The following is a 72,089-nucleotide window of genomic DNA, read 5'->3' on the forward strand; positions in this document are numbered from 1 at the left end:
CCTCGTCGGAAAGTATGCTGAGCCCTTCTTCCCTTGCTTTCGGTCGGGACCCTTGTTTTATTCCAACATTGATGTTCTCGGCACCCGTAAAGAAGACAGGAGTAAAATGAGACAAAGCAGTTTAGTTGCACTGTTTTCAAAAACCCCACCCGGAAAGAGCTTCATGGCCATGACATGAATTTGGGGCTGGGACAAATTACCTTAGATGGAGATTTTACAATCTCATATCGTTTACTGGGCCAGACGAAAAGGGGTAGAAGGTCAAAAGCCTGCTTCTCGGCACAAAAATTCGTAAACACAGGGCACTATTTCATACCTCCTTTTCTTCGAAAGCTCTCCGCCCTTTCAGTGTGATACATCTGCAGTACCCAAAGCACTTCGGTCGACCCCAGCTCACGCACTGGACACGAGCACTGCGTCACTGGAACGGATGCGCTCTTAAAGAGTCAACCCGTCAACGAATACTTGGATTCACTTCGGGGCCTGTGACGCAATACGTGACGGCACTTATCGTCACTTCCGAATGGCAAGTTCCATGAGTGCCTAAAAAGCAGGGTGGAAGGTTGGAGTCATCTGACCAGTGCCCAAGCACGTCACGACTACGTGACTTCTCTTTTGAGTTGAGGAGAAACGCGAAGGAGGATATTGAAAAATGATTTCATGGTCCCTTTAAAGGGATGCCGAACCAAACCAAGCATTTCAGTGCCCAAAGTAAGTGGCGCACGACCTTTCCACGAGCTAGCAGCCGCCGATGTGCGCAAGAACACGCAACAAAATTGACATCATACTGCGCCATTCACGCTTAAAGGCCGACCTACAAAATCGTCTTCTGCGGGGAGAAAACCAGTTCCCAGTTTCCTTCTCTCCATTCCCTCTTACACTCTTCTCTCCTCTTCTCCCCAAAGGAACGCATCTCTGAACTACTCCCCGCAGGAAGGAGGAGCGTCTCCCTCTTTCACAAAATAAAAGGAGGAATCAAGGAAGAGTTTCTTCCTTTCTACTTGTTGGTCGGCCTTTAAAGGGGAGGGGGGTGCAACGATTTTAAAATTAAAAGAATTGCATCTCGTCATTTTTACGTAGCTTTTCGTGTCCCGGAGGATAGAAGAAACATTTCCTTCATTAAAAATGTCGCGATTCCCTCGCATAATCGGAAAGCCAAAGTCGAGCCAAAGCCAGAGAACTACGGCGAGAGGCTTACGTGACCTTGCTCTTGCCTCTAAGCTGCAGCATGACGCCCGCTAATGTCAGCAGAGAGGGGGAGAGGAAGCGTCCTCCGAGAGAGCACACGGGAACCTAGACGGCACCCCGAATTACTTCACTATAGTAAAACATATAAAATAGCGCAACAGAAACAAGGACAAGAAGTAAACAGGACAGGCGCAAACTTTCAACTAGTTTTATTCTGGAAAATCGAACACATATATACACACGACAGGCAAAGCAGCACCACGTAAAAGTTGATTAATTTTTCACCCGATCATTCAAAAACTGAAATTCATTACAATGACTTCACTATACTCGCGGTCAGCTTTCTGTGGCAATCCGAAGAGAGGAGGAAAGCGCGTGCACAGAGGTTGGTGCATCCTCTTCCTTAGCATTGACTGCATTGCCACAGAAAGCTGACCGCGAGTGCGACCAGGTGTGACCCTGAAAACTGGGAGTGAGTTGAGGGGTGGCAGAAATGCCAATATTTATCCTCTTTTTTTCTTTTTGCTTTTACACAGCTAGGACACGCAGGCGAAATCGGTTTCCTATTCTTTACTTCAGAAGTGTCAGACGGCAACTTCCACAAATTTTTGACCGAAGTCGGGAAAACGTTGCACCCCCCCCCCCCCCTTTAAAATTACAGTGAACTCTGTGGGCTCCTGGAAAAACGAATAAATACAGGCTGGTGTAAAAAATAGGCGATTAATTGGTCTGACAAGCACGTATACCTTTCACTTGTGGAGATGAAAAGCCTGTCTTTATTCCCTTTTTTCCCGGAGCCCGTATACATTTCGCTGGCATCTAAAGCGTGAATGGAGGACAATGACGTCAAGTTCGTTGCTTGTACTCACGCACACCAGCAGCTGCTGGCCCATGAAAAGATCGTGCGCCACTTATTAATGGCACTAAAATGTTCGGTTGGTCACTTCACTAATACATCATACAGAAGACCGCCTGCACACACTTCCTTTTAGGACGGTCGCATTTGTTTGTCATACAAAAACTGTATGCGCACATGTTCGAAGAGCGCACGAAGTGCTTCGAACCAACGAGCTTGAGTAAACTTAGAGCGGTAAACCAGCGGTCAAAAATGCCCCCCCCCCCCCCCCCCCCGGTTGCCGCCATCTTGCCTGTTTGCCACATTAGTGATCACGTGTCGTTAAGATGGCTGCGCCCAGAGGTGGGCCAGATCAGATTGGCCAGATCGCGGTCAGCAGATGGGCACTCTGGGGCTGCGTTCGAATCTTACTCGAATAGCGCCGAGTTATTCCGACGGATCAACTCACGTGACAGGGCACATTCAGCAACGCTGGACGCGGGTAGGTTTTCGAACGCAACGGGTACGAGAACTTCACCCAGGAGTGAGATAGAAGCTGAGTTCGATTTACTTGCACCTCCTTCGCCGGGGCAGGAAAGTGTAGGGCAGTCTACTTCCGGTATATGTATTGAGATACGACCGGAAGTACACCACCCCACACTTTTCTGCACCGCTGCAGGAGGTGCAAGTAAATCGAACGCAGCTTCTATCTCACTCCTGGGTGAAGTTCTTGTACCCGTTGCGTTCAAAAACCAACCCGCGTCCAGCGTTGCTGTATCTGTTTTGTCACGTGACTTGATCCGCCAGAATAACTCGGCGCCATTTGAGTCAGATTCGAACGCAGCCCCAGAGTGCCCATCTGCTGACCGCGACCTGGCCAATCTGATCTGGCCTAGAGCACTATATATCTCCTTCGGAGCAGAGTACCGCAATCTAGAACGCCATCTCTCGGCGACTAGCGGCGAACTCCTGGAGGTTCCAACTAAAATAGTTGACGTCGGTAACTTGTCAAATAATCTGGTATGGGCCTCGGTGGCGTGGAAGGAGCCTTTGATAGAGGCGAACGCGTCGTTGTGGTGTCCACAGCAGGACCTAGTCTACAGGGGAGCATGAGACGGCGCGATGAGTTTGATCATAGCGCACCGATTGTCGGCCTTGTGAGCCGAGTGTTCGAAAGCGTGCCAATTACCGCGCCTCTTCAGCCCGACATGTGGTCTAGAACGCGTAGTCAGTGAGCGCCGACTCGCCTTGTAATGGCAGAAGGGAATCAATCCCGAGGAACAGTTCGCAGTCAAAAAGAAGATAAAACGGAGATTAACCGGTTATGGCCGTGGCGCGAAGAGTTATAGACAAAGGTAAAGTATGGCAGGACAGAATCTCTCTTGAGGTGGTCATTTCATATACACACAGATATCGTATCGGAGATCGTTATGTTCAGGCGTTCTACCATCCCGTTTGCCTGTGGGTGGTACGCCGTTGTCCATTCGTGGATTATGGCGCAAAGGCGTGAAATCTCGGCAAAAACTCTCGAAACAAAACGACGGCCGCGGTCAGAGATGAATTATTTTGGTTTGCAATGCTTCAAAATGACCTCGTGTAATAGAAACCCGGTGACGTCAACGGCTGTCCCAGTCAGAAGTGGTCTTGTCACTGCGTACCATGTGGCGTAATCAACTGCAACTGCGACCCTGCGATTACCAGCGGAGGAGTCTCGAAACGGTCCGAGGAGGTCCACTACTACACGCTGAAACGGGCGGTGGAGAGGGGCCAGGGGCTGGAATAATCCTGCTGGTCAATTGTATGGTATTTTTCGACGCTGGCAGGAGTCACAGGAATGGACAAATCGCTTTATGCTAAGGTACATATTTATCCAGAAGAACCGTTGTTTCACGCGGGCGTAGGGGCGGACTCCTAAATGGCTAGAGCATGGTGAGTCATGAAGTTCTGTGAGCACTGTGGTCTGAAGATGCTTGGAAATGACTAAGTCAAAGAATACCATCTGGCCGAAAATTTTGTCGATAAAGGATGCCGTCCTGAATGTAGAGGCCAGACGCTGAGCGGCGGAAGTAACGTCAAAAGTAGCTTGGAGAGCGCTATCGCGACGTTGCTCGCGTGCGATGTTTAGTCCGGCGGATATGTGAAACAGCGGGAGTGTTCTACCATCGAACGAGGAGTCTGCTTGGTCAACTGGGTGCCGAGAAAGACAGTCGGCATCCTGGTATAAGCTCTCCGGATATTTAGATGACCGTGTAGTAGTACTCTGGGGAAGGCGGGCACAGCGTCCGAGGCGACCTACAGGATCGTTTAGTGACAAGATTCAGCAAAGCACATGACGATCTGTGACGATATATAAAGAATGCCGAAAAGGTACGGACGAAAGTTCGCCATAGCCCAAGCGACAGCCAAGCACTCGCGCTCAGAGATAGTGTCATTTTGATCAGCTGATGAAAGTGTACGGCTGGCGTAGGCAATGGCACGCTCTTGTCCTGATTGGTTCTGCGCCAATACAGCGGCGATTCCGTAACTGCTGGCGTCTGTTCGTAATTCGGTTGGAGTCATGGAATCAAAATCCCCTAAAATGGGACTAGACGTAAGAGCGGTCTTAAAAACTTCAAGAGCAGCCTGCTGATCGTCTTACCAAACGAACGGCTGGTTTGTCTTTAGAAGATTCGTGAGAGGATGGGCAATATGGGTGAATCGGCGAATGAAACGACGAATATAGGAACAAAGACCGACAAAACTACGCACGTTCTTAGGTGCACATGATGGCATAGAAACTCTTGTACAATTTTGCATTTTCCAGTGTCAGGTTGGACTCCGTGTTCGTCTACAAGGTGACCCAGTACCCTAATTTCGAGCTTCCGAATTGACACTTAGTAGAGTTCAGTTGAAGGCTCGTCTCCCGGAAGAGAGTGAAGACTTGTCAAGGCGTTCAAGATGGGATGAAAACTTGGTGGAGAAGAAAATAACATCATCTAGGTAGCAGAGGCATGTTATCCATTTGAGCCATTGTAAGAGAAGGTCCATCATTCGTTCGAACGTTGCTGGGGTGTTGCATAGGCCCAAAGGCATGAGTTTAAATTCGTAAAGACCATCTGGTGTGTATAAAAGCAGTCTTTTTCCTTTCTGACTCGTCGATGTTGATCTGCCAATAGCCAGTGCGGAGATCGATAGAGGAGAAGTACTGAACGCTGTCTAAACAATCGAGCGTATCGTCAATACGCGGTAGCGTGTATACATCTCTTTTCGTGACCTTGTTGAGCCAATGGTGGTCTACACAAAAACGCCACGTGCTATCATTTTTTTTAAATATTTTTGACAAGAACGATTGGGGAGGATTACAGGCTCGAGGAAGGATGTATGATATCTTTCACAAGCACCTTATAAACTTTTGCTTGTAATATTTCGCGTTCGCTAATAGATACCCTGTATGGACAATTATGTAGAGGAAGATGGGTACCTGCATCAATGTGATGTGTAGTTTCCGTCGTCGGGCTTAAAAGGCGACAGCTGAGGTCAAATATATCGTGAAACTTAGAGAGAATACCCTAAATTTCTTTTTTCTGTCTTGTGCCTAATGTGGGGTCTATCATACTTCTGATTTCAGTGACATGGGACCTTGCCAGTGTTCTTGAAACTAGAAAAGGGGTGCGTCTATGGTAGCAGAAGATACAGTTTCTGCTAAAACGGATGATGTTTGGGCGGAAGTGCTACTGGGAGGAACTTGTGGGATTTGGCGGAAATTAATCACCCAGAGGCAGGTCGTGCCAGTCGAAATAGATGCAAGGGCACGTGGGACGGTCAGTTTCTTTGTGAGGAATACGTTAGCACTAAGGGAGCAATATAATCGCCGTCAGGTGCGAAACTATTTGGTGCGACCTTAATGAGGACGGCAGCAAGTAGTCGGATTCGGGGGTTGCCGATACAGCACAGTTGGGACATCAGTGGTTGTGGTGGATATGTCTGTACGAGCAGCAACACGTCAAGTTCAATTTCTTCCTTCGAACAGTCTTCCAAGAAAGAATGAGCAGAAAGAAAATTCCAGCCGAGTATCAAAGGATGTGGAGAGCTGGAGATGGCCGTGAAAATAGGAAAAGTCATCTGATGGTCAGGCACGTACGCTACAAATGCCAAGGAAAAGTATAGCGCGGCCGTCTGCGCTGATCGAAAGTTTTGAGTTGGGTGGGTCAAAGTTTTGCGTAATTGGCGTCTCAAGTCTTCCCTCATAATAGAAGTAGCGGCTCCTGTGTCCGCAAGGGCACATAGGACACCATCAATTCTAATAGGCAGCAGGTTATGTGCGGTGGCACATAGGGCATTCAGAAGATTTGAGTGCCGTGACGGTGATGCAGCCTCACCTTTTGAAGTTGCATAACTTAGTTTCCTGATTCGCGGTGATCAGAGGCCGACGACATCAGACGGTGAGGGGCTGCGACACTGACTGGCGGCGACGAGGGGAGTTTGAGCGGTAGTATTGGGGCTGAGCGGAAACTCCGTCGTTTGGGGAAGGACCAGTTGGAGTTGGAGGAGTAAATCGATCATCAAAGGAGCGACGGTAGTTCACAGAGAAAAAAGTACCAAGTCGATTGTTCCATCGATTGTGGCAGTAATGGGCGATGTGACAAGCAGCACTGCAGTGAAAGCAGATCGGACGGTTGCCTGGTGTCATGAGGTCCGCTGGGCCTCGTGTCGGAGATTGAGCTCCACGAGTTCCCGGGTTATAAGTTGGGTGATCGTGGAAAGACCAAGTTGGACGTGATGGGGTAGTAACTTGAAAACGGCCGATTTCTTGGCGGATCACCCCTTACACAGTTGATATAGTAAGAAGCTGTGCGTCTTCGGTTGAGCTAAGAAAGCGTGGATGGCTTCTATCTCACGGAGGATTATAGTTGCTGCTCTAAATTTGGAGTTGCGTCACATGGTAGAAGCAGCCGTGGTTTTAGGGAGTCGGATATTGTTGGCTGTGCACGATCCGACACTTTTTGACCTCTTCAAATTGCCGATAGTCTTTTACGAGGCCCTCGATGGTTGTACAGTCCTTAGTGGGGCGGTGTAACGATTTTCAGACTTTGGCCGATTAACTACGGAAATTAATTTGTGTCATCACCCATGGAACAATGAAAAGAGAACCGTATCTTTTTTTTTTTTTTTGCGCTAGTTTTTATGTAGAAAAATGAAACAAATCGAAGGTCAAAGTGCCTCTCAACTCTCCACGTTGCCTTTCCAGTGACGTCCTCTGGAAATCACGTAGTTCTCGCTTGGGTTCTCTGCTCTCTTCAGAAACCCCAGCCGCTTCCTCCGCCATTATCGACTTTTAAAGAATTAGCATCGTCGAAGGTCGCGGCGAGCGATCGACACAAAAGACGGTTCGCCACGGGGGTGACGGCGAGTGTAGCAGCGGAGGGGGACAGGTTTTGTTCACTTCCGCGTATCCCCCAGAGTACGTCACACATGAGTTCCGTTAAAGGGGGGCTGCAACGATTTCCAAACTTCGGTCAAATATTTGTGGAAGTTGGCCTCTGACAGTTCTAAAGTAAAGAACGGAAAACCGATTTTGCCTGCGTGTCCTAATTGTTGTGCCAGAAACAAATATTGACATTTCTGGCATATTTCAAATCACTCCCAGTCTTCATGGTCACACTTGATCCCCCTCTTAGTGACGTAATTCGGGGTGCCGTGTAGCTTCCCGTGCGCTCTTTCGGAGGACGCTTCCTCTCCCTCTCTCTGCTGACATTAGCGCGCGTTATGCTGCAGCTTAGAGCCGAGTGAGATCACGTAAGCTTTTTGCCGTATTTTCTTCGGCTGCCACCCGCGGCTGCCGGTGGGGGAATAAGCTTGACTTTTGCTTTCCAATTATGCAGTGGAATCGCGACATTTTTTTTTAATAAAGGATTTGTTTTTTGTATCTTCCGGGATATGATAAACAACGTAAAATTACGAGACGCATATTATTTTGTTCTTAAAATCGTTGCACCTCCCCTTTAACCACAACAAGCGGCTGCAGATTGTCAAATATTTTGTCTTCTTCTTTGCAATTACGCACCGGAATAGCAGTTTTTCGGGGCAAGGTGACGCGTTTTTGGTTACTTGTGCTTTATGGCAAAACAACAAGATGTCTAATACGTATGCCATGTGTGAATCCGTGGTGGTCTGGACGCACGAAGCTAGTTTGCGTTTTGCCAATAACTTGTGGGCTGTGGGATCGCCGATGAAATGTCGAAGTCGGTCTTTCTTTGCACATGTCCCACGATGTGATAATTTCTTTACGGATCAAAAACCAGGCCTGTACTGTATTAAAAGGTGAAATATTATGTTGCTGAGCATAATCGTGGGGTCCCATTTGTTGTAGATGCTGTTACACTCGTACAAGAGTATTCATTCCTCTACGTACTGATCCAATGTGCCGGTGAAATTACCGGGGTCTTGCAGGTGGGAAATGATCAGTGGCACTGGGATTTGTGGTGGAGCGTATTTATGCATTCCGTCTGGTGGAGGAAGGCTGCGGTTTCGAAGTTCCAGGTCTTGTTGTGTAGAGGTACGAGAGATGTACCCCGCAGCTCCATCGAATGATACGGGGATTATGAAGTGATTTATTTACACTGAAAAGAGAGCGATTGAAAGTAACGGTTTTGTACGAAATTTCCGAGAACCTCTCTGATTCTCTTTCTTCGACTTGGTCCAGTCGTACTTTTTACCTCGTTCTCTTCTTTCTTCTTTTGCATCAATATGTATACATTATAACAGCGGCTTTAAAGCAACCATAAAATGGTATTGTGATCGACTTTTTCCAAGTGCATCGCGTTTTCTCGCCTGTAGTTACACCTTCTGGGAAAACGAATCCGATATTCAGGTTCACAGGATAAAAATACTCGAATGCACCTCTACCTCGTTTTTTTTCAAGACCCTCCTCAGTCTCCCTTTAAAGGGATACTGAACCCAACAATTTAGTGTCCATAATAAGTGGCGCACGTTCTGTCCACGAGCTGTGCGTGACCACACGCAACGAAATTGACGTCATAATCCCCTATTCGCGTTTAAGATGACAGTGAAATGTATGTGCTCCAGGGAAAAGGAGAATAAAGACAAGCTTTTCATCTCCAGAGTGGGGTCTGGTGTAAAAGGTTAGCGATCGATTGGTCTAACAAGCACTTAGCTTTTACTTGTGGAGATGAAAAGCTTGCCTTTGTTCTCCTTTGGCTCTAAGCACATACATTTCGCTGTCATCTTAAGCGCAAAGAGGGGACTATGGCGTCCATTTCGTTGCGTGTGCTCGCGCACACCGGAGGCTGCTGACTCTTGGAAAGATCGTGCGCCACTTATTATACTCACTGAAGTGTTCGGTTCAGCATCCCTTGTGGGGAAAGGATGACGTACCCTTACGTCCGGGGTCCGGTCCTCAAAAAAAAAACCGATGTCCGTCCCACCGCGCGGCCGACGGTCACCAGCGAGTGCGGTCCCAGCGGAGGGTTCGCCATCGGCATGCCAACAACGATGATCCCAGTATCCAACAGCGTTCATTGGGGAACAAGGGTTCCCAAAAAGACACCGCGGTCAAGCGAGCCGTGAACACAGAGTGCTCGCAGCGGCCGCCGACCTGCGAGCCAAAAGGGGTATTGCGAGCGCAGTGATCACCGGTAGGCCAAGCTCACGCCGCTACACGTCGTCGCAGGAGTTCGGGTCAGGGTTCTCGGCAAACGGACTTCCACTAGGAGGAGCGGACGCCAACTGTCAGAATCAGGGAAAACGCTAGCGTTGAGTCATCGCCGGTCGGACAAGCTTCTAATCGCGAGTTGAGGAGGTCACTCGGTTTTTGTTATGGTTTCCGTAACATTTTGCACGTAGAGCTAAAGACAAACAAACGTTGCTGTTTTTTATATGCATATATACATAAAATGACAGTACTCAATAACGTCCAACCATCGTTTCGCGAAAAAAAAACATCATGGTTCCTTTAAGCTTTTCTTAGATCATCACATCGTTCCACACAAAGTCGCGTCGCGTGTAGCACAGAAAAAGAACACACGGAGGAAAGTGTAACCTAGATATAGGAAACTACCATTCTGACAATGTAAGGATGAGAAGGCACACAGGGACAGCCATATGACCAGCAACGACATCTAAAAAAGAAGAAAAGGCGCGTATCCCGTGGCCTGGAGTAGCATCAGCTCCGCTACCGTGGCCGATACGCGAAATCGATTCGGCGTTCCCTCACCACCTTCCCTACGTGACTAAACCCGATGAACCGATGTTGCCAATGCGGACGCCTCTTCTTGGTTCGGACACGAAAACATCCCCACACAACCGCGTGCCTTCCAGCAGAACCAATACAAAATAAAAATAATAATAAACAAACAAATAAACAAAACGAAAGCAAGAAATAACAGCAGCGCGGAATGCTGCGGCAATCAGGAAGCAAAAAAGGTGCGCAGTGGGAATAATAATAACAGCAACAACAATGGCACGTCTCAATGAAAAGGCATTCGTCTGGCTCTGTCGCAAGTCCTCCCCGGGGCAATGTACCGGGCGGGCGGAACGCAGCCCTGTCCATTGTCCACCCAAGGGCCCTGCGGGACAGTGGTGGTGGCGCCCGCCCTCGCCTCTCCGCGGCTCGGCTCTTTTCCTGCTCGGACCAGAGGAAGCCAGCGAGAGGCCGAGTGAGAGAAGCCGCCAAGTTCGCTCCCGAAGCCAATGACATTCGACCGTTGCGAAAGGGCCATCTTATCGACACTCTGCATCTGGCGCGACCCGTCAGCTGCGAGAACGCGCGACGTGAACGGACTCGCCGTCGTCGGCGGCGCGCAGCGCGGCACCGCGGAACAATAAAAAACAACGGCACTCACGTTCCGAGGTGGCTTCGCACGGAGAAAGTTTGTGCCGACCTCCTCCGCGTTCCTGGTATTATCTCCTCGCGAACTAAACGTCCGCATACAGGGTCACCAAACGATCGTAGGGGTTACGATGGTGTCTGCTGTGGAGATTCGGAGCGTCCTACAAGTCTGACATACAGACCTGAGACTTATCGAACAAGTAAGGCTGTCGCATTTAACTGGGATTACATCTGCGCGGACTTTCGACTCGACTTGTTCAATGCGCGGGGAAACTGAGGGAGAGGAGGGGACGAGAGCGCGCGTGGACGTCAGAATGCCGAGCTCTGATTGGACCGATTAGTGGGTAGACCTAAAGCTAGCAGCCTTTAGTACTCACAAGCGACCATAGCTGTGTACGCGGCTGCCAAACACGTGCGAACGGCAAGCTTCGGCAGTCGACCTCAGCCGAACAACGCCAAACTTGCCTCGTCACGCGATTGTCGCCTTTGGGCCTTTGTATATCAACGATTTAACCAATCACGCACAATAAATGTTCCGCGATCTTGCGTTCTTTTTATGTACGTGAATGGTTTAGCAGGTGAAAGCAAATTCACAAATTCACGTGACGATGCACTTTTCGAGCTGCTTGATTGGTTACCTCGGATCTAGCGTCGGCTGCGTGCTAACTTTACGTGAAACGGAGTAAAGCAGCTGCGCCACCAATCACCGGAGTCTGTTATTGTTCGGGTCAGCGGTCGGTGACGACTCGGAACCAATCACACCTTTGCCCGAGAAATGGCAAACGCCGCCACATGCTGCTCAATGGAATTTGAGAAGAAAAAAAGTATGTTTGCTCGTAGTCGTCATTATTCTGGTACAGGAGCAGCCCTTTCGTGCGAAGAAGTAGCGACAACCCGGGGGCTACGAACCTCCTTCTGGGACCAGGCGCGTGTCGGAAGGGAGGAAAATTAAAAGCGAGGAGCGGTAGTTGTCGCAACATTTTAGCGACGACGCTTCCTCCACTAGGTCTTTCTTTTCTCTCTCTATTTCCTCCTTCCCTTTGATGCGGTTGCCGCCTAAGAGGATCCTGCCAGGCGGCGGCAAGATCAAGGCTCGGTTCGGCGTTTCCGCATAGGGGGTCTTTAACCGGTAGCACCTCCGTGCGACCGCCAAGCGGGGGCGTATATTGCGCTTTAACGCTAATTTGGGTGAGCATTTTTGTTACTCGCGTGATTACCCGCAACGAGAGAAACACGCAAAGACATCCGACTTCGGAAATCAGACCCTTATGCCACACTCGGGCGTCTCGGAAATTCGATCTTTTTGCAGGTTCTTGCTGTCAGCCTCGACCAACCTATAGCCTCGTGGTTTTGCGTTCGCAGACCAATGTCCGAGCATCGAATACTTTACTCAGAGTACTTCGTTATGGGTCTTCATTCGTCCTGGATTTTGCTAGCGCTTTCTGGGAGGCCATTGTGTTTCTTCGGTACGAAAATGCTGAATACTTCACGATTATAATTTAGTCACACATTCACGACCCTTCGACAGATGTTTAAAAACACCATTTTCTCATCCGAACATTTATTTAATCAGATTCGAACATCACATTTGCGGGTCCTTTTTATAATCCTGGTTATTTTCGATTAAATGTTTGGAATATTTGATGGGATATGTGCCTTCGCATTAAGCCTCATACATAATTAAGCAATTTTTGCTCTTTGTTTTTTTATGTGCTGTTGAGCGTGTGCGAGCTATTAGGCGTGCAACAAGAACCTCCTCCATTACATCACTGAACGCACGCCAGCTTTGCCACTGGTGGCGCTAAGCATCGTTGGCGATTAGAGTTCCTGTATAGGCTCCCTACGAGAGCCAGAGTTGCGCGTCTGTTTTCCACGTGCCGCGGCGCCGCTATTCGCCGAGATCTGATCACGTGAGGAGCCGGATCAAGTGCCGTGCAGGAAAGTAGACGTTGCACGCGCCCCGGCGTACGTTCTCCGGCCTTTCAGCGCGCCGCGCGCCTCGAACGCGCGGCGCCGGTATTCGCCGAATTCAGTCACGTGACGAGCGGGATCAACATGCCGTGCAGGAAAGACGGCGCTACGGAGATGAACAGGAACTCTATTGGTGATGGCAGAAAATTACCGAAACATACTATCTGACGAAGGAGAATAACACGTTCCCGGGCCCTCTCACAGTCGTGCACTGCGATGTCGTTGATTTCGAAGCGTTCCCGAAGCTGGCGCTGTATTCCACTGCCCATAAATAAACACTGTGCGCGGTTGTTTTTTTGTTTTTTTCGTTTTATAAACTTTCTTACATTCATCACTCTGATTTAAAGAAAAAAGGAACGAAAAAGCCACGAAGTAAAGAAAGGGGCGGAAGTGTCATGAAGAAAAACCGGAAATGTTCCTGTGGGTGCGTTGGACTGGTTTCACCTGAAGTTAGGAATAAAGCACTTGAAGATATATACGAGAGTAAATGAAAAGGGGCTATATATATATATATAGATACAGGGTGTTTCACGAAACTACAAAATTAAAAGTAGCGCTAAAGACGAGGGCAAGTGGAAGACACAGACACGGACAGGCGCTGACTCACAACTGATATTTAGTGAAGAATCAAAGGAAGATAAAGCAGAAGTGCAAGGACATATACGAAATAAGAAAGAAGACTTACCAAGACAAGAGATAGCAACAATTATTTTTGACTTGAAAATGAAGAAATAAGAAAAAAAGGCGGGGTACAAAATTACGCAATTAATTACGGAAGAATAATTAACCACTTACTTATCCCAAACTTTAATAATTTTCCTAAATGGGCCCCTGGCCCAGAACCAAAACGGCTCAAGCATTTTATTGTTTAGACGTGTAGTTTTCGCAATATCGAATTTGTCCACTTTTCGTGAAACACCCTATATATATATATATATATATATATATATATATATATATATATATATATATATATATATATGGATGTATATCCATTAAAGCCCAGTTGCGCTGACTTGCAACTGGGCTTTAATGGATCTGACAATGAGTATAAATACAAAATTTGCCCGAACCAAAAGCCAAGAGGAGAAACGACACTTAAAGGGCAACTCCGCTTCTTTTCCAGTAGTGCAAAACTATACAGTTCTCTTTGTTATCATCTACAAAACCCCCATGGCAAATATTACGACGGAATTCCGCCTAGAAGTTCATTAAAATCGCTGTCAAAGTTTGACAAGCACGAATCCGCTGGTTTTGGATGAGACGTGCGGGCCAGACAACACTGCCCGGCTGCATTTCCGCTTCCTCCAAATTCCTTCTCCCGGCAAGTCCGTGACGTCATCAAGCATGTACAGCTTCTTTTTTTTCAATTTTGTTTTCTTTCCCGGGGAGAGCACGGGTGGCGCCAGCGCCGTGCTCTCCCCGGAGAGGGAAGCTGCTTTTGTAAGAATTTTGAGTGACAGGTTAATCTTCTATAATCTTCTGGGGGGAAAATAGCGACGCCTGTGCTAATCCAGGAGGCACAAAGGAGGATCCTGATAAGAGGGGAGCTCCTTCTTCCCATTGTATATCACGTGGGTGTACATGCTTAGTGATGCCGAATATACAATGTTGTCCGGCTTTGCCACCGTTTCGGTTTCGGTTTGTGATCATGGCTAGAGTAAAATTACACGAAAAATATTTTATTTTTCGCGAAACAAAGGATTGGGGATTGTTTTTGAGTGCTTCAAAAAGCAAAATCGGCCACTATCTCAAAATTTTTGAAATTAAGCGGAGTTGCCCTTTAAGAAGGACGACATGTCTTCCTATAGAGTCATCTGCGCGCATTGTTTTTCTCTGATCTACATAGAAACATGAACTCCTTTTCCGACAAGGCAAGTGTCGGGGCACTCTAAAGGCTCTGTTATATACTTTGACGTCGAGCGTGGCAGACGCGGCGTAGCGCAGCGCACACAGATGCTGATTGCATGGTCGCAGATATCGAAACCCTGCTCGCCGGCCATGAAAAATGCGCGTGCTGCGCCTTTCGACACCCCTTTAGAAGTGAAAACAGTATGAAGGGACTTGAAGTCCCTTGATACTTCTTTTACAAGTAACTACAGCCAATACAAATTACGAAGCACATTCCGCCTGGAAGCGAATGGCGACATTCAGTTCAAACCTCCGCTGTGCGCCGCCATTCTTAAAACCTGCACCGTCACGCAGTCGGCGCATGGGAAGCTCTTGCCCCGACGTTGACCCAACGTTTTTAATAAAAATAATAAACAAGCAGTGTTCGGAAGTACTCTATGCACATGGTACTTGAAGTACTACTGTTAGGAAAATTGTACTTCACTTGAAGTAAATTCTCTGAACATGTACTTGTATTTTCCGGGGAAAGTAAAACTCCCGACTTCAATGTACATTCCCCGAATATTAAAAAAAAAAAAAAAAAAAAAAATGGCGGTATCGTCGTGTGAAAACGCGCTCTTTCGATACGTCACATGGTCATTTCTCCGAGTGAGGTAATGGCGGCTGTAAGGTCGATGGAAATAAGTGCTTCATAAGTTGATTGTGTCAAATAGCTCGTCAGCGAGAGTAAAACAACAACACTGTGGCGACTTGACCTGATACAATATTTGCTGCCATTTCCGTAACAAACTGATGCACCTCCGATTACCTCTAAAGCATTGCATACCGGTTAAAAAACACTGAATTGGAATGGAAGGGCATCATGAAAGATTGCGTTAAAATCGCCTGTACTTTACCTTTAAATATATTGTATTTATAGTACGCTACTTCAAGTACATTTCACCCGGCGTACTTACTACTTTACTTGAAGTACATAACCCCTCATTCACTTTCTACTTTACTTCAAGTACTTTTTAGATGTACTTTACGCGACACTGTAAACAAGCAAACACGGTCTAAAAAATCAAGCTCAGACAGTGCTAAACCTTAAAGTCGAAATGACACATTCGCAGTACATCATTGACCAAACAAAGAAGAAAGTGAAAAACAATTAGGCACTCAGAAGCAGAACCAGCTATTAAAGCATTTCTGTGGAAAAAAACAACAACAACAACAACAAAAAGCAAGCCGGTACATATTTGGCAAGCACAATTCCGCTGACGGATCAAAACCTCTGTACTTTCTTTTTACCATAAAAAAGCATGTAAGAGTAACTTCAATAGTAACTTCAAAAGTAATTCGCCACTTTTTTATGGTAATTAGTAATTTTCTCAGTTGCTTTCGATTCAAGTAATTTCTACTCTACTCAAATTACTTTTGACTTGAATACTCAGTAACTTAACTCAAAGGCTTTCTTTGAGTAACTTGTACATGTCTGGCCTTAACACAATCAGACGCCGATTGTCTGATTGCGCGCGATTTCATAATCTCACGCGTGAGCTTATCCTTTTGCTTACCGATGACCGCGGCGTCTGTCAAAGCCTGGAGTGCATCCGCTGTCGCGACAGTGCACACGAAGATGTCCTGACACGAACCTGTGACAGATTATATACACATATATATACCGGTGTTCTCTTAACTGCTCATTAAGACAGCGTCCTGTCTGCCATATGTATCTGCGGCCGCAAGACAGGGGGAGATAATACAGAACTTCTACAACGCATGCCACAAACTGGTTTTGGTGTTTCTTAGGGCACACTGTTTTTTTTTTTTTTTCTTTTACATAACAATTTACTTTTTGCACGTCCTTGAAAGGTTGTCCGGAGTCGAGGTCCAACTAACTATCTAACTGATATTTAGTGCACACTGTTCTTTTTTTTTTTTTTTTACATCACAATTTACTTTTTGCTCATCCTCGAAAGTTTGTCGGGAACCGAAGTCCACCTAACTATCTAATTCACATGTTAAAACACCGTTTTCCCTGTCTACTTCACAACTTGATACGAAATCATAAATCCACATAAAACGTGTGAATATCTCCCTGATCAATAAAAGTATTTTTCACAACATTGTAATAATAACTACAAAGTGTTAACGAACAAAAAGTTAGGGCGCAAACAAGCTGGTGAAGGCTTAACATTTTACACGAAACCCCGAGACTGGGGGGAAGGAAGTCCCAATGCACTTCATGTTGTGTTGTCCTTCCTTCCCTCCAGTCTCAGGGTTTTGTCGAAAATACAGAGTGTGTTGTGTTTTTTTTTTCTTTTTTGCAGGGTGTCGAACCGGAACCGAACCGGTATTTTTTCCGGAACTGAACCCGAACCCGAACCATTATATTGTTATCGCGATGAACCCGAACCGGAACTGAACCGGAAAAAAATAACGGTTACCGGCTCATGTCAAAACGGTTCGGCCACGCGCTGTTCACAATGAATGTGCTATCAATGCCACTTGTTTTTTTAAGTGCCGTCAACTGACACACACCTCGCTTACATATTTTTCTTCTCCACTCAGTCTTAGGAATATAAATGCTGCATCCATGAATCTTGACAAACGCTGCATCCATGAATCTTTACATAGGAACCAGTATTGCGCTGGTCACGACTTGCACGGAAAAAAAAATTAAAAAGCTGTGCAAAAAAAAAAAATCGCGTCACGGGATTTTATTTTTTTACAATATCGTAAATCCTAAATGCTGCTGTGTGCTCATTTCATAACACGTTTCTAGAACGCGCGAGTTCTTGAAGCTTGCTTCCATCGGAATGAGAAAAGAAAAGGCTGTGGAGTTTGATAATAATGCATCCGGTTTCGTATAGGCACTTAGAAGCTAACATGTTTGTGAGACAGCGAACTCTTCTAATTTAATATTTATCCTATTACGTCCTTCTGGCGTTGCGTTCAGTGAAGTGTTTTTCATATTCCGTATCTTGTTTAATGAAAACTTCTTTAAAGGCGGGGGCTCAAAATTTTCTTCAGCGTGGCAGAAGATTCCCCCTCTTTTCTTTTTTTCCTCCTCCCCTTTCCTCCTCCATTTTCCTCCTCGCCTTTTACGGCCTTCTCGCACGAGCGCTAATGGGCTTACCGGCCCCCCGACAAAATCTCTGTAACCCTTCAAGGTTCTCTGCTTTAATCCCAAAAACCGGGGATTAGTTAGGCAGGCTGGATATGAGCTCGGAAGGGTTCGGGCTGGCTCGCTTTTCTCCTTTTTTTTTGCTCTTTTTCTGCAGTTCTAAAACACACTCAGATAGTCAACACCAACTAGCCCAACAACAAGTTCTTTTACATTCAGATACTTTCGCATGCGGCCACACACGCTACACCACCGCATATTTATCTCGAGTGAACGGAACTTGAACATCACAGCAGAAGGAAAAAAGATGGGTATTTTTATCCGAACTTTGAGCTCTACCCAGATAGTTGAAAATTTGTCGTTCTAAAAACGGCACACTGAAGACTGATTATATCACTATTGTGTTTTTTTTTTTTTTGTTTTTTGTACAAAGTAATATTCATGAGTAATTACAAGTCAAAGATATTGCAGTCAGAGGGACCCAGTCTGACCATTTCTGGGGCATAATATATAGGTTCGTACTACAGGTGTTTTCTAGAGTGACGGCCGCCTCGTTGAAGCTACTAAGAAGAGTAAAAACAAACTTCCATAAAAACTGAAACGGTTTATGGTATATTTCATCTATCTTCAGCCTTTGAAAAAAAATTTCTTCGTGGCCAAACGTGCATTTAGTTTATGTCGACAAATGTAACTGAAAACTTGACACCCGACAAATATCTTGCGTATCAGCAAAGAGAACGGGAAACACGGAGATAGAACCGCAAAATCACAATTTTCTTCGCGTAAAATAGTGCAACTAGCAATATTATGCCACTAGCAATATTATGCCATTTATTAAAAGACAGCAGGTATTACGAAGTTTTCATTCTCTTCTGTTCGCATTTGTTCGCTGATGAAGAAACGGAATGCCCAGATAGCCTCTGCAGCCCTTACATAATTGTTTGGGGCTTTGTCAGGGTGGGCGAAGGCCATCTCCAAAAAAACCCAGGAGTTCGGAAGGTGTACTACCGCAAGTTTGGGGGCTGCTTGGATAATTTAGGCGTCTGGCGTTCCCCGCCTACTTTGAAAAGGAATGGAACAGCGGTCAGCTCAACGTCGTCACCAAGCGGGAAATCGTGCCGAAATGTGTCCTTGAACACGTGCGAGATCTTTACCCGAACCCAGCCGGGATTCGCCACAATTAATCTACGAAAAAAATTATAAAAAGGGGTAGGCTTAAACGATTTGGCAGTTTTTGAATATAGTCATGCGGACTAACTGTCCACAAGTACGGAAAGAAATGCAGTAGAGATGCAGAGCTCTATTGTGTTCTTTATGTCCATACTTGTCTTTCGCGCTGTACGCCAATTAAAATGAATTCTGCAATATCTGTAGATTATGCCTGGTTATGTTGTCTTTAAAAGAAAAGTAATCAAGCAAGTTCGGTATCGTGCCACAATTTGTGCATATACAATTTTATGTGGAATTCAAATTCAAAACAGTACTTCCGCGGGAAATAATGCATCCGTCGTTCTTCATCTTCCTGAAGCTATGAACTACCGATCACGGCTACAGGACTTTTGGGTCCACAAAATATCACGCTCAGTAGAAAATTCGCCTTTTCTACCAAAAGTACTGAAAATTATTTATTTTTCAAACAGGTCGGGTGGTGATGCGTGTTTGAGTGTAGAACCGTTGACTGGGGACTGGTTTGCGCCGAGAGTGCAGTGCTTCCTTTCATGCTGCCCGCGACGAGTGTTGAAATTTGAATATAGTAGAAATAAAATCAACTGACACCCTTAGAATTATTTTAAACTTGCGCTTTTTTCAGGCATTAAGATTTTTATCGTACCTTTTATTCATTGTCGTCTTCGATGAGGGAACAACTTGCCGAGGAGGCCGCGCTGTCCGCGTACGCGCCTTGACAGATAAGGTCGCGAATGCTTTTCACGAATCTTTAAAGACCAAGCATAAAAATGAAAGACGCAGCCACTTTACGCCAATGAATTAAGCCAACTTTATGTTTTGGGTAGACGTCTTGCGAGAGTTGCAGTATTTTTAATTATGCCTAATAAATTAAATGTTTAGGACTAAGTACCAAACTTTTTTAGATGTATTAAGAACCAAAATGTCAATTGGAAAGTTCTAGAGCTGCTTGAGAAACACCCGAATTAGCTGTTTGCAACGTGATGCGGCTCGCGTGGCTTCCTTCTGACTAGTAATAAAGCTTATGAAACATGACAAAATACCCCGTGATAAAGCGCCCGCCCCATCATAAACTCAATTTCGAATGTCCCGGGATTTGTTTTCATAGGCCGGAAGAAAAAAAAAAGAGATGCATTCAAGACGCGTGCCCCACGCTTTATTTATATCAGAAAAGAACTGCCCTCTATTTTATATACAACGTTTATTTATTTATCTTTTTTCACCTACTAGATATTAGAAAAGAACGTGGAAATTAACGTTTTGTGGATGTGAGCTAAACGGCCAGGCGAAGATTGGGTTCAAGAAAGAACGCAACAAAAACCGACTGATTACCTAACATTTGTTAATAAACTTTTTGATTATAAAAGAAAACGGGATAGTTGATTTATAAAGTTGTTGGGCGTAATCGAAAGCCACCAAATTCTCCAGTGAAAATTAGCGCCATTGCGGTTTGTGTAGGTGAGCTATACGGCCAGGCGAGGATTAGGTTCAATAACGAACGCAACTAAAACCGACCGATTGCCTAAAATTCGCTAATTAACCTTTTAATTAGAAAAGAAAACGGCATCTTGTATTTAGAAAGTCGTTGGCCATAATCGCAAGCCACCAAACCGTCCATTCTTAAAAAGATGCAACGCGTATTATACTGCGTCCTCCTAATTTGGGCGCGAAAATATAGTTCTGATTTTATGTGGGCTCCATCTCCGCGTGGCACAGCCTAACGCCATGAAGCTAAAGCGACAAATCATGCGCATCGCTGTGACAACGCCACTGTAGAAGGGGCGAGGAGTGCGGTGGCCGAAAAGATTGCGGTAACACCACTGATCTCTATGTCTAGTGTGGGTAACACGATTCGCGTCCAAATTAGGCTTTTTAGGACGCCGTGAGCCACTTCACGTCCACTACATCTCTTTAAAAATGAATGATTTGGTGTTTTTGATGACTATAGATAAGGCACAAACCGCAATTGCGTAACTCTGACGTCTTTTTTAGAAAAATGTCTAGTCGTTAAAAAAACTCGCCCTGTATAAGCACGGTTGTAAGGCAGTTCTTTACGTCCGGCGACATCATTACGGCATGGAAGGAGACGTTGACCACAGATCATACTCTGTGTATGATCTGTGGTCACTGTTTTTTTTTGTTTTTTTTTCGAACGAGAATGAGCAAACATTTGATACCAGATAAAATAGATTTAGCATTCACCAAATTCGGCTTGTTTACTTGATTCAAATCGATATTTGATTTGATTACACTTATTTTGTACCCGCACACGCCTACTTTATTCCCTAATGAGTTACAAGTAATAATTACATTGTTTTTTGTATTTTTTTTTTTTGTCGTGCGAGGTCATCACAATTTATTATTAACAATTGGAGCTATGCGATTACGCGGAGGAGGCGCATTTGAAGATATTCAAAATTGTTCTGAATACACAAACAACTTCAAACGTCTTGCTGCTTGGGTCGTTTCCTACACGCAGGACCAATAATAAAGTCAACACCTTATAGAGGAGACTATTTCTATCAACTCAACGCGCAAACACAATGTGAAGCGTGTCTGCGTACGTTGGAAAAGAGATACTGGCGAGCAAACCATAGCGTCGAATGTCCATGTATCAAAATGTCCGTGCACCGAAATATCCGCTCACCGAAAAGTCCCACACCGAAAAGTCTTTGCAGCAAAAAGTCCGTACACTGAAATGTCTGTGCACCAAAAAGTCCGCACCGAAATGCCCTACAGCAAAACGCTCTACAGCGAAAAGTGCTAGACCCACTGCGGATGGGATCCTCCGTCACCTCTGCCGGTTTACGAACCATGATGATTCAGAACCACTGGTCTATGGATCGAGCGCCATCCCTGATATACAGAAAACGCCGCTCGTACTTCCCGTTGTCGCCATGAATCCGCCTAAACAACGAAAGATGCCAAATCAGATATTTATATTAAAATTGATACTTCAATGACTACTTCTTTGAGCAGAACAAGGTATTTGTGCTCTCACAACAGCAAGAATCGTCCTCCAACCCAATGCTAAAAAAGAGCCAATGCAACTCGTTGGGCAGAGCAAGTGCCAAGCTCGCTCAAAACAGCTACTCGGTTGGTTCAGCTCCTCGTCGCAGGTGTGTCGGCTGGCTTCTGGATAATCTTTTCAAATCCTCGAAGCTTTCATTTCCTCCACCCCAAACTTGTAAAAAAAAAAACAAAAAAACAGGCAGATAGCAAAAAAAAAAAAAAAGAATCGGAAAATGGCGAGGAGGAAACGAGAGGCGATTTCCTCCTTTCCCAGTGGCGAGAAGGAAAGTGAGGGTCGGGTTCCTTCTCTCTGCTTGCGGGCCGGCCTTTAAGGGTCTAATTTGAGTTACCGAAGGCTAGTTCAAATAAAGAAAGCTGTATTTTCTCCCCACTGTTCCTTCGATTGCTTACACGCCGAGGTGGCGCGATAGTTAGCGAGTTGTACCTGTAAGTGGGTTTGTAAGGAGGTCGCGGATTTTACAGCTACTGCGTCGGACTCAATTAGATGAAGTCCGAATGCGTAAACGTCGGTGAGGTAACCTTTGAGTGCACATAAAGAAACCATTCCTGGTAGAAATCCCTGAGCCTTACACTGGGATGTATCCCGTTTCGTATGTGGTGATTTCAGATGTTTTATTTGTAATTTATTTTGATGTTGCAATTTGTCATTTATAATTTTCGAACCGGTTCGCGAACCGGTTCATTCGCGGATCGAATTAATCGAACCGGAACTGAACCGGAACAAAATAGATTTACCTTAACCTGAACCGTAACCGAACCCGTATTTTTTTCCGTTCGACACACTGCTTTTTTGTGTGTTTACGACATATTTTGTTTATTTTTTTCGTTGTTGTTGCTTCGTTGTTGTAACTCTAGTTTTGTCAAGAAGACGGAAGACCAGACCTTGCCAAGCCAAAATCGGTTGTTTTTTGGCATATGTATATGTGTGGATGCAAATAAAATAATTGATTATGATTACGATCTGAAGCTAGATAACCCCGGCACCAGAATAACGTCCGCCAGCGAGGACCGGAATAGTCTCGGTCTCCGAAAACCAAGGTTACAGACGAAAAGGTTTCGCCTAAAACGATTGTACACAAGCCGGTTTGGAACATGAAAATGCTTACCGGTAAGGATACTGAAGAAACAAAAGAGGAGAGGAAAGGATAAGACAGGGACCGATTACGAATGAAGTGACAAAATGGATGACGAGCTTTAAGAAAAACGCTTAAAATATGCGTCAATACTCACACGGCCTTATATACGAGTATATGTTGCCAACGCGTATAACCCAGGCGAAGGTCCGCCCACTCGATGGCCACTGTTTGCCAACGCAGAGCGCGCGATATCTCGCAGAAGAAAAAAAAAAAGCCATTTTCCATGCGCGAAACGGGGCGCAGCGCAGGGGACAAAGATAGCAGCACCAAGAATAGCATTACTGGGACTGTCTATCGTTCCCACAGGGATGCTTCATAGTTAGCCGATAACTAGGCTGTGCACTCTCTGGTTTTAACCGAAATACGCGCCGGTGTATAAAAAAAAAAACACAAACACCGAAAAACATGCGCCGAGTTATAATAAACACCGGAAGCACACCCTACACATAACCTACATGAGCTACTTAAGTGAAGCTGGCCAGATGTATGGAGGCCCCTTTCCCAACGAGTCGGAGAAAGGTACTTTGCACCGAAAAGTCGCCCGCCTACATTCCTTCTGCAGAGAAAGTAAGACCAGACACGGGAAGAAAATTTGAGTTTACATACGTGAATGTAAACGTACGCCTACGTGTGCTTATCCGTGCGTTTAAAACTATCATTTTTCTCGTTTATTTTGTTTTACAGATTCTGATATTCGCGACATGTCAGCGTAATTTCTGAGCATTAGCGAACTGTTTCTTTCCTTGCCCCCTTCTCCTTTCCTGCCCCATCACGGATGATGTAAATATTCGAAGCCACTGTACCCAGAGAGGGACAACCCAATTTACTCTAAGGGTGTATGGTGCCACTCTTTCGTGCCATGTCGGGATCATTTTCGCACAGAACGCCCTCGAGATGACTGATCACATCTAAACCAACTCTCAATATCACGTGGCAAAGAAAATCTGGATCTGCGGACGTTCGCGAGGACTTCACTGATGGTACCTTAAATCGCAACTCATAACCCACGCCGTACCGGGACTTCTACGCAAGCAAGTGCAGCGTAATAAACTCGTTAATATAATCGCTTAAAATAAGCAATCAGTTCCGCGAAAAGAACAAACAAAAAAGCGACAGTAAAAAAATATTAAAAAGAAAACACCCTAGAAATATTATTGTTTTCGCTTGGTTCATTAAGCCTCTATGATTGTGTGTATTCAGAAAAGCAGTCTCATGACGCTTCGTTGCACTCACATGTCTAACTGTATAAGATTCCAGGTTTCTCGAGTTTTTTTTAATGACTCTTCTTGTGCAAGTTAATTCGTGTTTTCCTGGTTTCATTTTTTTTTTTATTTGTAAATTTGGCGTTTACCGGAGTTCACGTCTGTTAACCTGCAAGTTGGTATAGTTCGGCGTTTATCGAGTTTATTTCGTTTTATTTCTATATGCCGTGATGACAAACACAAAAAGCAATGACACCCACGCAGGAACGCATAAGAATTGTTGAAAGCCGTTTTAAATGTGAGCGATGTATACTTCACCATCTGGGCGATCGTGGACCACACTGATATAAAAACCTTGCATCCTCCTTTACCTCTTGAATGAATCCCAAATGGCATAGTCTAAGCCAGAAACTGGAGAAATGGCTAGCATTATTGCAAACTTAGATTGGTTTCATTCGCGACCCATAAATTCAAACACTTTGGCCAGTTGTCATGAACGGATGTTGGGGATATTGAATCCTCCGAGGTGCCCTACTTTGACATTCACTAACGTAAATCGTCCTGGAATTATTTTTGCCATTGCGTTGTCAATTATTAATCAGAATAAATCCAAAATTACACTTAATTCCCCAAAATTGTTTATAAGATTTTTTTTTGCTGTTTTACCTAAAGACATAAAATCGTGCAAATTAAAAAGAAAAAAAAAGTTTTTACGGTTGGATCTTACAAGAGAAAAAGAATAAAGGAAAAAAGTGAAAGCCGTTTACAAATACCTGTAACACCGAATTGGAGCGCAGCTCTTGAGGAGGAGTAGGGAAGGGTACTGAGGGGGGCCAGATCACCTGCGGGTACTCACGTGACCCCGGGGGGGTCACGTGATCTCGGGGGAGGGGGGTCACAAGCCCTCGGAAAGGGGGGGTCACGTGACCTCGGGGGGGGGGGGGGGGTCACGCGACCTCGGAGGGGGTCACGTGACCTCGGGGGGGGGGGGGGTCACGTGCCCTCGGAGGGGGTCACGTGACCTCGGAGGGGGGGCGCGTGACCTCGGGGGGGTTGCGTGACCTCGGGGGGGGTCACGTGACCCCTCCCCCCCGGTTACGCCGACGCCGACGCCGACGCCGACGCCGACGCCGCTCAGGCTGGAAACGGGCCCCTAAGAGCTGCGCTCTAAAATGGCCCCGGACTAAAAGTTATTGGTGAAAACCTGTACAAAATCCTTCCAAGTGAATTAATTGTAAACACATATGGACGTTTAAACTGTTTCGGAGAATCGCCACATCGGAGTTAAAATTCAGCACACTTTCAGTGTATTTTTAATGTGTGCAAGTATTCCATGAGGTACTCTTAGGAAACGACCAGTCCAGAGCCCTTTTGCTCAATGCAACGTTAAATCTCCACTATGATGGTCTTCCAGTGGCATCACCTTTGATGCTATCATAATCAAAGTCCATCACCGCAAGAACAACCGAAGTTCAGTAAAGTTGTTTTAGACAAATGTTTCAAGGTCGAAATTTGACCTTCTCTGCGGTATGCTCAGATGCCAACTTCTGCCAGCACGAAGTTTACAAGCGCTTGAAAAATCCAAACGAGAAGCTCGCAACCAAAACAACAACAAAATTTATCATACGTAACAACATATGAGCCCAGATCTGCTAAACTTCCTCACAAGTCATGTTCATACATATATAAAGCAACACAAGCGGTTCCATTGATGTGCTTGTACAGACGCGATCAAGCTGAATAGAGCAGGATATCGGTTATTTCTTTTTTCCTCCGTTGGGCGTTAGACTGGTGACAGCCGGTGGAACTATATTACGTCAAGTTTATTTAGAACCGTCAAGGGAGACTGCGATAGTCTATCGGGCGAGCGCTGGACGTCCGTTTCAGATGTGAAAGCCATCTAACAGTAATCAAAAATTTTTTTGCAATGATGGTGGTGACAGGAGAACAAATAAACTCAATCACGTAACCTCAACTCTATGAAAAAAAGACGAGATAGTGAATATATGCTCTAAAGACTACACATTCTCGTGATCTGGTGAAGTAGTGTGATGCCACCATTAGAACGGCAGGTTCGGCTCTATAGACAAGGTAACTAAAGGGACCTATGGAAGGGGGCCCAATCTCGTAAAGCATACTGTTAAAACCTTAAACCTGAAGAAAAAAACTCTGCTTTTCTAGTTTTGGAAGAAACTTTCTACTCTATAAACTTCCCTTCCTATTTGACGGCTTTACAAAATGGGACGCCGTAAAATAACCGGTTGCTTGAAAAGTAACACTGAATATTCTTTGAAATTGACAGAGACAGACTGATGATGTTTAGCATCTGCCACAGAGTGGGCAGGTAACCAAAAGAGGGTCACTGGCACACCTTGTCTCTTTTGTATGGGCATGGTTTGTTTTGTTTTCTACGCACAGTGGGGTGCGGGTGTCTTTTCCACGTTTAGTAGAGAAGAAGATAAACCTGACCTACAGGCCGGTTCTCACATGCCTCGAAGCGCTGATTTAGCCCTAGTCACGTGTCGTCAGCGTCTTGTCGTCTACCATGAGCAACAGTTTTGACGGAGCGATACAAAGCTGATGAACGCTCCCGTCAGCACGCGCTTAGCTCGAGGTAAGCGCTATGCTTGTAGCCCTCTGCTGCATGTGCGAAAAGGCTTTCATAGCCTTGGGCGAGGATTGTTGAGAGGGGGTCCCCGAGCTTGGAGGGCTTCAATCAGCTTGGCTAGGTTCGTTGAACACTCATTGCACAAGCGTGTCTCCTTTACATGTCTGAACGTGCAGGAATTGTCATTCACTAGTAAATGAACCCAGCTGCGTCTTCCTTGACGTTTAAGCTGTCATTGCCCGAGCAGCTCGACTGCAACCTGCCTCTTTCTGTGGTCCCCTTTCTTCGTCGTCGATTTAATTTCGTGTCACGTCTCCTTTGTCCCGAACCGTTCAGGGTTCTTTTCCTGACCCCATCAATCCCTCTGTCCCTTCTTGCTGCCCCCCTCACTACTCTCCCCTTCTACTGGCATTAAAACACCGGCCGCTCTAAATCGACGCCACGTTGAGTAACTTAAGGTACTTTGTCTTCTACGAAGAAAATTTTCGAGCCTCCCAGTTATGCGATGCTGGCATATAAATATAATAATAATGACAAGAGTCGTCAGTGCAAGACTTGCATGCGCGTACGCCTGAAACTTAATAACGCTTAAAAAAAAAAAAAAAACACTAAAAAAACATGCAATATGTTTAAAGAAACGTTTTACGAAATTAAATAACAGAATTTACGCTGTTCAAATTCCAGAATCGGTAGTTTCATTGTACCAAATAAATACGACAACTCCTACTCTCTCGCCTGTGTCAACAACAAAACGGCACAAGTATCGAGAAATGCAGTGGGTTATTTTTATTCCCATAATACAATATAGCGCGACACCAGCCTCGTATTACAGCAAAACAAGCACGACGAATGAGATTTTCGAAACCACAGCGGGACGAATAGATGTAAAGGAAGCCACCAGCCCCAACCCCCCCCCCCCCCCCCCCCCCCCCGTATCCTCAATACGGTGTCAATCCACCATATCACCAAAGCTGCCAATAAACTAGACGCCACAATCACTCGAGGCCATTCCTCTAGACCACAAGATAAAAACACATACACACAAAAAAGAGAAAGTGTCCTGTAAAAAGCGTACGCAGAGAAAGGAATCCGCCGACGGAAGAATAAAAAAAAGCCGGGATTGGGAAGGGGGGGGGGCATCTTCCGCCCACCTGGACAACTTTCACTACGCCTGCACCCTCCAGAAAAGTAAAAAAAAAAGCAGCACCGCGCACGCACGTAAAAGGCAAGCACTTTTACTTTCACGAAGTGGGCGAGGAGGGGTCCCACAGTCGGCGGCAGCAGCCTTGGAAAACAAAGAGAGGAAAGCGTGGAAAGCGAGAGCCCGCTGGTGCGCTGGCCCGTGGGTCCCCAAAGCAGCGAAAGGGAAGAGTCCCCGCTTGCACGGTCCGGCGGAGGAGGTACCGGCGGGAGAGGAGGCCTTCCCTGGCTTGCCCTAGTTTGCACAAGTCCTCTCCGCTCGCCAAATGGGTCAAGCGACGCCATTGGCGGACAGTATAAATAAAGCGAGACTGCCAGCCATCCACCGTAGCAGCGAACCGATCCTTTCCCCCCTGTCCGCTCGCGTCGTGGCGCTGTGTGTGTGCGTGTGTTCGGGTCCGCCTACCCCCTCGCTTGCTGGTCAGCCTCTATAAAAGATAGAGTTCAATTCACAGCGGTCGTCACTGGTCCTTGGGATATCCGAGAACATCGCGAGGTGAGTGCGCGCCGGCCGCGAGCCTCCTTCGACGGGTGGGAGTCGTGAGCCCTTCCAGGGGGCTTGCCTTCGACACCGGGTGCCCCTTCCGCCCGGGGCTCGCGGTTATAATCGCGACCACGATAGCTAGGGTCTGCCTTCCCGGAAGTGCGTCTGGAGGGGCAGGCCTGAATGGGTAGCACTAGATTCCGCGTCCCCCCTTTCGACACTGCAATCAGCACTGATGCATATATCTAGTAGTCGGTCAGTGGGCTTTGATAGCATTACCTCTTCTCAGGTGTCGCACCGTCAGTACATTCCCTAAGCCTTTAGCTTCCGCCAAAGCGTTAAACCCCAGCTTCTTCCGGGATGCATAGCTTCTTCGCCTTCTAACCCAAACCGATTATTCAAGTGTGCGGTGTACTGTCCTTGTGTCGGAGATTCAGGCTGCTCAACGGACGCAGGTGCCAGAATGAGAGCGTACCTCTGCGTGGCTGCCCTACTGCTGGGCAGCGCCCTGGCTGAGCCAGGTCACTTCGGCGGCGGAGGTTTCGGCGGCGGAGGCTTCGGAGGCGGTGGCTACGGCGGAGGCGGCTTCGGTGGCGGCGGCGGAGGCTACGGAGGTGGCGGCGGACACGGCCACGGCTGGTACGAGCCGCACCTCACCCTGGTGGTGAAGAAGGTGCACAAGCCCGTGCCGGTGCCCCACCACGTGCCCGTGCCCGTCCCCTACCCTGTGCACAAGTCCGTGCCCGTGTACAAGCAAGTGCCCGTGCCGAAGCCGGTGCCCGTGCCTCACATCGTACACCAGTTCTACCCGGTGCCCAAAGTGATTCACGTCCCCAAGCCCGTTCCCGTGCCGCACAAGGTCACCATCCACAAGCCGTACCCTGTCCCGTACCCAGTCAAGGTGCCCAAGCCGTACGTGGTGCACGTGCCCAAGCCCTACATCGTGCACAAGCCCTTCCCGGTCCCGGTGACGGTACACATCCCCAAGCCGTACCCAGTCCACATCCACAAGCACGTGCCGGTGCCCTTCACCAAGCACATCCCCGTAGAGGTGCCCGTCGTCAAGGAACACCCCGTGATCATCAAGAAGCCCGTCCCCGTCGTGTAAGCCCCCGTTTCTATCGCTCCCGCCTTCCTTTCTCGGACGTGGCGGCCAACTTTCCCGCTCGGAGGAGAGGGCGGCGGACGTCGTCCCACAGACAAAGCCGTTCGTTCCAGTCGGCCCTTTTCAGAGTCAGTGTCGAGGAGAACCGGTACTTTCGGTCCACTTCTGTCCGCTGTCAAGAGCGCGTTTCGAGAGGGAACACCCCTCTCGGAGGGGGTCCTCTACCTCGGAACGACCTTCCCACGGGCGGAGGGCCGCGCCCTCAGCAAACGCGATGACTGCGCGCTTTTCGTGTAGCCGGCGTTGTTTCCTCACCGCCGGAGAACAAGCGTTCATTTCCAACTTTGTCGAGCGTGTCTTCGTCAATAGTAATGTGTGATTCCTTCTCTCCTTTCACAGCCTCGAGTCCAAGGGATGGCACTAAGTCTAACGCAGCGGAGGTCTCCAGTCGGCCACCTAAGACAACGAGCACGGCCTGGCACGTCCATTGGGAGGATCCGCCCGGGCATCGGCCGCTCTGCAGCACTCCACGAGCCACGGAAGCTGCATCTCTGCAGCTAGCTACGCTCTGTAGCCATCTGTGGAGCGCTCTAGAAGGGCCGTAAGCCCAAACCTCTGCGGGACAATCCTTTTGAAAACTGTCCAACTCTTGGATGCCGTGTTACGAAAGACCACAGTCAGCAAGCTCGGCTTTCTTCGTTTTCCTTTTTTTTTTTTTTATCGCCACCGTAACCAACTGTTTTAAAACCTTCGTGTATTTTTTTTTTTCTTTTTTACGTTTGTACATAAGGCATATTCCTTGTACAGGCGATCTTATACCTCTCATGCCACGGGTGGATGATCAGAGGACGTATCGAGGAGGACATTTTTCTTTTCTCTCCTCGTGTTTAGCGTTATTTGTTTTTATTTAGTAGAATTCGGATTGCCCGCAAGTTACGTTTAGCTCTGTTTATGGATTGTTGTTTTCACCGTTTCTTTTTTCGTTCTTTTTTTTGTGTTCGAAGAAAAACACGGTGTTTGCGTTAGACGTTTTTCTTGCCATACTGTGCATACTCTTGTATATAGCAGAATGGAATGTCCGGGAAGTGAGAGACGACAAGGGGGAACGCTAGGTGGGGGAGGGAGGGGCAACCCACACCAAGACATACGACAACAAAAGGCCTTTGGAACTGCGTACTGTAATTATGTTGTATAATAAATACTGTCGATCTTTACTTCCTTATTCTTGGTATCCTGCCTTCTATTCAGTGTCAAGGCGAGCCCTTGGCGCGTCAGACATTTCACGGCGGCTCTAGTCGCTGGAGATGACTTCGCTAAGCCGTGGCCAGTCCGACGGCTTGCATAAGCGAGGTTGGTTGCGTGTTTGGGATGAAAAGCCGAATTCTCGGCGTTTTTGTCGTCACAAGGAGCTCCAAAAAAAAAAAAAACGCAGCGGTTGAGCGACTAGAACCCCTAAACCTTGCCTTCATTAGAGGAAAAGTACTATCGAGCAAATGAAAGATTTTTTTTAGGCATGGTGATTCCCGTAGAACTTGAAACATACGAGGAAGGACTAGGGCCGAAAATTGCCGCCACTGCGCAGTCGAACGTGGAATTCCATCGCACAGAAAGTTCCCGATACGCACTGCCGACCGGCCGCTTTCGCGCGCCCGAGAAAGCGAAGAGCGGCAGAAGAAGGAAAAGAAAAAGGATACGAAACTAAACGCTCATTCTAGCGAAAGCAGGACTCGAGGATATAACGAGAAATAAAGAAAAGAAAAATAACACGGAGAGCATCGAAGAGAAACGTCCCGCAGTGAAGTTTTTCGGGCACGGCGGCACGTTTTCTCTCGAGCAACGAACGCACTTGCTTCGCGTATATTCAACGAGTCGTTCCTCTTTCTTTCGTCCGCCCTTTAATGCCCCCTTCTTCCCCGCTTCGAGCAGGTTCGGCGGCGCGAAAGACTATACTTGCCAGTAGTACGACTGGCGAAATCCGCCATGTAGGCCACTGGCAACGGCATGCACCTCGCAAAGCAAGGCGCACGGCCAGGGCACGAATAAAGAACGCGAGTTATCGTCCGACGCACGAGCAAGAGCGCCCCCGGCAGAAGAAATGAAACAAACAAACAAATATCTCCTAACAAATAGAAGTCGGTGGAGTCAGGGAGGAGAAAGGGGGGGGGGGGGGGGGGGGGGGGAGCCCACTTCGTTACGTATTCATTTTTACGGAACGAGGTGCGCGTTTGCCATCACGAAGAAGTGTGGCTAGTTTGCTGCCTGCCCTCTGCCCTCAAAATAGCGGTACCAAAAAAAAAAAATTGTGTTTGAAGTAAGATAGGAGACCGACTGGCGGAGAAGGTTAGGAGACAAGGGCGGAGAAAGGTCAGGTGGAGCGCCGGGACGAGCAGAAGGCATTCCGCAACGTAGGACATTGCGAATCTCTTAGTGTTTTTTGTTCTTGTTGTTGTTTGTTTCCTACTTTTTTGGGGCTATATTGGTGCGCCGAGCTCTTCCCATAGCGCCTCTCTGGACGCAAAAATAGCTCGGGACCGTGATAGGATGCTATTATATAAAATGGGGCTCAATTTTGTTTTTAAACACGTCGCCCATAAACAAACCATTGAATTGCGTTGTTGTCGGCGTCGGTGGGAGTCCCCGTGCTCTTTTTCGCGTTGGAATTGTTGATTCTACGTCCTCCGAACAATGTCTGACTACTTGAGCGGCTTCAGCAAAACTAACGAGGCAAAACTTTGCGTGAATAATGGGACGCGCGGCGATTCATTTCACGTGAACGCCGCAGAATGGGCGCTAAAGCCTGACTCCCACGATGAGATTCTGCTCGCTATTTTCAGTCGCGACGTCGCTCGGACTGCAAAAGCGTGGACCGTAGCTGAGATGGTGGACGTCGATACTGAAAACCGCAAGGAGAGTCGGGCAATACAAGTCGGTGATGGCCACTGGTAACAATGGTCAACATCTTGTATCTGTTTACACTTAGCCCACTCACCCCAACCAACCTTCAAAAGTGTTTTGAGGCCTGCACTTAGTTCTTATCGCAATTACCGGGTCAACGTTTGGTTTACGGGCCGCTGTCGTTTGAACTAGCTGATGACAAAAAGCAGCCAAGTTTGAAAGAGCAGACGACAGTTCGAACGGATGCGCAATGGAGTGCGGGCAAGAAGCACCGCGTCCCGCGTCAACAAACCATTCAAATGTCACGTTGTCGGCGTCTGTGTGAGTCTGCATACTCTTTTTCGCGTTGGAATTGTCGATTCTACGTCATCATCGCAATGTCTTACCACTTTAATCGCCTGAGCGAAATTATCAAGGCTGGTTATGCCGCTAAACTTTCCGTAAATAATTTGACGTGCGGCGATTCATTCGCATGAACGCCGCAGAATGGACGCCAAAACCATGATGAGATTCTTCTAGCTATTTTCGGTCGCGACGTCGCTCGCGCTGCAAAAGTATAGAAGGTAACGTCGATGATCGACGTCGATACTGAAAATCGGAACCGGGAACAGATCAAGCGTAACAAGTCGGTGATGGCCACCGGTACCAATGATCAACATCTTGTATCTACTGTTTACACCGAGCCTACTTAAATCTTTTGAGGCCTGCAATTACTTCTTATTGCAATCACCGGGTCAAAGATTGGTCGACGGGCCGCTTTTGTTTGAACGAGCAGACGACAAAAAGCAGACAAGTTTCAGACGAAAGTTCGAACGATCAGGCGGCCGAGTGAATTTGAAGACGCACTGAACCCGTGGGTGGTCCGGACAACTTGGCGGTTTTCTCTCGTTTATGTTGGAACAAAGCAAATATATCTGGCGACCACAAAGTGTTGCCCTCACACGCAATCGTAGTTCGACAGCGTCTGTTCGCCCCTTTCACGGCTACTATCCACGTCCTCGGACGAACGGAGGGGGCAAAAACACATGAAAACTGATCTTCAAACCTTTCCAGACTCTCTTGGTACAGCCCCTATCGCAAAATTTTGACGAGAAAGCAGGTTTTTTGCCTCGTTTCTTTCAAAGGAACACAAGAATGCATGTCTGGCACGGCGACTTCTGCCCACCGCCCCAGACCGGAAGTGCGTCCGACGCGCCACCACCGCGGCGTGACGTAGGAGAGTTGAGTTCGTGTATAGACCTTTCCAAGAAAGAGCGTGTGGCCGGCGTCATCTTGAGTGTTCGTGCGTATTGCTCGTGCATTCCTCGCTTTTCGAAGCGACGAACACGCACGTGCTGGACTGTGAAGATCGCACGCTGGACTGTGATTTTGTAAACATTAGAAAGGTCTATACACGAAATATTGTTCGAGGAAATCGTAACTTTTTTACAGCACTCTTGAGCTAGAGTAGACCTTCTGAAGCGTTCCGTTCCTTAACCTGTTTTTCGCGAGGTGCCTTAATGTGCATCCGCCAGTCTTATCGTGGCGACATCAAGAGCAAGAACGTCGAGGCAGTATAGAGTTCTTCTCATATTATTATAGTGGCGGGGATAGCATTATACACCGCCGTAATCAGTCTTTTCCGAGTCGACGAGACCCGACGATTCGAAATCTGGCCGGTGGCGGCAGACCAGCCAAACGGTCCCGTCCTTTGGAAGCTATCAACCCCAAAAAACCAGTTGTCGATCGATGACAAACGATACATAATCGAGACAGGCTGCTGCCCACCGTCGCAACACGAGGAAACCGAACGCGTTCCAAACTTCGCGCATCCCTAAGCTGACAGTGCGAGGGAAGCTAAGCACTCGCTGGGCCATTCAGCATCCTCCCTTTCATCATCACCCCACCCCACCGTCTGTTCGAACGGGCGAACTCTCGCGCTCCCCTCACTCCACCCGTTTCAATCTGGATGAGCACATCGTAAGAGCGACTGCACGCTGCCTCTGGCAAGAAGTCGCACTGCACTGGCTAGAATTGCAAGAGGCGAAAGTACAAGCAGGCGAGATGGTTAGAAAACATCACGATCTAAAAACTTGAGACACGAAGAAAGAAAATCACGGGCAAGAAGACACAAAATTAGATTTTGCGTCGTTTTGTTCGTCATTTTCCTTCTCCGTGTCTCGTGAGTTTAGATAACGATGGAGTGGCGAAATTTCTCATCTACAGCGGAGGCGCCGGCCGGCCGCGTGGTGCTGACCAACTTCCCGCCGTCTAAACAAACGCACAACGCACTTATTCGTGAGAACGGGCGGCAACGTAGCTTCCAGCGCACTGTCACCAGCGTAGAGGTGAAACGGAGTAGGTAGGTGTGGTGGCGGCGAGAAACACCCAAGGCTGGAACATGCTGCCGGCGTGCCGCTGCGTGCCGGGCATCCGTCGACGCCTTCAGCCCCAGGCTCAACGCGAGGGTTAACGAGTCCCCTCGCGTTTAGTCGACCGGTCCTACGGCTTCCGGGTTCCGCGAGAAAGTGAAACTAAAGAGACAAAAAAGAAAAAGGAAATACGCGCACATCCCGTCATGCTTCGTGGACGATAAAGCTCAGGGCCCGACTGCATTTCGAAAAACGTATTTCACTCGCCCACTAAAAAAGTGTTCTTTTTTTTTATTTTTTTATTTCATGTTTCGGTTTTCTGGAGGGTTTTCCATTTAGCGCAATCTGGTCTAGATGATGACAGAGTTGAAGAAAACGTGATTTTACCTCGTAATCCTTTACACGACTTCTGGAAATCAGACGCGGGCTGCGCTCGGACGAATGGGAAAAGCGTGCGCAGTAAAACTTGACACGACGCAGTAATGGACTTTTAATGACGACCCTTAATACGAGGTGTTTCGTTGTATTAACGTCCCGGGTCATTTTACTTTCTTTTTTTATTTGATACCGACATCGCACTCTACGAAGCGGGAGGGGGGGAAGGGGGGTGGAGGGAAGTGTGTAAGAAAATACGTATAAACGGATCTAAAAGAACAACAGCAACAACAGTAGAAATATGAACAAAACAAAAACCTGTCTTATGTTTAAGATGGGAACTAAAGTTCGTTTACTTCTACGGCTGGGCACTTCATTGATTAACCTACCGATTAATCGGATAATGCTTTAGACGCGAAGGTTTTTTAACCGGTTAATCGTCTAAATGTTGACAAAAAAAAGTAAATTTTCAACGCTTTCACCACACCGACGTGGGCGAGCACACCTGTACGAAGGTAAACTTTACGTAAAATTTCGACGTATAAAGTTAACTGCTGTAAGGGCGAGATTCGTGATTCCAAGCAAGTTGAGAAGCTTACACGTATATGCCAACCAATTCAACGCCGTGCGAGTACCCGTTTAGCGCAGCAGACTGATGTGAACAATCAAGGGAGTTCATCGTCATCATCATCATCATCATAATGCCTTTATTTGTGGCCATCAACAACCAACAAAGGTCTACAATGTGGCACAGTGAAAAAAAAATTGCACAGCTGTAAAACATGCTCAGCTGATAAAACTAGCATGCAACAAAACACGACAGTACATTTTTAGCGGCGGTAAATAATCTCATCTAATTGTCTACTGAGATGGGAGTTCGCTATTGCCGGATAGTATCAACGAACATTTTTACTTCTGCGGCTGAAATAATAATTTTGTAAGTGTGGGTGTCTTTTGACTGTTCTCAACTACGCTTCAAGGTTAATATAAAATCCAGAATGGTAAATTGCGCAATTTACTTCATATTCAGCAAAAAAAGGTTATTTTGACTTTTTAAGTTCTTATGCATGGGAATGAATGAAGCCGATTAATCGAATATTTAATTGATTAATGCGGGCAATTGATCAGGTTATAATTTTTAATCGACGTACAGCCCTGTAATTCTCGATCAAGTCAGTTTGTTTACGATAAACGTTATTTCGAGGGCATTTGTCTGAGACTGCGTTTGCTGGTCTTAGGATGCGCGAAATAAATACCGAAAAGTGCGTTATGACTAGAATGACGTTTGCGACTCCAGAGAAGCCCCCGAGATATGACGAAACAGTGCGACCATCGATAAGAGCAAAAAAAAAAAAAAAATCCGTATCTTGCAGCTTGGAGAACAAAACCGAGCATTGCCATAAAGAAAATTCATAACAGAGCTACTACGTTATCAAAATTATAAGGCGTTGGCACTTTCCTCTCCAAAACATAGACCGTTCTACGACGGGACGCAGAAAGAGCAGAAGTCCTTATGTTCGCTGGAAACGTCATCGGAATATCTTGTCTTCACACCAAGCTCGGCACTCAAGTGATTTCGAGGGGAACTTCCTTTCCGAGACGGAAACCTTCCCGATAATTCTGCGGCCATTATATTAGCCACCCGCTGAACCCAGCGGAGTTCCATTTGTTCCGGTGGGCACCAAATTGAAGCTAATCATTCTCGAGCGACGATGACAATGCCCGAACCAACGCGCAGCGCATGCAGCGGGAGTTCGAACGTCGAAAAACAGTCATAGCTCAGATTCCCCCATACTTCCGCGTGAGTTGGACCGAAACAAAGGTTACGAGCCAACTCACTCAATGACGTATCGGGACTCCGTCACCTCACGGAGCTCTCCAGCCAATCGACCAAATGGAATAAGGTTCGTCATAAGATGTCCGACCAATCAAGTGATAGGAATGAGGGGGCGAGCGGGTCATGCTTTCGCTGGATTGGCTGGAATGGCTCGTAGCGTCTGCTGCGGTCCATCGTAAATGGAAAAACGACGACGGCTACCCGCCGCTTGCAGACTCCGCGTGCGTGAACGCATATCGCCGTGGCCACTGTGCACGCGCGCGCGCGTGTGCGCTTCGAGGCGCGCTCCGTTTGTTCCGTGGCTCGAGAAAATAAACGAGGCCGATGGCAGAGACGGATTCTTCCGGGTTCTTGGCGCGATCGGCGGCCGCCGCGTTGGCTCGGCGTCGCCGTCTGCGTCGAGCGTATATTGCGCCTTTGGGGAAGCCACATTTCTCGTCGATCGGTGTGCGATAGAGCCACTACAAAACGTATGCGCGCAAAAAACACAAAAAAAAAAAAAAAAAACTCTGCGCGCGCTGTTTGCAGATTGTTTATGTTTGACGGCCACACTGTTCATAAAAAACACTGTCAACAGACATGTCCGAAGCGTACGTATGTACAGTACGAACATGCTTCGAGTATGCTTTAAGCGGTACTGCTGACATCAAGTGTGCGGCGAAGAGCGTGTAATTGTGTCGCGCGTATATGTTCATACTTTCGGAACTAAGTCACCCCCAATGGGCGCGCCTGGAGTCTCGGCTGTAGAAGAGCAATGTAGCCAGTGCGGTACAACCGCCGGGGTCTCCAACGTGCACCACGAAAATGTGATACGCGAGCGCACGCCGCCGTATACAATACCCATCCAGTTCGAAACGGGCGGGGGCAGGGATAGAACCCAGGATTCGGCAAGCTCGGACGATATCGTTTTCTTATGTCGCGGGCCGTTTCAGCACTTTTGGGGGACGGCCCGTTTCGTGCGTGTTCGGATTAACTTAATAAAGCTTCAGACAACTGGCAACAATGATTTGAAACACCACGGTGGTTGAAGGGTCGTTTCTTTGAACCGTATGAGCCATCGTCTCGGTGTCTCGTCGTCCATCCGCGTGCACGAGGGGGACACTTACTCAAATGCAAAGGACGTCAACAAGGTACATGCAACGTCGTGTTAGCGAAGCGCAAGTTCGTCTGCTTCTTTTGCCTTCTTTTGCGGGGGTGGTGGTGACGTCAGAACGCCGAGCTCTGTTTGGCTTTGATTGAAGGATAGTGGATAGTCTTCGAGGCAGCCTGCTTTGAGGTCCACCCACTATCCTTCAATCAGAACCAATCAGAGCTGGGCCTTTTGACGTCATCACAACCCACTGCAAAAGAAGCAGACGAACTTCTGCTCCGAGGACAGCATATCTATGTACGTGTGCGTGTGAGGCTGTAGGCACTTGCTGCGAGCGACACGAATGAATGGCTTATGGGAAGTCAGAGGTGTGAATGACGCTTTGTGCAGTGGCAGGCATGGAATGCTGATTGTGAAAGTTTCAAATGCTACGATGTTCGAATGTTTCTAGGAAATATTCAGGCTTGTGTGCGTAAATAAGGTTATTACAATATTTATGTATTCTCATTTTACAAAAATTTAAGGAAACGAAGGCGCAAAAACCTTGGCTTACTTTTAAGCAAAATTAAATATTTGACAGTCCCGTCTTAACTTGATCAATTTTAAGGGTTAGCAATTGGATGAATGTGGGGAATCTAGCTGACCTCCCTGTAGTTTGTAGTTCATCCGATAAACAGATCTGCAAGGCTGACGAAGGTACGGGCAGGAGAGCGTGGCTTCAGAAAGTGCCCCTTCCGCACGAGTTCTCCTACGAACAAAACCATTTGGAAGAGCTTGGCTCACGGGTACGTTCCACTGTCTGCACCATAGACATTGGAGATATGAAGTATAGAGTGCCAGTTACGTTTTGTTGGCTTTGGAACGGCGACTTTCCAAACTTAGCTTCTACGACCCACACTCCCTTTTCACCCACGAACAGACGGGCCCGAAGACGGCTGACGAACATTGAGGTCTGGACAACGTCGCCGTTCAGCGGCGTCCATCTTCGCTCGAAAAGTTTTGAAGCGCGCGCGTGAGTCGGCTGCTCACCGCTGCCCAGTTGCGAGAGAAGCGAGACACGCACGTGCGCGCGTACCTGACGAAGCATGACTGGCGTCCTCGGAGCAGGACAACACTCCGCAGCTGAATTATAAGCATACCAGCTCACAACTTTTGTGGCTATGCAGGCGAAGGCGCGTGCCTGAGCAAAGGTTAAAGCAGTGCACGCGCACTACTCCTGTCGCCGGAAGTCCCAGACAAAGTTGTCCAAAAGTGCTTTTGGCCGGTTCCATTTTCAGCGCTCGTGCGCACGGTGAGTGCTTTGCTCGCTTTTCGCAAAGAGACGAACATCCGTATTCTGAACCGTGGAGACCGCACGCCGGGCTGTAGATTTGTAAACCTTGTAGGTGGTGTATGGTTGCGTCGTGTCGCGAGCCATTTATCGCCAAATTGTGATGTTAATCCTTTCTGCTTTCTCGAAAATGTAATAGTACCGTTTCAGAGGTATGAGCCCTCTAGTGGTAGTTTCAAAAGCTCCAATATTTCCGCACCCATGGCGGTGATATGTGAACAGGATCGCCTCAATCATGCATGTCCGACTTCGTGAACCGAAGGCGACTTAATTAAAAGAGCCCTCTTGTTAGAATCACTTCACTGCGTTCTGCTGTATGCTTTCGAAGGCGTCATCATCTCTTGTTGTGGAGAGGCTGCGTAGTGCCGCCATTAGAGCGTCGGGTTTGGCTCTGCGCAGGGTGGGTAGACTAACTTTGAAAAAGGGTCTATCGAGCCATTCAAGGTATTACACAAACAAAAATCAAAAGTCTCTTTAATGCTTGGCCACTGGAATGCTGCAGTTGTCCGGGTTCTGTCACTGACATATGTTGAAGTATCACGCGTCAAGCTCGTGACGAAACAAGATCCATGCGAGAGATTCTTCGGATACGGCTGCTTTGTACTCGCCCCATTAAACGCGCGTTGAAAACTCATTTCAGCGTCCATTAAAGCCGAAAGCACGGCACGCGCCGCTCGAGGCAGCCTGTTACGGGGACGCCCAAGGGTGCCAGCTAGGCCGGCTCCATCAAAAAAAAAATCACATAAGCATTCCTCGAAATTTCCAGCGCAGAAAGCAAAAGGGCATGCGGCGCGCTTCGCTGCCCATCATCTGCTTTCGGGGCGCGCGTGTATTAAATGCGTACTGCTCGGCGTTCTACCAACATAAAAAGAAAAAAATATATATACAGCAATAATAAAAATAAATGTCTAGATGCCATATTTTGCTTTTCTTTTTCTACTTCTTCTTATTTGTCTGCCAGAAACCGGCAGCCAAGTAAATTGCTTCGAGGAAGGCAAAGGTAAGATAAAGGGAAGAAGAAAAACAAAATCAAGAAAAGAAGAAAAAAAAAAAAAGGAAGGGAGAAACGTGGTTGGAATGCGAGAAATGGAAAGTGAGAAATGAGAGCCCTCTTCGCTTTCGCTCGTTTTCAGCTGCAGGAGGCCCGCTGCGCTCTGTTTCCCCCCAGTGCCCTCCCTCCTTTCAACATCCGAACGAATGTGCTTAAAAGGCGATGGCCTTCCATAAAGTCTAGGCAAGGCCGTTGACACTTTGAGGGGGCCACTTCCAGCTTCTCCAGCGTGTCAAAAGAAGAAAGAGAGCTTACGCTTAATTACCACAATCAGGCACCGAACAAGGGCGACTCGAAGAAATACGGGTGCACTCTAAGTAGAAGAGGTTTCAAAATACCCTGTCCAGCGCACGCTTAATCTCTCCGAGAAAGCTACAGGAGAAAGTGCGTCCTTTTTCCTCTTCCAGAACCTAATCCTAAATCCTCTGCTCGAAACGCGGCTCAGCGTATTTTTGTCGTCGAACAGCTCACCCCCCCCCCCCCCCCCCTCCCCCCGTGGCGAGGAACTTTTTCTTTTTTTATATTTTCACTTTCTTCAGCTTTCCTCACCCGCGTATGGAACGCAGCCAGCCTTGACCTTTGTCGAGGATAAACCGGTGCAAGAAAGTGGGCTTCAGATAAACGTAGCTTCGAAATCGCTTCTCCGAAAAGCTGTTTTCAAACACGTCCACACGTTGCACCCCCCCCCCCCCCCTTCCCGCTTCTTTTCAACTCCAACAACAAAGTCTCACTCGAACAATACCTAATGTGGCAGCTGCGTACAAAGGACCACAAGCGCGAGTTTTCCAAGAGTTATTCGCGTCGCCCAAACACGTCTCCCATTGACCGATAAGTCCTTGCAACCTGTTACGTTGTTTTCGTCAGGCGCTTTGCTGCAGAGAAAATAGAAAAAGAAAAAAAGTTTGAGTTGTGTCGACTCCACAAAGCAATTGTTCACTGGAGCGCAATGCCGAGCGAACGAGGTAACGTGTATTACACGAACCAGAACCCGAAATACCAAATTCCAATTTTGTTCGTTTTATTTCGTGTAATTTGGGCGGGCTCGCTCGGGTGGACGTTATAATGTCGGGGCTTTTATAATGTGCCCAGTGTTGTAATCAGACCGGCGCGGTTCATTTCGCCCTAGATGATGTAGTACCGACACTGCCGGTGTTCGATTAAAACCGCAAGGTCGTAGCGTTGATTTGGCTCAACACTCTAAAAAAAGTCTGTGCGTCTACTTTCACGCACAACACTCGGAGAGCCAATCAGCGATACTTACGGAGGCAGCTCAGCAAATGACGATGTCGAAACATCTGTTTAGACCAAAAAACGCAGACTGAGTTGCGACATTAAGCAATGCAAGCGTGACGTTTTGCATTGCTTAATGTCGCAACTCAGACTGCGTTTTTTGGTCTAAACATATGTTTCGGCATCGTCATTCGTTGAGCTGCCTCCGAAAGCTGCGCTGATTGGCTCTCTGAGTGTTGTGCGGGAAAGCAGAAGCACGGACCTTTTTAAAGAGTGTATGCCTTTCCAGAGCTTATCAGTCAGGCGACAAACTCCGAATCATTAAGCTGTGGAGGGACGCGCTGTATCTGATATACGGCCCAAGAGAGCGACTATTTTAGCACGCAGAAGTCGATTATTGGAATGGTCTATAAGGTCTACAAGGAGACTATAAATCTTTAAGGAACCCGAAGCATATGGCACGTCCAGAGCATCTTATAATTGCTCCGCAGTGAATGACATCCCGGCATTGGCCAATAAGAATGATGAATAAGCGTTAATGTGATAGGCCACGCCGTGCGTTTTTTAAATTGTCAGTGACGGTAAACAGGAAGCGAAAGGAAAGGCGCGCTTTTTGATTGGGCGGCGGTTTTATCAACCCTCAGGCGATATTGCTCACAACAAATAAGTGCCAGCAACCACCAAGGACAAATATTAGTCTGGCTCGATGCATTAATTATCTTTTCTCTTTGTACTTCCGCAACGTGAGGTGTCTGCTGTTTAGTGGACCGAAGAACGAAAATTGTCCGTATCGCAGCATATATAGAACGCTCCGTCTGACTGCGTTACGGCTGCCAGAAACCAGGACATCCCTGCTTCTTATGTCGCGTGCCAAACTATTCTTTGAATTGGATTCCACGCTTCATCCGAAGCGTGGAATCCAATTTGACGCAACGGAGTCAAGCGCACTCAAATTCTCTCAAATGCGTAAGGGTAGGGTGCCTTCAAGTGCGCTTTGCTTAGGGTGGAGAGATCTGGCCATTTTGTCCCACACGTTTATTTTTCTTTTTTGTTCGGAAGCGCGTGAAAGAGCGTGTCCATGCAAGCGTTTGTGGCGCTGACTGTGCTGTGGCGACACGTTTTCGTCGATTTTTTTTTTTTTTATTTTACCCGTGAGCGCGTGCTGTGCGCATCGGGTACACGGTGGTCGGGTACGATAAAGGGTGGCATCACCCAAAATAGGACTTTAAGGCGCCCTACGTAGGGGTCTTTAGTTCCCTGGAGGCAGACGAGTGCATGACTGCACTCGTGCCGTCTTGTGCTCTTCACACGCTGAGCACCAGTCAGGTTGTCACATGTGCAGAAAGCTATAAAGTTCTCTCGATGCATTGCAGCAGCAGTGGTGTAGCCAAACTGGCTGGTGAGATTGGTCTATTAACTGCCTATGAGAAGCTGATCTGAACGCGGGCCTCGGCCGAGAAGCGCTATTGACTTCTTTTTTTTTTAGTAACGTGCAGATGTCCGCTCCTACGTGACGTGCTGCCTCGGCTCAAATTGGGCACGGCTGAGACGGGAGATCTTTTATCGATACTCGCCGATTGCTGAAATCTTTGAACAAATCTATATCAATCTGAACACCTAGATCAATATATACCACGCACCAATGTACGATGTCTACAATATTGAAGATGGATACGCGTTTTTCTCACACCCTGGCCGCGTACTCTAGTGTGCCATACCGCGCATAGTTTTTTTTTTTCTAATACTTCACTTTGTGGCAGTTTTTTTTTTTTTTTTGCTTCGTCTAAAATGAAGTTTTTGTAATCAAACATCTATTGGAACCACAACGCCAAGAGAGTTCCCCGTGCTCTTCTGGGCTGCTTAGTTTTAGGACTTCCGATTACAGAAGTGTCCGTCCCATTGAATACGCCATACCCGTCGTGAGCCCCGTCTGACTTCACAAAATGTCCGAGTTAAAATAGAACTGACATCACCGGCAACATCGTTGTAGAGAAGGAAAGGTGCTTCCATGGATGTGTTCGAATGTCAGGAATGTCGAAGTGGTTCTTCAACCGACTTTTAAATTCTCGCCTGTGACGTCACGTGCGGTGCTCAAGACGCTGTGTGAACTACGTATACATCTCGTCTAATCCGTTTTTTCAAATATTGGCACCGTATTGTATCCAAACGGTTCCCTCTCTGTTGTGCGAAGAGGTGTACACAGTGTGCCCCGACGCACGCTCATGCAGGTAAACATTCACTATAGGTAACGCAAGGCACAACGTCTTTCAACACTCCAAATATAGCGCCCAAAAACGCGGCGCTGATGGTGCGTGAACTCCTCTACAGTGTTCGTAAGCACTTGATTGTCCATTAGACGCGTTGGAAGAAGAGTAAGTTTTATCCCGTCTCATTGTGGGAGGAACCAAAATGGAGGTGACATGCGTTATTTATGGATGGGAGTAATGTTTATATATACGTGGCTAGAATTCGCGTCACGCTAGCTGCAACTGTGATGGCTTTGCTGCCGAGCTCGTACCTCCCACAGGATTTATTTTCTGTCATATAAATTTTTTTTTTTGCTGGATGAGCATCACGTCGATGCGCGGTCATGTATCCCTACTGCTTGACGCACATTAAAGACCTCAGGCTGGCAGTGATACTTCACCGCAGCTAAATCTCTCATTAACATAGGAGAGACCAGGCGCACATCGGGTCGAACGTGTACCTTCCCGCTGTCGAAACGTGCACACAATTACTTCAAGCGCTGAGGACTGACATCCCTTGGAAGAACTTTCTCAGATGCCGATTCAGCATCATCGTGTACACGTAGCGTATCCGCGTGTGTGTGTGCGCCAAACCAATACCCCCTAGAAGAAGGGGCCTGATCATGACGTCATCGCTAGAAGATCCGCGACCCGCCCTATGCGACAAACACGTCGAAGCTCGAGGAGGGAGACGCCGCAAACTCGGGCTTAGGCCACTTAGGCCTTGTCTTCTCAAGATGGTATTTGTCAAACACGCCGTTTCGCAACCCGGGACTGCTCTGAGAGGTCGAGACGGAGCACGCAGAGACGCCCCGAGACGATCATCGACGCGGTGCCGTCCGCGCATCCTTTCGGCGTGGGCTCCGTTCGACGCGGCGGCGGCGGCGGCCTGGAGGAAGCCCAGTCGGCGTCATTGTGCTCGGAGCGGGGCGCGCGCGGGGCCGGTTCGCCCACCGGGCGATTCAAGGTGGCGCCGAGGACATTGACCTGGAAGGGCCCGCCGCAGGAGCCCTCGGCTTCGTCGTCGTCTACGGCGGAGGATCGTCGGTCCGCTTCCGCGGTAGGGAGGGGGGCACGGGGGGTCTCGTCCCGTCCCGGACGCTGATTGGTCGGTCCCGTTCACCCGACGATGCTCGTTCGACTCGATTGACCCTTCCCCCCCTAATTTCACTACAACGCCTTCAACAACAACAACTCCACCACGTTTCGGGAAATTTTATTTTACTGCAATTAGTATTACCTGTACTCCAAACCCGCGTTCCTTTTATAACGGTCCCGTCATATTGGTAAAAACTATACCTGTGTGCAGACATTGACTAGGGCGCGGTTCTTCCTCGTACGACGCTCCTGTCATATTGGTTATACAGAAAATGTCTGGAGACATGTTCCAAGTATATATGAAGCAAGCATATGCTTCGAAGATGCATGAGGCCTGCCCGCAGATAAATATGTCATCATGTCTGTGGCGAGCGATGTGTCTTTTGAATGATGTATAAGCGGTGTGACTGCTGCTCAGTTTAAGACGTGCATTACAGCCAAAAACGTGGACTTTATTTATTTATTTTTTTTTTTGGGGGGGGGGGGGGGGGGAGGGGGGGCATGGATTTATATTTTTTGAAAGTATGTGTTTGCGCGTGTGTGAGGGGAAAGGGGTTGATTTTGAGGCTTTTTTTTTTTCTACACTGGTGGTCCCCTCATCCTGATACATACCACTGTTTCACAAGCAATTAAAACCAATACATATTCAGAGGGCTTTTGAACGAACTGCCTTGCTGCAAACCAGAGATTCGTCCCCCCCCCCCCTTTTTTTTTCTTCCATATTCGTTCAATTTTTCTTTTTTTTTTTCTGTGTGAAACACGGATGTTTGCAACTTTTACGGCATGTAGGGGACACGCTAGTTTCTATCAAAATGGCTGGCATCTAGAAAATCGGCGTAGAACAGCAGGATGAGGTTGGGTCTGCGGCCCGTAGCATGTAATCCAATAATTTTGCGAAATACGTACGATATAAGAGCTGCAATAAATACGTAAATGCCAGGAAGGCGTAAACAAGCACCTTCGTTCGGAAACCGATCATCCAGGAGATAGGGAGTGCGATTCTCACACCGAGGTACCACCATCGCCTGATATGTGGGAATAATTTTAAACACCTTCAGCAGACCAAAGGCCTTTTAGAATTGGTGACACACCATTCGCCTACCCATGAGCGGCACTTCAAGTGTCGCCACTTTTTGCCAAAGTCCAACTCTCCCCCCCCCTCTCCCCCGCCCCGCCCCCTTTACTCCTCAAAAAGAAGAAGCTTGTGTGTGTATTTTTTTTTTGTAAGCTAAAACTTAGCATGCGCGGACATGAACACTGGAGAGCACGTACTTCGCGAAACCATCGAAAACAGTCAGTCGGTAAAGGCGAGTGCCAATAGGTCACACGAGTGGAGGACACCGGGTCACTTCGAGATAGCAAGATTCATAGGGAGAAAAAAATGGAGCGCAATAAAAAAATGTTGAAAGCGAGTGAAATTTATAATGCTCAAACGATAATAAATTTTCCCTCAAACGTACACACAGGAACTGTTCAACCTGCCCCGGTCCGTACTCGCAAAAAAGCGAAGGCAATAAGAAAAGAAAATCTACGAGCACATATTATTACCAGTAACAAAAAAAAAAAAAGAAGAGACTAGCACAAAAACAATTAACACGAAGGAACACAAAAACCGGGGTCACACTGCTTATACATCATACAAAAGACAGTCTGCAAACAGATTCGAACGCGATTCACCGCGAGATCCGTGCCTCGAATGCCGCATGGCAAAAAGTTCAAGGGGAAAACACGGCACGCGGCATTCAAACCACGGATATTGCAGTGACTCGTGTTTGCAGACTGTCTTGTGTATGATGGGGGTCTGAGCAGGGTGTTTCTGTCTTCTCTAAAGGAACATCAACATTATTGCCCGCCATTCGTTCTCTGTCGCCGAAAGTTACTGCTCTAAAATGTTAAGTGAGCAATCCAGAAATAAATTACATGCACGTCTATCAAATACTTGTGTCTATTATCGTCCCCTCCTCCAAATAACACCGCTTTTTTCACACACACTCTCTCTCTCTCTTTTTATTTTTTTAAGGGAGTTAAAGTAGACGAACTTGAAATCAGCCATTGGAAAATCTGCACAAATAAATGTTGCAGATCAAATTCAGTGCAAGCAGAACAAAACAGGCCCTCATGCCCTCGAAAACAGAACTCATACACACGCCAAAAGCTTTCAATTGCCAGTGGGTTACGTATTTATTGCGTAGAAACGATTTGTTCAATGCGGGCCACACAGCTCACTTAGTCCTTGTTCACGTACACCTCATCATTATTCAAAAGTGAAGCCCACCTCTGTCATTTAACTATAACACTGGCACCTCTGTGCCAGTGTTATAGCGAAATAAATCTGCTTCTTCGACCGTGTCACCTCATTCAGCTATCACTAAGTGCCCTCCCTTACGGCAGTTCCAAGGCAGGCGACATAATCGGGATCCTTTGTCGCACCACAAGACTCCAACTAGCAGTGACATGCAGTGCGTGCGCAGTCTCAGAACGAGTTCCTGCTGCGAGCAAAATTGGAGTCCGGACCACGCCAAGCGTGCCACTTCGTGCAGCGACCAGAGGAAACTGTAATGTGGAGTCTAAAACGCGATCATCGAGCACACGAGTTCAGACACGCAGAAAAAAAAGGGATACAGAGAGGTGGCGATGGTGGAGGCTGCGGAATCAAACACCGGGAAACGCCTCGAGAGAAATCTCAAGCACGCGTGCCATCCCCTCCGCAGGTTGCGGATCTTCCTGGTGTGAGCCGGATTAGGCAAAAGATGAGACTCCAATTAACTAGAGCACGCACGCACGAAGGCTAGGTGCACGCGCGCGAGTCGCTGCCAAGGCGCAGGCGGGAAGCTGTGTACCTGCAGACGGCGATAAAATAGCCCGGTGCGTAAAACTAAAACATGGAAAGAAAAAGCAAAACAGATATCAAGAAAGCACGCGAGCCGCAAGTCGAGCGGCACGAAATATGCGATCACGATCCAGAAACCGCTACAAGGACCAAACCAAACCCCAAACGAAAGTGAGCTACAAAACAGTCTAAAAAAGAAAAGTTATCGAAGCAGAGGAACGTCTGTAGAAGAACGACAACAAGAACTGCAGTATAAGTTCTGGACAAATATGAAAAAAAAAAATAATGATAGGAAATGAGACGTACAGGGAAGCGTCTGGCTGCTGACCGAAAGCAGTATAGCAGCGCACCAGAAATATCTCGCTGCGCAAATTATAACGCCCAACGAAAGACGGAACGGACAAAGAACAAATATATACAGAAGGGAGTGATAAAGACAAGAACAAACGAAGCAGAAAAAGGAAAAAAAAAGTAATATCAGCAGACGCCTACGGCTTGGCGTTTGCTTCCGTCCTTTAACGCTCCAGATGTTACGATATCCTTAGATGAAAGGGACCGGTAAAGTAAGGAGACGAAGGGGGGAAAATCAAACAAAAATGCGCACGGGGAATACGAAGTAATGCGGCGGTCGGTAAGCAGCACGATGACCAAATGCAGATGTGATCAGTGCGTTCCCGGGAAAGGTGCATGGGCGAAGAACCAGGCTGTCTGTGTATGTATAACAGCCGCAAAAAAAAAACAACGCAATCGACTCCTTTCTATCATTGCCTTGTTCCTGCTCTCGCTTTTTTCGCGATAAACCTCGTACAATATACAGACCAACTCATGTTTGCAAACAAACTGGAGCGCCCCCTGCGGACGCATCAGGCTCTGCGCATACGGGATGGAGTGTGGGCAAGAAGCTCGCCGTCACCCATAAACAAACCTTTGGAATGCGATGCTGTCGGCGTCGGTGTGAGTCCCCGTGCACGTTTCCGCGTCGGATTTGTTGATTCTACGCCTTCCTGGGCAATGTTTGACTACTTTTGTGGCCTCAGCGAAATTAACGAGACTCGTTACACCGCAAAACTTCGCGTGAATAATGTGACATTCATCGATTAATTCTCCGCGTGGACGCCGCAGAATGGACGCTAAAGCCCGATTCTCATGATGAGGTTCTGCTCGCTATTTTCAGTCATGACGTCGCTCGGGCTACAAAAGCCTGAACTGTAGCTGAGATGTCAACGTCGATACTGAAAATCGCAAGCAGAATAAAACCAAAGGAATCAGGCATAATAAGTCGGTGATGGCCGCTGGTAACAATTATCAACATCTCTTTGTATATACTGTTTACATCGAGCCTCCTTACCCCAACCAACCTTCGAACTTAAACGTATTTGGAGGCCTGCACTTCTTATCGCAATTACCAGGTCAACGTTTGGTCTACGGGTATATGTCGTTTGAACGAGTGGACGACAACAAGCAAAACGTTTGAAGGAGCAGACGACAGTTCGAACGATCAGGCGGCTGTTTGAACTTGAAGACCCACTGAACGTAGTCCGGCAGGTGGTTCGTACAACTGGGTGGTTTTCCCATGTTCGTATGGGAACAAGACAAATAAATCTGACGGACAGAAGTATCCGTGAATTCAACCCAAAGTGCATCCCGCAAAAGCAATCGTGGTCCGACGGCGTCTGGTTTTCCTTTTTGACGGCCAATATCTAAGTTTTCGGACGAACCGAGCAGGCAGAAAACACATGAAGCTGACCTTCAAACCTTTACCGGCTCTTTTGAATCAGCCCCAGTCGCGGCGTTTTGACAAGGAGGCAGGTTTTTGTCTAGTTTCTTCCAAAACAACACAGGAATGCACATCCCGCATGGTGACTTCCGCCCACAGCCCCAGACCGGAAGTGCGCCCGACGCGCCACCACCGTGCCGTGACGTAACAGAGCTGAGTTAGTGTATAAATCCTCAATTGATCATTTAGGAAACTCCATCAAGAAACACACGGGTAGTCTCCATTATCTGGGCATTGCTTGCTGCGGGAAGCGTGTGACTGAACCCGAATCCACGCTGAACGCCCACCAAGCACTCGTGACCAGTGAACACTCGGAGGGCGTGCCCGAAATATGGCGGCCTCGGATAATTGGCGCACCACCTATTAAAGATGGCGCACACTGGCCAGGTGGCGCCAGCCGCCGCCCGATTCAAAGGGTTGAACCTTATTCAGTCATCGTGCACCCATCTATCCATCCAACAAACAGAAACCAATAACCATGGGCCCTTAATATAATTTCACTGTCCGATCGAAAAGTATTTAGCCAATAATACATTCCATTTCATTACAGTTATGTGCGGCGCTCACAGGGCGTGCCATGCAAATTCTATGTACACCAGCGAGAAAATCGAAATTATTAGCGGCGAGATGTTCTGGTGGCGCCCTTCAATGTTTCCCTCTCGTGACGTCATTACCTTGCCAACAACAAGTTCGATGGTGTTTGTAATTAGCATGGTGGAGGCTAGAAATCATTGCGCTCTCAAAGCAACACTGCCAACACCATCAAAATTCAAGCTCTTAGATTCCTCTTATTTTCGTCGATTAGAAATCCTTTCCTGACGTCATAGTCAGCATTCGACCAATCATGGCAGGCCGACCAGAGCGACGCTTTTGATCGAGCACGTCGCCAATAGCTCCGTTTATGTGCCTATTGGCGACGTGCGTGATCGAAAGCGTCGCTGTGGTCGGCCATTCACGATTGGCCGAATGCTGACTATGACGTCAGCAAAGGATTTGTCCTTGACGGAAATAAGAGGAATGTAATAACTCCAATTTTGACGGTGCTTGCAGTGTTGGTTTCAGAGCGCAATGATTTCAAGCTTCCACCATGCTATTTACAAACACCATCGAACTTGTTGCTCGCAAGGTAATGACGTCACGAGAAGGAACCATATGAGGGCGCCACCGAAACATCTCGCCGCTAATAGCTACATGAAGTGCTGTGGAGACGGGCATGCAGTAAGATCGCAACATCGGGGCTCCATTAATGCCAACGTCTCAACTAAATAGACAGGTGAGTTGTACCTACTATCTTACGCTTCAGATAAGACCGATAAGGGAACCTCGGAAGAGATGTTCAATTTTGAGATCATTTGGCAATGTAACGCAGCTAGCGTAGTTTAAGTAACAACATATGGAGTACAAAAAATACATCCAATTTTGAAATATGCTGCAGTTATTTTCTTAATAATTTAGCTTTTGTGTTTTTGTGTCCTAGCCGTATTAATTGGGACATATTAACTCTGAAAAGTTTTGACAATCGTAAACACAAATCGTGTATTAGTGTTTTTTTTTCAACCGACACCAGCCGTAGCATTCGAGAAAGCGCGCGTCTGGCAAATTTTTGCCGACTGTGCCTTTTTTTTTAAACATTTGTCAAGTTTTGTGTTTCGCAAAACCGAAATGTCACGCAATGTTTCGGCACAGCGCGCAGTTACGCCGACAACGACGGCGACGCCGCTCAAGCCGGAAACGGGAGCCTAAGAGCTGCGCTCTAAAAAAAGATTTTGACCTGCCAGTGCTTCTTTAAAGACATGCTGAACCGAAATCTGGAACCCACAAAACAAGGCCGGGGCGATAGGCGGGACGCTGCAGAACCCCAGAACCTCACTCACACAGCAACATCTCTAACGGTTGGCCGTATTTTTGGAAACGAAGTGCACGATTGAACACGACCGACGAGGCCGTTGGGACATTTCACGTCACGATTCTCATTCCCTCTCCCTCGCTTCGTCTCCTCGAGCAGGTGAACCTACGCGAGGATGAGAGAAGCGGGAACGTTTCCCCTTATTCTCGTTCAGAGAATCATGATGTCACAATCCTCGCTTGATTGCGCCCTTTTTTTCCAAAGATACGGCCATCCGTTTGAGATATCGAAGTATGAGGGATGTTGTGGAGTTTGTAGCGTCCCGTTCAACGCTTCTGCAATATTGTTTTGCGAAACCCAAATTTCGGTTCAGCATCCCTTTAATCCGGGGTCACACTGCTCATACCCCATCATAGAAAAAACAGTCTGCAAATACGAGCCACCCAATATCCGTGGTTCGAATGCCGCGTTCCAAGTTTTCACCTTGAACTGAATGCGGCATTTGAAGCACGGATCTCGCGGTGACTCGCGTTCGAATCTGTGTGGAGACTGTCTTTTGTATGATGTATAAGCAGTGTGACTGCGGTTTTACGTTCAAGGCCACTTCTCCAGGTTCGAGGAGAGATCATCGCGGGCTTGAAATAAAAGCCGTAAATCAACAGAATGTTTTCCACCAAATAAACACCGGAAAATCTTCCCCCTATTGATAGAGATAGAGAGACAGAGATGGCGTTGAAGAAAGGGGAAAACGTCGGTCATTATGCGTCTGTGAGGCGTCATGCAACCCCATGAACTAAACGCCAGTTGGGGGAGGAGGTAAAAGGGGGACCGGGGGGGGGGGGGGGGGGGCAGTACCCCTTCATCGACTTCCCTCAACCGGTTGCGCTTTTCTTCGTATTAATAACGTCCGCCTAGCGGAGATGGGAAGGGCTCTATCCAGAGGCCAACGGAGAAAACCGCGTCCTCAAAGACGCTCGCGTTTGCATGCAGACCTAATTGCCGCAGCCCCTAGTCACGGCGCAGATTAGATGCCAATCAGTGAGACTTAATTGCCGCCCTCCATTGCCGCGCCGGAGGCTGAGCAGACGTCCCGACCCATTACGCCCCAATCTTGCCGAGAAATGGTCCGAACAAGTCAAATAAATGAATGGAAGTGGTTTTTACGCGACCACCGATGGTTGTCGTAAGCCATTTCTAATTGGTCCTCTATACGTAAACTGTTTTGTGTCCCTTTTATTTTTATTTTTGTCTCTTTCTCACGATGTTTGCGGACGGGGCAGCCGCACACTGATGACATGGGCGGTCTGTGTTCGTGGGGATTGCCGTTGAAATAAGCGCTCGCGGCTTGTAGCAATACCACCTAGAAGATAAGGCCTACGCCTTTCCCTCCCGAACGTTGCCACTGGATGATGGGTGGATGGATGAATGAGGCTGAACGCTGAACCCTTTGAATCGGGCGGCAGCTTAAACCACCTAGCCAGCGTTTTTTCTTGTTTTTTTTTTCTCAATCATTTATTTATTTATTAATTCCCACAGCCCCGCCTAGCTTTCGTCACCATAGCTGCCAGCGCGTCGTGCAATGTCTCGCATCGAGCTCGAGGTTTAAGGCCCTGTTATACTCCGGCGTTCAGCGCAGCGAACCCGGCGTAGCGCAGAACGCGCGCGTTTCATTGGTCGGCTAGCAGGAACTGGATATCTGCGACCAATCAGTATCAGTGTGCGCTGCGCTGCGCCGCGTTCGCTACGCTCGACGTCAGAGTATAACGGCGCCTTTAGTGCCCGTGGACAGGGGCTCAGGGACGCTGAGAGACGCCATAGTTCACAACCCGTGGATAACGTATGATGGGAGACTAGGACGCCGCTTCACGTCAGCATTAAATAGTTGCGTCTCTCGGACGCTACTAAGGTGCATCTCTTGTGGTCATATCTCGTGGACGCTACTGCGCCCCTGGCCGAGAACAACATGCCTATGCGGAGAGCAGGTCGTCTGCTCCTTGCACAGGAGTTGCGGTGACGTCATAACTACGCCGAGCTCTGATTGGCTTTGATTGAAGAGATAATGTGTAGACCTCAATGCTAGATGTCTTGAGGTCTACACACTACTTTTTTTCAACCAGTCATTGAGAGCTCGGCGTTCTGACATCATCGCAACCCATGTGCAAGAAGCAGACGAACCTGCAGTCCGCATAGGCCTGTTTCTCTTAGCCAGGGGGCGCAGTAGCGTCCACTAGACGTGACCACAAAAGAGCCGACTCCCCTACCGTTTGTCAGACCCGACCGTTTAATACTCAGATGAGACGGCGTCCTAGCGTCCCGTCATACACGATCCACGGGGGTAAATTAGCGTCTGTCAGCGTCTCTCAGCGTATACAAACGGACACTAACAGAAAGTCTGAAAGGATGAAACGCAGAGCACGATGGAAACGCGACCAAAAGATATCTGAATTTGCTCGCCAGAAACGCTGCTCCAAACTTGAGCTACATGTCTATGGTGTGCTTCTTCTTGCGTTCCAATCCGCAAAAGCGACGCATTTTGGAACACCTTCTCGCCGTCCCTTAGGCTGTGGCGTTACAAGGGAGGTGCGGGGGGGGGGGGGGGGGGGGGGGTTGTCGCGGTAGGCGACGACCCGGGGGGAGAGGGGGGGGGGGGGGGGGAACCCGGCAGCCGTCATATGAAGCCGGTCGAAAGCGACTTCAGAGTTCAGGGTTGTCTCTCACGTAGATATAACGTGGAAGTATGAAAGAACGGTGCGCATTCTGCTGGCGATCGACGAGTATATTTTCACGAAAGAGACAATCGACCTTGCGCGGCACGAACCTCGGACTAAATGGGTTATCATTAGGATAAATTATACCGCGTCGTTTTTGCGCTTTCGTGGACCATCGGAATCTTTGAGGTCTAGAGTGAAGTGTGTGAAATGTATTTGGATTCACAATTTAGCTACGGAAATTGCTTCAGTCGTGCTCGGCTGTGTACAGGCTCACTTCGGTTGTGTGGCGCACCGAAGAGCTGCAATGAAGCTTGGTGTTCCCGTGCTGTGCTTGATGATGCTGTTCTGCTTCCTAAATTGTTCCAGCGTAGACGTTCTTTTTCACGGAGCGCAGGCGTTGCAGTTGGGACTGAATTCACTGGTCTGCCGCACGTTTCGTTGACACAAACGCTTCCTCAACACTCGCTACGCGAATTGCAAGCTGTATGAACATTTCATCGCGCGTGTATCACTGGGACGAGTGTTACCTACCCAACACACCCGTTCACGCCGCTTTGAGGCAACAGTCTGCAGCGCGGCTCATAACCAGAAAAGTGGTCCCACGTCCATTTTAGCTCGGTTTGACAACGGCAGTCACAAAAAAAAAAAAAAAAAGAAGAAAATGAAAACAGCGAAGGAGAGGACTTATTTGGTCAGAGTGCCACTAAAGCAACGCAGGTTTTTTATTGGTCAGCATAAAGTTTCTTCTGATAGTTTTATTACATTGTCACGGATGCTTGATCCAGGTCTTTCTTTTATCAGTATTTACTATACTGGAAAGTTCCAGGCCATGTTCTGCTGTCATCGTATGTTCTGAGGGAGGTGCTGCGTATTTTACACCGGCTGCGTATTTTACACCGGCCGCCTCGGTGGCTCCGAGGAGAGAGCGCCAGCCTACGGATCCCCATGTGGCGGGTTCGAATCCCGGCCGAGGTGTCTGCAACCTGACGGAGGTTTATTGCGGAGAAGGCGCCGTGGTACCGAGCTTTCGGTTGCACGTCGAAAGATCCTCAGGTGGTCGAAATTAATCCTCCGTCCTCCGCTGGTGCGTGCCAGATGCCCGTCGTTGGTTTGGCACGTTAAACCACCAAATTAGATTTTGTGTTTTACACTCAGCCTTTCACTTTGCTGGCACCCCGGCGGCTCCTCAGCGAATTGCCCGACAGCGGGACAACGGACTGTCCCGCGTGGCGGCGAAGTTGAGCCGGCCACGCGCACATTGCGCGCGAAGCCTTGATAAGGCTGGAGAGACGGCGCATAGGCAGACGTTGCCCGGACTCAAGCCCCGCTGGTGACACGTTGTTTCAATAGGGAGTTTTAGCAGACCGTGTTTCCCCCTCCGCTACCCAGAACTCTACAGCCAAGGCCATCGGCGCGCAGGCGAAGTGGCGGTTTCATCGTAGCGGAGGGCTAGCGGAGGAAAAAAACACGGTCTACTAAAACTACCTAATGTTAGTGCTGTTTGTCGTCCCGTCGTTGTTCCAATATATGTAGCTAATTGTTGTCGAAACCGTTGGCTCCTGTTATTCCTCCGGGTCGGGTATGCAGCGAGCAAGGCAAATATCGACCACAATGGCGTCCAAGCGTGGTATATGTCACCCACGTGCAGGAATTCCATAAAACTTGGTATTATTTTTTTTTTTTTTCTTCTTAAGCCTTTTTCTCACTTCCAGGGTTTCCTATCGTCTTTTCGAGTCACGTCAGCATTGGTTGCACTGGCGTTCGTCCGATTGTTTTGTGACCGCAGCAAGAGTTTGCTCGATCGTGTCGGTTTCTCGGGGGCATTCTTTTTTTGTTTTGTGTGTGTGTGTGTGTGTGCTCGTACCAGTGTTGTAGGCGTTACCGAAAAAAAGTAACGAAATACGTTACTCGTTACTTGCGAATAAAAGGAACGCGTTACCGTCCTACGTAACTTCAAAATAAAAAGAACGCGTTACCGTTACCGATAAAAAGTAACGCACGTTACTTTTGGGTTACTTTTTTTAATTATGAATACCACGTTTTACTGTCTTGACGTTACAGGTACGCATAAGCGCCATGTATTTCAAGACACCTTATGTCGATATCGAAGCTGAACATATATATTACTTCATCTTTTTTACCGTTTCACCTAAATAGTCACAAGCAAAAAACGCAAAGCAAAACGCTAAAAAACTCAACAATTCACATGTCTTGGCACCTAGAAACAAAAAAAATTGTGTAACTTTTTTTAAAGTCTTGCAAAGAAAACGTAACGAGTCCGGTGACGCCGTTACCCGTTACTCGAAATAAGTAACGTAAATACGCTACCCGTTACTGTTTTAAAACAGTAACGAGTGCGTTACACGTTAGCGATAAAAGTAACGCGTCACTGGTAACGCCGTTACTTGTAACGGCATCACCCGTGCCGAAAACTGGTTCGCAGTCATGCCGGCACGGCATGGGGATCAAGAAATGGCGGAAGCTGCACAGAGAAACCTCCTGGCGAAGGTCACGGAGATGTGCGCCTCCAGGAGTGTCTGGCTTTCACGCCTGGGCGCCATGACAGAACAGCACACGACAAAACAGCACGCGACAAAACAGCATGGTCAAAACAGCACGCGTCAAAACAGCACAGCGTCAATACAGCACGGCGACAAAACAGCACTCGTCAAAATAGCACGCGACAAAATAGCACAGCGTCAAAACGGCACAGCGACAGAAAAGCACGTGCCAAAACAGCACGGCGTCAAAACAGCACAACGACAAGACATCACACCGTCCAAAAAAAAGGTGTTTCGAAAATTATTCGGTAAATATTTGTAGACTCATAAACTTCTCGTTTATTGGGGGGTTTATTGACGAAAATCAGTATACTGACGAAAATGTAATATATAAAAGCTTTTGTTTAGAATGTATAGTGAGTTAACAAGGTACTGTTTTTTTTTTTATTTGTTGCTGTCTGTGGCAGCCGGCGCGACCTTTTCTGCAAGACAGACTGGGGCGCCTATCGTGATCTGACATTATCGTCGTGTGCTCGTATTTGTACACAGGACGAACATCAGCTTCACTACCACTTCGGTCGGAGAGGCAAATATCAAAATCCAGAAATTTGCAAGCATTGTACTCAGTGCGATGTTTCTCCATTTTCACGACTGCGAGATGTGGTAAATTCGCGCCGACCACAGAAACGGCAATAAAAAATCGCATTTACGCCCTCCTCTAGTAGACGGAAGTTAGGGTTGTTACAAAATGAGCGGCATTTACGGACGCTCTTGATTTATATTGTGCAGTTCACGATTAGATTTTCTTTGAACGAAGAATTCGGCACACAAATCTCTATCAGGTCAAAAACCCAGATTTCACCCTGAAGACCCCTGCGCCCCCGGAGCTTTTGTTGAAGGTTGAACCGACCTCGGAGACAAACTGAAAACTGCGAAAGGAAGTGGTCATATAGTCAGGAATGAATCACCCACCCCCCCCCCCCCCCCCGCCCCCTTCAAACGCCCTAAAAAATGCTGACCTCTTTCAATTAATACTGACCTTTTCTTTTTCTGATGACTATAAACGACACGGAAAAATCAGACAAACGTACCAACAAGAGCTTCGCTGAAGGAAGTTCGAGCAATTGCATTCGTTTGTTTAAAGCTTTCCGCCTGTCACCTTACGGAACTGCTTTACGCTGGATGCCGATCGGTAACTCGTGTTGTGATAAAAATCGTGGTCTACTATCAACTGCCGTGCCTTCCAAACTGTGGGTCCAACAGGTCCAGTGGGGGATCGCGAAGCAATTGCTGCTGTCGTATTTTTTTATGGATTTAAGTTTAGTCAGCTTTAGCATACATTTTATTATGTGGACTGCTACTAGTACTCATCATTGTAACTAACTCTTGTAGCCTCGTGAAAAGCCCGAAAAAAAATCGTGACGCGATTTTTTTTTTTTTTTTTTTTGGGGGGGGGGGGGGGGGCGTTCTGGGTTGCGGAGTTTGGTAAGCTCTGAAATAGGCAATAAATTTCTCTATAACCTAACGACAACAAATGAAAAGGTGAATGAGGTTCGCTATTATTCGCGCAGATGGAGGTGAAGAACGCGCTTGAAGTTGCTACATGCGTGCTCTTTTGTCGCTGTGCTGTTTTGACGCCGTGCTGTTTTGGCACGTGCTCTTCTGTCGCTGTGCCGTTTTGACGCTGTGCTGTTTTGTTGCGTGCTATTTTGACGCGTGCTGTTTTGTCGCCGTGCTGTTTTGACTCTGTGCTGTTTTGACGCGTGCTGTTTTGACCGTGCTGTTTTGTCGCGTGCTGTTTTGTCGTGTGCTGTTCTGTCGCGTTCCCTCACGCCTGGCCAGCAGGGAACCCCATCGCGATAGCCCCGACCGACCGTGCCAGTCTACACAAGGTACGGCGACGTCAAATCCGTGACAGAGTTCCTGGGCGAGCTGCGGACGTACACCCGCCGGCAATATGAAGGTAAGAAATCTTACCTGGTTTCTTGCCTGTTTTACGGCTCCCTAAAGCTATATAAACTCCCAACGTCTCAAATGGTACGTGGCTTGGGGGTCTAAACTCTGCGTTCTAGCCCTCTTCTGGAACAGAGCTTGTTTCAAAACTTGCAGGAGCGTCAAAAACAAGAAAAGGGCTGTTCACCTTCGTATCGCTCACGGGTATACCACCGTGCCTGCGGTGGTTTACCCGTGGTACATCGTGGACCGCATCTTGCCGCTTGCACTACAATCGAGTGCCAGGTGCCCGTTGGAGTCGCAGGCTTCCTCCACCAGCCTGGCGAACCTCCAGACGAGGTTACGTAAAAAGTTCCTGCATGCGGGCTACGCGACGCAGACTCTCCGAGAGCTCCAGGTAAGGACGCCGCACCCGGAGGAAAGGTCGAATCTTGTACGTTCGAGTCATGCAAGAGCTTTTCAAGACAGCGAACCCGAACACACCGAAATCGAACAGAGTAGCTCGGCTCACAATACAGTTCCACCCAAGATTCTAGGTCGACTTCATCAACCGCACTTTTGAGAACATTGAAGAGGTAGCCTGGGGCGTTCGCCTCGTCGGGAAAGCCATTCGTGCTAAGCGGAATTACATTCCGCCATCGTGGCAAACACGAAGGGACTCCCGGAACGGGACTGTCATCAGCGTCGTTCCGATCCTGCGAGAAATCTTTGTCTTCTGCTTGAAAAAGTTGTTTAGGTCGGCGACATGAACAGGTCCAATTTCTTCACTAGGCTCACAGTGAACAAGTTTATAAGTGATTGGTGAGAATAAGAGTAGTAAATTGGGCGAGCTGGTGAGGCATTACAACCAACAAAAAAAAAGCGCAAAAATAAACGAAGGATGAACGAGAGGGATGTAGACGACAAGCGCTGACTTACAACTGAATTGTAATAAGAAGAAACATGAAACCCTCGAACCACCAACGCACAAAACACCGCCAATCTTATTAATGTGATTACAATCTTGCTTCGTAACAACAGATGTAAGAAAGCTCGCTGCCAAACAAGGCAATGGACGGCGAACTGACATACATACCCTCCTCCCACCGTGACATGACAAAGGCCTCCTTAATCTCCCTCGTCCTTTGGTTAGTGTGCCGCGTCACAATGGCAGTGTGAGTAAAGAGTGGCGCACACACGCACCTGGCACAGTGTACCGCTAAGTGGCCGGAGGGAGAAAATCTCAGTTGTGGAGCCCTTTTCCGCGGGAGTTCCACAACTGAAGTAATCTAGTAACGTTGCCCAGGGCTAAAACAACTTCCCCTAGGCCCTAAGCCTTACACACACACATTTCGTATCGATTCTCAGAAATCCAAAGTTCAAACAAAGCTAGGGGAACGCGAAAATTTCATGCTAAAAGCACTAAAAGTTATATCGATCCTCGAACACATCAGGGAATCCGAGCACCACTACGGCGATACGACTGATGCTGTCTCACTGGTGCAATATCCAGAGCGATCTTGCGAAAAAAGGGTATAAAATATTATTCCTTCAGATCTTCACGTTAGACCTGTGTCAGAGGGCACTGGAAGCCCGAAATCGCCGGCAAGTAGCGGCACATCACGACCACCACGCATCGAACAAACTCGCATCCACCAGCTCTGGGCGTTGCCATCTTACTCGTGACATCACGGCTCTTGTGAAGACACGTGACGAGTAGTCACTTTCGCGTACAACATGGCGACAACCGGGGGGGTTCCACTTTTAAACTTCCAGTTTATCACTCTAAGTCCCTCTACCTTGCTGGACTGGATACAGAGTATTTTCACTTCCGGTCAAGTCGCTGAAACCAAAATAGGGCGACCGATGATGGAGCGTTCTCGTTGCCATCGCGATTAGTCCTCCTGTCAAAGACAACGATATGCGTCTCCGCGTTCTACCGATACCACCTAGAATGTAAGGCCTGCGCCTTTCCCTCCTTGACGTCATCACATGTGACTCCACGCAGCGCCGCCTAGCTAGCGTCATCATCGCCGCCAGCGCGTTGTACAGCGCCTCACAACGAGCATCTTGCGTGTCTACCGCTTGGGGGAAAGTCGGGGGTCAACTAGCGATGACGTCATACGTAGGCCTTGCCTCTTTGCTGGCATCTGTTCTACCCGCTTGCTTGGTCACTTTCGACAACGGCGCTATCACGAAAGGCAAGTATCCGCACTTGTGTGGCGCGGCGATAACGCGAGTTTGAGGTCAGCCTGGTATGCGGAGTAGTTCTCACTGTCGACTCGATTTCTCGGAAACGTATACACACTAATAGGCTTCAAGACAAACAGTCGCGGATGAAAACCGAGCGTAATCAAGATATAGACGGCGGAGGAAAAAAATGTATCGTTTTTTTTTCTTTTCGGTGGTCCGTGTGGTGTATGCCAGTTCCGTGTCCAAGCTATACATTTGGAGGAGGCTCAAAAGAAACGAATGCGAGCAAATAAAGCGAGAACCAAACGTCGAAGAGTGGCGAATGACGCTGCTGTGGTTTATGAAGAAAGTAAATAAGAGAGCGTCCCGTACGTTTCTTTCTGGCCGAGGAATGGAAAGCTCCTCTGTGCAGCGTCCGAAAGAGGATAGAGAGCAACGAACAGTCGTGTCCGAGACGGAAGTTAAATAAAATAAAACGCCCAATAACATTTTTTTTTTCCAGATTACAAGAAACAAAAGAAAAAATTCGTAAAAAAACGCGGGAGAGAAGATTGTATCTCGCTATAAAAGCTCGTTGACCGAGCAGAAGAAAAACAAGATTGTACGAAAATTCACAAAAAAAGGCTATTAACTCCTTCACGCAGTTTTCTTTAGTTCTTCCGCCTTATTTCTTATCGCTGACTGCTATTCGAGAGATAATTAGGTCAAGCCAGTTGCGTAGGGGAAAGAACAAAGACACAAACAATAGCACCAGGAAGTTGGGTTGGGGCGCCAAGTTGCCATAGCACGCGAATACGAAGCTTTCTCGGGTGCTGGCCGAATTAGCCTGTCGACGAGGCGATAAGACATATGCGGAGAGCAAGTCGTCTGCTTCTTCTGCGGTGACGTCAGAATGACGCCGATTGGCTTTGATTGGAGAGATGTAGACCTCAATGCTAGATGCCTTGAGGTCTAACCGCCATTTTTTTTTTTTTTTTCAATCGGCTAATATGACCTCGGCGTTTTGATGATCATAGCAACCTCTGTGCAAAAAGCAGACGAACTAGCGCTCAGCATACGAATACTAGGCTCTTGCGTTGTATGAAGGCGGCGCTGCAGTCGCAAAAGAGAATGCATTAGCAAAAAAAAAAAAAAAAAAAACATACATTTTAAAATACATTAACTAAGCCCTTCTATGAAAGAAAAAAAAATTAGTGTTATAGACAATTTTTCGCATAACCTCATACCATGTTCGCAACTGAGTACCTACTCGGCGACAACTTTTCTTGGCAATGCAGTGGAAGGTAGAGGCCCGCGTCCCCTCTCCCATTTCGAGTGTACGAAGGCTCTCCTCCTCCCCCATTTCCGGGGAGGGGAGGAGAGCCTGCGTACACTCAGAATGGGAGAGGGGACGCGGGACGTACCTTCCACTGCATTGCCAAGAAAAGTTGTCGCCGAGTATAGAACCGGTGCATTTTTGGCAACGAGGTACAGGGGCTTAGAGCAATACACCGGGGTTTCGGTCCGCACTCGAAAGTGACCCCCATAAGACGGCTGCCATTGTACGCAAATTTGAACACTCGTCACGTGACCAAACCAAATACGTGACGTCGCAGGAAAGATGGCAGCGCCCAGGCAGCGGCTGGCACCAGCTGGGCCGGAGCATTGGCAGGAGCTTGTCGGATGCTTTGTTCGTTATCCTTCGTGTCGGCGAGTTGTTTTCAGACGCGGAAGCCGTCTCAGGCCGGTCAAAAACGACTTCAAAGCTCGTGGTGTGAAAATAAGGAGGAACGGTGTGCATTTCGCTGGTGACCGACGGGAATGTTGCCACGACAGAAACAATCGGCCCTATGTTCCTCGGACCACGGATTGATTCGGATACCGCTAGGATAAATTTTAAGGCGACGTTTCTGTGGTCTCTTTGACCATCAGAATCTTCGAGGTCTGCAGTGAAGTGTGTGTAATATATTTGGATACACAGTTTAGGGACAGAAATCGCGTGAGTCGTGCTTGGCAGTGTGCAATCGTGGTGCCGCTTCAATGACCGAAGGCTCACTTTGGTTGTGCGGCGCACCGGAGAGCTGCCTTCAAGCTGGTAGTTCCTCTGCCATGCTTTAGGTGATGCTGTTCTGCTTCCTAAATTGTTCTGGCTTAGACGTGCACTTTCATGGAGCACAGGTGTTGCAGTTGGTATTGATTTCGCTTGTCTTTCGTACGTTTCGTCGACGTAAGTTTCATCAACACTCGGTACGCGAATTGCAAGCTGTATGGACATTTCATCGCGCGTGTTACCTACCCAGTCTACCCGTTCACGCCGCTTTGCGATGACAGTCTGCAGCTGCTCATCACCAAAAAAGTGGTCCCACATCCATTTCAGTTCAGTTTGTCCACGGCAGTCGCCAAACCCAGAAGGAGAGGATTTATTCGGAAAGAATGCCACTAAAGCAATGCAGCTTCTCTAGTGGCCAGGACAGACTCTCTTTTGTCAGTTTTTTTTTATATTGTCACAAATGCTTTCTCCAATCCTATCTCCTCTAAATGTTTACTATTCTGGAAAGTTCCAGGCCATGCTCCGCGCTGTCATCGTATGTTCTGGTGGAGGTGCTGGGTACTTTACCCATAGCTCTTCACTCTGTGTGCACCCTGGCGGCTCCTTAGCTGAGCTGCCCGATAACGGGACACGGGTGGCGGACTATCCCGCGTCTTAAACCCCCGGCGAGCCGTGAACCAAGTCCTATTTCGAGCCCGGCAGGAAAACATCAAGACAAGCGAGTACTACAAGGACGAACCTAGGGAATACACCACGAAGAACCTAAAATCTGAGCCAGTCACTGCTACCAGCAAGAACCACCGGAATTCGGTCTTTTGCCAGAAAACTCCGAAGCTGACTAAGCCAACAATGACAAACCTGTAGCAGCAAACCGCGTCCGTTTCCACCATTGTTTGCAAGCCCGTTGCACCTTACACTCCGACGCCCTTTCACGCAAGGTGTATGAAGATGTCGAGGGCTGGATTGAACAATATGACCGTGTCGCCCGCCACAGTGGGTGACACGGTCATATTGTTCAATCGCGGAGTATATCTGTTTTCTCTCAAAATCGAAAGTCTGTCATTGAAACTATACGTTTATTTAGGTCTCTAATACAAGCGCTAACATTTAATACCCAACTATACCCTCGTCCAAGCGGCAGTGTCGTGTTCCCGCTACCAGTGCCGTGCAGTGAACTTTTCTCGTCTCCGCAACATCGGGTCGCAATCTCATTTCCAGTCACGTAGTGTTCCGGGAACAAGGTGGCGACAGCCAGGCTGGGAATGAAGCCGCTGGATCTCGACGCTGATCTCATTTGGAGTCCCATCGCATCTCGGCTAATCGTGTTATCCGCATGAGAACGGGATTCAAATGAGACTTCATGCCCTATCCGGCTGATCCCGTGCGATGCCAGCAAGCCAGATCTGTGGTTCTCTGCGAATGCATGATAAGCGGAAAGACCTCCGAATAGAATGTCCAGTTCTTTGCGCTACTCCTTTCTAAAAACAAATACGAAACATTTCCTTCGATGTGTAACTTGTCCACGTATACGTGGACAAGTTTGCTTTCAGCTAAGGAGCAGAAGAGGCAGGTGCCAGGGCATAATATCGACAGTCGCATATTAGAAGGCAATCTTTGTAGCGAACACCATTTTGTTTCGCTTTAAGTACAGGCGCAGTCGATGCGCGAGTGACTGGGCCTTTCCCGTTTATGATTGGTTCAGTGGTGATAGAGAATACATACAGGAACACGAAGAACACCATGACGTTGCGGTTTTCATACGGATCGATTGGTTCCATCAGCTGGTAGTGTCGGCTGCTTCTGGACTTAATTTGAAAGGAAGTTCAATGTCGTACTTCGACGTGGTCTGGAGCGAAGTTCAGCAGAAACACAACCCTCTTTTTCCTACACGTGCATTGCTTTCTCCCAGTTTGAGAACAACTACTCGACGGCCCACAAACAGTATTGTACGTGTTACAAAAAAAAAAGTAACGAAATGCATTATTCGTTCCTTGAAAATAGAAGGAACGCGTTACAGACCTAGGTTAGATAAAAATAAAAGAAACGCCTTACTGTTACCGTTACCTATAAAATTAACAAAAGTTCTTTTTGCGCTATATTTTATTTAAGAATTAAAACGTCTTACTGTCTTAATTTTGCATGTATGTTTTAAGAAATAGTATCTGCATGCAAAAACTTAACATAACTACCTTTTCTTTTTTACCGTTTTGATTTTAAAGGTGTGTGGGAAGTGTAAAGGAATTCAAACGACCTGTCGCCTAGGAAGAGTAAGCATATTGAAGCCTCATTATTTCTTTAAGTCTCTGGAAGAACATGTAATGGAGTAACGTAACAACGTTGGCCGTTTCCCGAAATAAGTATTGTTGCGTGTTTTCGGTGTCTATTGTTTTTCTCCAATTTGGGCTTTTTTTTTTTCTTTTTTTTTTGGGGGGGGGGGGGGGTGGGGGGTTTCCTCATAGATTCGGTGCTTTGTGCGCAAATTGGTTAAGTTATAACTAATTTACACAAAAAACATCGAATAAAAAAATCCCCCCCCCCAAAAAAAAAAGAAGAAGAAGAAAGCCTTTTAATTCAGAAAACTATTCAATAAACACCGAAAACACAGAACTTTAGAAATAATTAACTCCAATACATTATCCGTTCCGCTAAAAAAAAAAAAAAATACCGAGTACGTTATTACGTCACGGAAAAAGTAGTGAGTTTTAGTATTGCGTATACAAGCAAACGCAAGCGCTGTGCGTTTGCTTTAGCGTTGCGTTCTCTACGGTGCGCATGCGCGAAGTTGTCTTGCGCCAATCCAAGGCCGCAGTTTGGTCTCCGCGCGCTGCAGTGTAGAACACGCAACGCTAACGCAAACGCATAGCGCTCGCGTTCGCTCGTAGTAACGCACTACCGGTAGCGCCGTTACGTGTGCCGCGTTAGCGCCAACACCGATGCAGTCCCGAGGTATCGCACCCCACACCAGAGAAGGCCGGCCTCCCCAGGCGCAGTGATACGGCCCGGTTGATGCACTGCGCCTCGGTCTTGATGCGGAGATAAGAAAACTAGTTCGGTAAGCGAGATTACACGGGTCAAATCCCATCGGCTTACATGCGACGCCGCTGAATGCACGCGTTCCGCGAGGCGAACTTCGCTGTCGCGGTCGCCATCGGGCGGTAATCCCCCCGCGCCTTTATATACGCGAGTTTATCTACCGCGGAACAGGGAGTCCCCCCAGATGAGTGCGTCTGCCTGGATCCACGAGAACAACTCGATCTGAGATCTTTCTTGGTGTCGACTGGGGAGAAATGTTGCCGCTCTGTTGTTGTCGTTGTTACCCGTAAGCCTGTTTTTCTTTTCGTATATAGCAGTATCGCGCTGCGCATAACTCGTATTGTATCGAGTAGTAGCCAGTTGCCGTTGGCGCGTGGTGAGAGAAAACGAAAGGTAGGAAAAGAAAGCAACTATCAAAAGCGCGGAAGAAGAAAAAGAAAAGAAAAAGGCAAGGACCTTTACGAACGGGAAAGGGAATGAATAGAAACAGTTGGAGCATTTGTTTGAGACGACAGAGTCACACAGGCGCGATATATCGAGCCAGCCATCATTGGAGGGAGAGTGATTTGTACAAGCTGTCTTCGACTAAGATAAAGTCGATCGGGCGGAACGTTGTAGAACGTCTCGATCACGGATCGGTAGTATTTCAATACCAAGTATTTGAAATACTTTGTGTATTCTGTGTTTTTTATTTTAAAAGGAACTAAAACGAATCTGTATTTAAAAAACAAACAAAAAAAAACAAAAAAAAACTTGAGTCGTCTCTATTTGGTCTCTAGGATTACGAATATCAGAATTATGTTTCAGATCGATGCGCCAAGTAGCCACAACAGCGCTTTCAAATTAGCGCTGAAGCACCTTCTTCCCTTCGCTTTCGATGCGAGGAGAGAATCAGGACGTCATTAGGCAGAGATCTCGACCTTTCCGCGCTTTTCGCAAACGCTGCCCGCGTTCCCTCACAAGCGGCACGCGCAAGGCTACTGAAACCTCCGGGTACGAGGTCACACCCAGCGTTTATACTTTTTTTGTTTGTTTCTCGTGTTTATTGATACGTATTGGTGAAATGCTCGTGATATTCAAATTCCAGAACAAAAATACGCTAAAATTCACCTCTAACACGTTTATTTATTTTTTTGAGCGCTGTTGTTAGGCGTTTGTGCCCGGGTTGAGCGGCGGCGGCGTCGACAACGGCGTAACCGCGCGCGTTGCATTATGGGACGCTTCTCCGCTAAAGTTAGGGAGCAAATGATTCCGCTAAATTTAGCGGGGAAATTGACGTCACGTGTCTTCAAGACAAATTCAGTTGCCCCGCTACATTTAGCGAAGAAAATGACGTCACGACTTGGTGCCACGTCACCCATGAACAAATGCAGCGGCAGGAGGAGAGGAGAAGGATAGGAGGAATGAGGAGGAGAGAAGGAGGAAGGGGAGAGGAGTATGAGGGGAGGAGGAGGAGGGGCATTACCCTTCACTCCTCCTCCTCAAGAGCTGCGCTCTAGTTTCGCGTTGAAGAGATTCGTAAACGTCTTTCATTTTTTAGAACCTCTACAGCTTGTTTTCAATCACATATTGGCTTATGTTTGTATTTTTCAATCGCATTTAAATACAAAAAAAAAAATAAGTATTTGAAATATTCGTATTGCAAATACTGCCCAAACACAATTTTGAGCACTCCTGTTCACAATCAAATGTGATTTTATGCACTCTTCGCGATGGAAGTCACACGCAAGGAATCGGAACCTTGCTGCAATTAGCTCGTAATAAACATGAAAGAAAAAAAATTAATGAATGGGGTGGGTACAAGTAATGACTTTTTTGGTTGACTGATTTAAATTTGTAGGCGTCGCATTAATTACATCTTGTTTGAGAAGGCTATATTACTTCAACTGAACGCATCGAGGCGAATAAAAAATTTTAAAAAATCGTGCACTTCTGAAGGAAATGGAATCAATAAGATCTATTGATTTAAACCACATTAATTTGATTTAACTCACTTTAGCTAGAAACTAACGACGCCTTACCTCTAGATGAATATTTTAAACATGGCAGATCGATTCATCAATTCGTCCGTTCAATGCGGAAAGACGAATTAATGTACATCTAAAGTACGCAGCTTTATTTAACAAGTTTTTATTGCTCTAATTCCCGCCATATAAAAAGAAAACAACTTGATTATATTTTATAGTTAGTTAAAACGCTTTTTTTTTTTGTTTTTCCTTTCGCGTTATGTTGCAATAGGAAATTACTTGTCCGGTTTCTGTCTCTTTAGTTTGCGTTCTGATTTCGTTTCAATAGGGCGTTATGCAACTCGAACGAGGCGGAAGGTAGAAATCAAGCCCAGCGCTCCGATTTGCTGAGAAGGGCATCTCATCTTTGCTTGTGTTCAACCTTATAAACATCTTTCTGCCTGATGATTATTTTACTTGAATACAATACAAATGATGCACGCAAAACGCATCAAATGATAGACAAACTGTGAATATCGGAAGAAATATTTTCGGAATTATTTATGCGGGAAAGCTTCGATTTCAGTCATCAACTATGAAACTGGTCCGATTTTAATCAGGGTTTAAATCATAATTTAATTCACGATTAAAATCTAATCGATCTTTATTATCCACCTGCCCTGCATATCTTTAAAAGCTACGCGATTCATTGTTCAAATTGTTCCTCCTCGAAAGCGCCTTCGCTCAAAAATGGTGTCGCGCACCCAGGAAGAGAGAGGCTGGTAAAGGGAGAGGGAAATGCCGGCCAATCACGGCGTCACTCGGGCTCACGTAATCGTTTCGCTGACCGCGGAGTCTTTGCTCAAAAATGGCGCCGTGCAACGAGAAAGATAGAAGCTGAGAGGAGGAAAATGGCGTTACTTTTCACTTTATGGGGGCGCTCTAGGAGTGACTGGTTACGATCGTCACAAACGGGGGTATACGGCTCCATCGCGTTTCAAAAATGCAATCACGACACCCTCCGCTCGTGCCGAGCCGCCGAAAAGGTTTCCGAGGTCCGCTGAACAAGGGGGGGGGGGGGGGGGGGGGGGGGCCTTCCGCGCAATGTGGCTCGAATGAAGGCTTCACTGGCGGAGAAACGAAGCGTGAGGGCAGCGGCAACTACCGTCCTTCTTCTACGATTTCACGAAGGCCGTCTTTCGCAAACAAATAAACATAAGAGGCAGAAAGCGCCCAAGCCCGGAACGCCGCCGCAAGTCTCGCGTTGTCACGCCCTAATAACGCCGAAAACCACAGGCGGGTCTCTTTAGTGCGTCCAGAGCCGACGCAGAGCACGCGCGCTCCACGCAGCACAAATCGAATGCCACTACTACTACTACTATACGACCGAATAGTATACCCGCACCGCGGACGGAAAGCGCTAGTTCCGATGGCGAGCAAGAGATGGCTCCACTCGCCGGATGAGTGGGAAGAGAAATATATTATGCGAAAAAAAAAAAAAAACACATATGAGAAAAAAAACGGGAACACGAAATACCCAAGTTAGCCACGAACCAGAAAGCAAAAGTTGGAACGCCGACTGGGTTTCTCTGGCTGGTTTCGTTTCGGAAAGTAAGTCGAATGCCGCCTCCTCTCTCCGGAGGTCTCTCTGATTTTACGTTTTTGTTTTTCCGTTTCCTCGCCTTTATCCGGGTTTGCTATTGTACCACGGTCGCCGAAAAAAAAAACCTCTAGATTATTTTTCACACTTTTTATTTTCATTATCATGTTTTTTTCGGTACCGGTGTAACTCAGGACGAGGGTGTAGAAGAGTGGTCTTTATCGTACCCGTTGGGGCAAATCTGATTCTCGATACAACCACGAGATGATCAGACGGCTCGGCTTTGATTACCATAATAACTAAGCCTCAGGCACGGAAGGAGTTATGCTAATGCTTCACCAGCTCGCCTGCGGGTTTTGCTCGTCTCTCTGTTATTCCCTTTGATTCAGTCTAGATGTTGCTCTGCGTTAACGAATAGCATGCGAGCCAATGACTTGCCAGAAACATTATGCAGCATAGACAGGAGACAACTGGCGGTAGTGTGAGGGACTGGATGAAGCTCTTTGCGAGCTGGAAATTTATTGCGTGCCCTGATATCCGTGTGTTGGCTTTGAGTAGTTTAAAAGTTCCTTTTGCCACACGATGCTGGGTGCCAGCATCTGCATCTGTGTCAGGGTGAAGGCATTCCTCGGGCATAGATGACACACTCAATGAAACTGTGTGTACACGCTCAAAATGACGCCTTTGTCTAATTTTCTTTGTTCTTAAGCTCGTGCAAACTCCTTTCGCGAGCTTTCGGTTTCTACCACGCATTGCCATTGTTTCATACTATTTTTTAAAAAAATGTCTGATAAAATTTGTGATAACGCGTGTTCGCGTTACCACAGTAATTGTGTCGTGCGAATGTTTAGGGAAAGGAAAGTTAGCGAGTCTGGCGTCTCCGTTGCAGATGTGAAATTCAGCCAGGGCTGTGCCACTGCAAGCCTGGGGTCTTTAACGTGCATTACGCAGCAGTGATTACGGGACCGCAAGGCGGTACGTTGCTCGTCTAGATCGAAACGAGCAGGGCTGAAAATTGAGCCAGGAATCCTTGGCTTCTACCGCGGGATATTCACCTGCTTTAAGCTATACGGTGCTTTAGCACACTCGGGTACGGTGACCTCAGAATCGCGAATGTGAAAGTAATATATATATATATATATATATATATATATATATATATATATAAACTCCTGGTTAGGGTTAGGCGCCATACATTACATGGCTTTCACGTGACGTCATCACACCGCTGGCTTGCGGTCCTTCCTACTTGTTCTTGCCGAGGAAAAACAGCTTCGGTGCTACGAAATGTACGCTGCAAACGGTAAGTGGTCAGCCGTAAGGCCTCAACAATGGCTGCCGATGTGACGTCAGGGCAAGCCATAGAAGCCCAGAGAGACACGGGAACGACCACGCAGCTTCGGAACGTGTCGGGGGCCGGGGCGCCTCCGTGAGCATTTTAGTAAGCGGTGCTCGCTCCCCAAAACGAAACGTTGGCGCCTGACCTCCGTCCGTGATTGGTCGTTGTTGTGTGCGCAACTTATGAGACGCAAACACATAACCCGCGGGGTAGCAGCAGCGCCGAAACTGCACGAGCGCGCGCAGGAGGGTACCATTTCATCTCGGCAAAACCCCCGCGGGCCTAACGACAAAGCAAACAACAACAACGAAGATCATACAACACGACAGCAATTCAAAACAACAACAGCTACACGAGACACGATCGAGACACGCGGCTAAAAATAACCGCGGACGGAGAGCGACGCACTGGGAGGCATCGTCATTATTCGCGGTCGATGCGATGCGAAAGTCCGTCCAGGCAGCGCGCTGAAGGCCGATTTGCTCGAAGGCAGAGGCGAGACCGGCCTCACGCCGCTGAACCCTGAGCTGCTCCCGACCACGTCAGGGTCAACGCTGTGCCCCCTCTTGCTCGCATCACTCGAAGCCATCTCGCGTCCACGGCGACCGGGCAGGCTCAGATCGAAATTGCGGAGACACGAGAAGGGAGCCCTCGGAGAACGAGCTTCAGGGAGAACCGGAGCATCGCCGCCGCCACCGCAGGCCCTTCAGCGCTGACCGGAGCCCGGCTAGAAGGCCTGCGCTTCCCCCGAACGTCATCACTTGTGGATCCACGCAGGGCCGCCTAGCTCGCGTCTTACAAAAAGCGTGACGCTAGCGCGGGGCGACTCCAAAATAAACGCGTCATCCGCTTTGCGGCGCCTCTCGTCGACAAGCTTCAGCGTGTCCGGGCGCTTGGAGGCAGGTCGGGGATCCTTGAATGATGACGTCACGAGAAGGACTTGTCTTCTAGGTCGTGTTGCCGGAGCGCGGCACGCGTCTCCGATGATCTGCCCAGATAGCCTCAACGACGGAAAACGTGGCGGCTTCATTTCTTGACGCGGAGGAGAGAGTCGATGCACGTCGTGGTCGCTCCTCCGATCTCGTAAGTGAGACGCGGACTGGCCATAGACCCAT

The 72,089-nt window shown here is 47.6% G+C and overlaps 2 protein-coding genes across 2 annotated transcripts in view; both read left to right on the forward strand.

Annotated features, from left to right (window-relative positions):
- Window positions 1–29,092: 29,092 nt before the first annotated feature.
- On the forward strand, window positions 29,093–30,158 carry LOC8041566 (cuticle protein 79-like). Its single transcript, XM_029973720.2, has 2 exons — window positions 29,093–29,733; window positions 30,134–30,158. The coding sequence occupies exons 1-2, from the start codon at window positions 29,093–29,095 to the stop codon at window positions 30,156–30,158; spliced, it is 666 nt and encodes a 221-aa protein (XP_029829580.2).
- A 36,138-nt stretch (window positions 30,159–66,296) lies between these two features.
- The window catches only part of LOC115314591 (zinc finger protein 512B), a 25,207-nt gene continuing 19,414 nt past the window's right edge, over window positions 66,297–72,089 (forward strand). Inside the window, exon 1 of the mRNA XM_040501071.1 lies at window positions 66,297–66,375. The gene's annotated coding sequence lies outside the window, so the exon portion shown is untranslated. The remainder of the gene's footprint in view (window positions 66,376–72,089) is intronic.

This window comes from Ixodes scapularis, unplaced genomic scaffold (assembly GCF_016920785.2).
Source record: "Ixodes scapularis isolate PalLabHiFi unplaced genomic scaffold, ASM1692078v2 PGA_scaffold7__128_contigs__length_106722199, whole genome shotgun sequence".
NCBI classification, from domain to species: domain Eukaryota; kingdom Metazoa; phylum Arthropoda; class Arachnida; order Ixodida; family Ixodidae; genus Ixodes; species Ixodes scapularis.

Excerpts from the sequence above, each read along its gene's own strand:
- LOC8041566 (XM_029973720.2), top strand. The coding sequence starts at position 29,093 with ATGAGAGCGTACCTCTGCGTGGCTGCCCTACTGCTGGGCAGCGCCCTG. Across the intron at positions 29,734-30,133 it reads AAGAAGCCCGTCCCCGTCGT|CCTCGAGTCCAAGGGATGGC; the intron begins GTAAGCCCCCGT and ends CTCCTTTCACAG.